The sequence below is a fragment of the Rhagoletis zephyria genome, unplaced genomic scaffold (assembly GCF_001687245.7).
Source record: "Rhagoletis zephyria isolate East Lansing unplaced genomic scaffold, Rhagoletis_zephyria_1.1 Rzeph_scaffold_01242, whole genome shotgun sequence".
Lineage (NCBI taxonomy): Eukaryota > Metazoa > Arthropoda > Insecta > Diptera > Tephritidae > Rhagoletis > Rhagoletis zephyria.
The window spans coordinates 5,860-77,948 of record NW_016158326.1 but is presented as its reverse complement, the minus strand read 5'-3'; the positions used below and the strand labels follow the sequence as shown (position 1 = coordinate 77,948).

The 72,089-nt window shown below is 37.8% G+C and overlaps 6 protein-coding genes and 1 long non-coding RNA gene across 8 annotated transcripts; 3 read left to right on the top strand and 4 right to left on the bottom strand.

Annotated features, from left to right (window-relative positions):
- The first annotated feature begins 2,582 nt into the window (after positions 1-2,582).
- Positions 2,583-3,501, top strand: RpS12 (ribosomal protein S12). The gene is made up of 3 exons (XM_017616655.1): positions 2,583-2,684; positions 2,895-3,029; positions 3,101-3,501. The coding sequence occupies exons 1-3, from the start codon at positions 2,668-2,670 to the stop codon at positions 3,366-3,368; spliced, it is 420 nt and encodes a 139-aa protein (XP_017472144.1). The 5' UTR covers positions 2,583-2,667; the 3' UTR covers positions 3,369-3,501.
- On the bottom strand, positions 3,393-5,553 carry Zmynd10 (zinc finger MYND-type containing 10). The gene is made up of 4 exons (XM_017616654.1): positions 4,858-5,553; positions 4,518-4,783; positions 4,285-4,436; positions 3,393-4,151 (listed from the first exon to the last, which is right to left on the bottom strand). The coding sequence occupies exons 1-4, from the start codon at positions 5,355-5,357 to the stop codon at positions 3,690-3,692; spliced, it is 1,380 nt and encodes a 459-aa protein (XP_017472143.1). The 5' UTR covers positions 5,358-5,553; the 3' UTR covers positions 3,393-3,689.
- Positions 4,062-4,810, top strand: LOC108363314 (uncharacterized). Its single transcript, XR_001847600.1, has 3 exons — positions 4,062-4,235; positions 4,290-4,483; positions 4,534-4,810. It is a non-coding gene; the product is annotated as an uncharacterized LOC108363314 (long non-coding RNA).
- A 1,695-nt stretch (positions 5,554-7,248) lies between the features above and the next one.
- Grasp65 (Golgi reassembly-stacking protein 2) lies at positions 7,249-9,171 on the bottom strand. Its single transcript, XM_017616653.1, has one exon. It carries the CDS (start codon positions 8,959-8,961, stop codon positions 7,483-7,485), a length of 1,479 nt encoding a protein of 492 aa, XP_017472142.1. The 5' UTR covers positions 8,962-9,171; the 3' UTR covers positions 7,249-7,482.
- A 631-nt stretch (positions 9,172-9,802) lies between these two features.
- Positions 9,803-10,573, bottom strand: Pfdn6 (prefoldin 6). The gene is made up of 2 exons (XM_017616656.1): positions 10,367-10,573; positions 9,803-10,242 (listed from the first exon to the last, which is right to left on the bottom strand). Exons 1-2 carry the CDS (start codon positions 10,437-10,439, stop codon positions 9,938-9,940), a joined length of 378 nt encoding a protein of 125 aa, XP_017472145.1. The 5' UTR covers positions 10,440-10,573; the 3' UTR covers positions 9,803-9,937.
- Positions 10,574-11,352: 779 nt separating this feature from the next.
- Su(z)12 (Polycomb protein Su(z)12) lies at positions 11,353-27,351 on the top strand. Of its 2 annotated transcripts, none has more exons than XM_017616651.1 (7): positions 11,353-11,722; positions 11,794-11,840; positions 11,895-12,179; positions 12,260-12,443; positions 12,578-13,493; positions 13,558-14,567; positions 26,148-27,351. In XM_017616651.1, exons 1-7 carry the CDS (start codon positions 11,494-11,496, stop codon positions 26,603-26,605), a joined length of 3,129 nt encoding a protein of 1,042 aa, XP_017472140.1. In that variant the 5' UTR covers positions 11,353-11,493; the 3' UTR covers positions 26,606-27,351. The 2 variants fall into 2 exon arrangements, with proteins under 2 accessions (XP_017472140.1, XP_017472141.1); XM_017616652.1 differs by lacking the exon at positions 26,148-27,351 and adding an exon at positions 19,661-21,306.
- Positions 27,352-31,277: 3,926 nt separating this feature from the next.
- LOC108363307 (fat-like cadherin-related tumor suppressor homolog) lies at positions 31,278-67,260 on the bottom strand. Its single transcript, XM_017616650.1, is given in 23 exon segments — positions 31,278-31,520; positions 31,677-31,811; positions 31,948-31,977; positions 32,231-32,419; positions 32,539-32,802; positions 33,898-39,205; positions 42,699-43,007; positions 43,112-43,953; positions 44,260-44,443; positions 49,257-49,974; positions 52,338-52,609; positions 52,863-53,037; positions 56,627-56,812; positions 56,887-57,895; positions 58,906-59,272; positions 59,337-59,492; positions 59,576-59,637; positions 59,695-59,902; positions 60,779-60,885; positions 62,207-62,952; positions 62,955-63,790; positions 66,173-66,860; positions 66,949-67,260. Coding segments are annotated over 23 exon segments (13,185 nt in total). The 5' UTR covers positions 67,197-67,260; the 3' UTR covers positions 31,278-31,374.
- Between the last annotated feature and the right edge of the window lie 4,829 nt (positions 67,261-72,089).

Genomic DNA, 72,089 nt, shown 5'->3' with positions numbered 1-72,089 from the left:
ATGTTTGTGCTAACCAATTTATTATTTTTGTACGTGTTTTTGCATCCAATCACCGCGCACTTCATTTTAATTGCATTTGCACAAAAAATCACTGAAATAAAGCACCGACAAAATACACGTAAAGAAAGCAAAACAGAAATAGCAAACCTCAAAATTACGAACGTTACACACTTTTCTCTCAATTGCTATTACAAATGGCTGCTTCTCAACCGGTCAGATCTGTTCTAATTGGTTCATGAACAAACACATAATTTTGACATTAATAAGTAATAGGCTGTTTTTGCTTACGCGTAAAAGCACATTTAGCGCATTTAGCTCTAAATGTACATTTATCCATACAAAATTCGTCACCTAAATGCAACTAAATGCAACTCCATTTTTGCATTAAGAATCTAAATGCTAAAAGCAACCCTGTGATCTTCCAAAATTCCCACGATTCGAACATGGTTTAAAGAGAAAAAGTGGCAACATTGCTTTTTCGAGTATACCGCAGAACTCCACAGGCGAACAGCGATGGCCTACCAACTGTCATTTTGACGAGCAATGTGATTGCAAGTTTTTGTGTGTGGGCACTTTGATGTCTTGAAATAAGCATTTGCCGCATGACGCCACCAGACAACATTCTCTCAATTTCGATGTTTAAAAACATTTAAATCTTTAAAAAACTTGCTGAATAATTTCCTAAAACGTAATCATAAATAATCCAATAAGGAGCAGACTTTTATTTTGATTTAATATAAAAATTTCATCGATGTTACCACCAGCACGCTTTCTTTCAAATGAAAATATGGCTGTCAAACTATCGAATTGCCTGCAATAGATGTCAAGCAATAAGCGCTGACATATATTGCAGCACATGAGAAATAGGCGGTCTCCATTGGAAATATATTTTGTGACATAGTTTTCACGACATCAGTGTTTTCCTGTGGAGACAGGGCCATACAGTTGCTAGCTACGTTTCAGTGATCGCCGATCGAGATTTCTTTTATTTTGCATTACATATTTGGATAAAGAAAAGTTAAGCAAATTCAACATCGATGTGATGCTGATAGAAATCTGGATCAATTTGTGATCAACTCGGTTCGTTTTGTTTCCTAATTAAGTGAGAAAATTTTAATTGACAGCACCGACAAATGAATATATACACAAACAAATTTTCGGTTATGGTTAAAACAATACAAGTTTTTGTATTGAATTTTTGGTTTAAAATTTATTGTTTCCTTTTCAGTAGGGTTTTTGCACATTATCTCCTGCGTGAGAATTGATCGTAATATATACGCATCTAAATATGAGACTGGAACACGGCTGTTTGTCAAAAGCATACGATTTCGAACTCGCGTAAATGTACATTTGCTAAATGCTATAGCATGAACGCTCTTCGAAAACATATGTTCGAAAGTGCTAAATGTTGCATTTTTAATGTAGCAAAAACGCTGCATTACGCGGGGAAAATCTAAATTCGCGATCAACACCACCTTGTATTAATTCGCCTTGAGGTGGTGTTACTGGCGAATTTAGATTTTCGCGCGGTACTTATTAGGTGCGTTCGTTTAAATCTCCAGTAAAACCAACCAACTGCCAAATTCCGGCGAAATGCCATCTGTTCTCTCACAAGAGAGAAATATCCCAAATAGTACGCGAACAGAAAATTTGCAGAAACTTGCAAGTTAGACGAACAGCTGATATAATTTTTGTTTACATTCAAAAGTGTAAAATTTAAAACGTACGAAAACTCATCACAAAGTGTTATACTGACACAGTTTACTGATTAAACAAATAACTACTTACTTCTTACAAGTTTAATTAGACGCATTTTGTCATTTTTAACTTCCAAACCATCAAAATAAATTTTGTGATTTACGTAAATGTCAACCAGCTGTTTTTGATCAGCTGTTTTTGATCAGCTGTTTTGCTGTTGGCAAAATTTTTTTTTCAGCAGAAGCCATCAGCTCCCCTCAAAATGAAATGTCACTTTGCTCTCTCAATTTCCCCTACTTTGCAAGTTTTTTTGCGTACGCGAACGCAAAAACTTGTAAGTTTTGGTTAAACATGAACAATTAACAGCTACGCGAACGCAACTAATGTCAAAATAAAGGCGAATTTATACAAGGTGGTAACAGAACAAAAACAAAAATTACAACAACAAATTATACACTCCTTGACAATCAGTACAAAGCCAAATTACAACAAACACATGATTTTGACAAAAGGTACAAATTCGCCGTGAAATCAGCGGATCCGATAACACCACCTTGTATAGATTCGCCTTGATACATGGTGCTGTTGCTGGCGAATTTAGATTAAAACAACGACAACCACATGTATTTTTTTTATTGCGGGTGTTATGTCAAATCTCAATTCGCTCCAAAGTTTACATGTATTTGTTAATTTTAGCTGAATCGTTTTAGCCGTCTTTTTGCCAATTTACACGTCGCCGCAAAAGTTCTGGCAGCACTGCATGTTTGTGTAATTTGACATTTTAACGTATTGAAGTTGGCTGCTGATGTGCCGCAACCTTTCTTTCCGGTTGTCAAAAAGGTACGGAATGAATGAAATTTTTTGTAGCAGCAAATAAAGATTTTGTATTCGATTTAATGGCTTACATCCGACTAACAATACGTTTTTTGTTTTCTTATTTCAGTGCAGACACGACACAAGTAGTTAAAAATGGCTGACGTTGATGTGTAAGTTGAGTTCTGCGTGTTTATTAATCAACTAAAAATCGGTGGTGCAGAAATACAGTAAAACAGTAGGCCACATAATGGACAATGTTTCTCCTATATAATAAACATTCATATTCACATAAACATTTCACATATTATTAGCTACTGTTATTCATGGATTTTTCCTTTCATATATCGACCTTTACGCTCATTTCAACTTAATCGTGACAGTGATGTGCCCTCCGCCGCGCCAGTAATTGGCGACAAAATGGACATCAATACCGCGCTGCAAGAGGTGCTGAAGAAGTCTCTCATTGCTGATGGCTTGGTTCATGGCATTCACCAAGCGTGCAAAGCTTTGGACAAGTAAGCTATCGTGAATGTTTTTGTTTTTTCTTACCTTGAATTTAACTTTAATTTCTCTGTTTATTTCTTAGGCGCCAAGCTGTTTTGTGCATCCTCGCCGATTCGATGGACGTTGATTTATACAAGAAACTCGTTACTGCACTCTGCCATGAACATCAAATCCCACTTATCCGTGTAGATTCACACAAGAAATTGGGTGAATGGTCTGGGCTATGCAAAATCGACAAAGAGGGCAAGCCACGTAAGGTCAGCGGATGCGCTGTTGTGGTTATCAAGGATTTCGGTGAGGAGACTCCTGCTTTGGATGTTGTGAAAGAACATCTGCGTCAAAATAGCTAAACGCGCTGTGTGTGTTTAGTTCTGAATAACTTTCAACAAATATAGTGATTTGTGATGTTAGAGGATCACAAAAAATTAAAAACCGTGTGTTTTTGAGCAAAAAATCTTTTATAAATAAAAAGTTTAAACCAGATACATAAATATTGAAGTGCAGTGAATATATGACGAAAATGATATGAATTTGCAGAAGTGATAACTCGGAGGTGTTGTGTGGTATGCTTTAAGCTTTAATGCAGTTGACTTTGTGCTGCGGCCAGTCGTCCAGTTGACATTTTCTGCAAAAAATGTGTTATAGTTATTCAATTGTATAAAAGCAAAAACTCAAATCACTGACCTTGAACAGTAATAAGTAGTTTTGCAGTTGGCGCACTTCTTCACTGCATTAGAAGCACATTTGCCGCATTTTTTTCTACCAGCCTCATCTTTACCCGTTTCCACAGTTTCAGAAGTTTTTTCTGCTCTTGCAGCCGTCTCCTCGAGCTCGGCCAGCAGATCTGTATTGTATGCCGTATTCAAACGCTTGGCTATTTCACATATTTTATCTTTATCAGTACACAGAAATATTTCCTCTTGCTTTTGAGCGACAACAGGAAAACCACCAATACGTTCACACTCAGCTATAAGCTTTTCGCGTATTTCTGGTAATTCTTCGAGAAGCAAGTTGGATTTTTGTTTCCGATTCTCATTACCGTTGCCGGCGACGCCCAAAAGGCAAAGGTATTGCTTTAACTCAACTAAAGGTGGAAGTTGATCGAGTATTGTCTCCAGCAACAGCCCTTGGCACTGAAAAAGTTCTCAAATTGATTTACGTAAAAACGGTGGCAGAAGAAAAAAATGCTACTTTTTTAATATGTGTTCATGTTAAATGTGCGTACACAACATACTCTAAATTAGCTATAAAATTAAGATATTTTACTTTAGACAGATGCTTTCGACGTTCTTCGTTTAACTCATACGATGTCATCAAAGAATTATTAAAGAGCAATTCTCGCATGCAAAACCAGCTTTGCGCTTCTTGTTTGGACACTTTGTTTAAGTCATCACCTTGCACCAATAACCACTTTTCATCTGTGAACACATAATACTATAATTCCTGGCAATGGAAGTGAGTAATGGTAAGCTTGTGTAGATATATGTATAAATGTATACCAATATAACGTTGCAGTCCTTTATTTGTACGTCGCTGCCAAGGACGAAATTGCAGTAAGTCTGCTATTAGCCAAGGTACATCGTGCGTTACCACCATGCGACGTGAGGCACTCAACGGTATTGAATCCGCATGCTCTGCCAGGTAGCTAAGTATAGAAATGCAACGCATGCCAATCTTATAAATTAAATCGCGTTTTTGACGCTCTAACTCGGATAAAACAGCTTCATCTACATCAACTTTTGATTGATTTTCATGATAACCCATGCTATTACATATAAGATAAAAATGTATATACTGATTAAGTATAATAATTGCTATGAAACAGTACGACTTTCGAACCTTACTAAACCAATCACTTGTGCAACAGCCAAAGCGCAGTAGTCTACCAAATCAATAGCTGCATCCTGCAGTGCCTCACATGCGCTCACATGGAAAAGTGTGGTGTCTAATAAGGAAATAACGGCAGCTTCGTGAAAAAGCACTGTATAGATGAGAAAAGTAGCCTGAGGATTGGGATCGATTTCCAGCAGGTGTGGTAGCACACGCGTCTTCCATAAAAAAATGCTATAAGCTTCGTGTATAAGCACCTGAAAATCAGAAATGTGAAGATAGTGTTGCGCTTTTATAGCATGTACCTTCAACTTGTCCCGGGATATGAGAAATTCTTTCACTTCTTCTTCACGATGTTCGGCTGCTTCGAGTATAGCTTGCTGGCTTAATTTTATAATCATTTCGTGAACGTCCACCCACTTCGTGCTCCCTATGTCGACCAATTGAAATGGGCGAATGCTTTCGATGAAATAAGATAATTCCTCAGGTAAAACAAAATTGGACATCATTTATGCTCGACTTATATTTCTTTACAAACGCCGTTTTCTCTTTATGAAATATAACTGAAATTTTGTGAAATTTCTTTTTCGGTGTTTGATCGATTTGATATGATGGTTCAAACAAGGTTGCTAGGATGAAACATATCGTCGATGTTTTTGCAAGACCGCCCATCAACCAGCTGCAAAACCGCGTAAATCGCCGTTGTGGCAACCCGTTGGTAACCCTGAATTCCATGCATCGAGATTTATGCATAAAAATCGTTAAATCGTTATTAAAACAACAGATTTGTAAAATAATAGCTAGAGAAAATACCGCCTATCAAGGCAATGCCTTCAAAGAATAAACCTTTTTTTCGCTCCTGTAAAATTTGAGTGCCGTAAGATAGGCGGTTTTGCAATTGGGCGATGGACGGTTTTGCAAAAGCATCGACGAAATGTATTTGTACATATATACAGTGAATCAATATGAAAACTGGGACGCGACATTTTAGCAAGTTTTGGCAATTTTTCTTAAGTTTTAATTTTTATTTTTATTTTTTTTTGAGTGTACCTGTTTTCTTAAGAAACACCACATATCGTCACCTGAAATGCAAAAAGAAATAACAAACTTCGTCGCTGAAATACAAAACGTCGTAACTAGTAAAAAATTCAAAATTCACCAAATTTGTTTTAATCAGCATCTTTAGAAAGAATTCTGGTATATATGTATGCAGATTTGTAGTAGATTAAATTTGAGTATAATATGGTGCAATTTGAAGTAGCTGGGGCTTACCGTTGGTTTTTCGCAATTTTTTTTTGAGTGTTACGTTTTTTTCCCATACAGATTATGTTAAACAATTTTTGTTATGTAAACAGCTATACTTTCATAAAGAAATATTAAACATTAAATAATATGGGCAATATAAACATTAAATAATATGGCAATAATAATATGCGTTCCCACGACAGTCGGGTCTACGTAACCGGAACGACCCAGATTTATATCTGGCCAAGGACTGTCACTCCAGCAACACTCCCCAAAAAGTCTTTGGGGAATTTGTATGCTGCTACAACAACAACAACATTAAATAATATGTACAGTGCCGGACAAAAGTATTGGCACAGAGAATTTTTCGCAATATATGCAAAGATCTTTATTCTAATTTATTTTCAATATTTTTTAATAAAAATATAGTTCGTACTTCACCAAAAAACATAAAAACAAAATCTCTAAACTATGTGCAATACTCAGGAAAATTCAATAAATTTGCATACTAATTTGCAACTTCTTATTCAGATTTTTTAGAGAAATTCCAAGTATGTAGTTTATATATATAATTTTAGTATAACAAAGTGCAAGTTTGAAGTATCTAAAAAATTGCGTTGATTTTTGGACATTTTTTAGTAGAAGGTGTTGCTCATTTTATCCATACAAAAAATAATTGTCGAACATACTTTGTACGGAAGAACCTGACTGAAAAAAATTGCCAAAAATCAATGCGATTTTTTAGGACCTCAAGCTTGCACTTTGTTATACTAAAATTAGTTGAGCTATAAAACTGCATACTTAGAATTTTTATAAAAAAACTGAATAGAAAGTTGCAAATAAGTATGCAAATTTATTGAATTTTCCTGAGTTTTGCACAAAATTTAGAGATTTAGTTTTTAAGTTTTTTTGGTGTAGGACGAACTATATATTTGTAAAAAATTATCGAAAATAAATTAGAATAAAAAACTGTTCAGATGTTGCGAAAAATTCTCTGTGCCAATACTTTTATCCGGCACTGTATGTATCTCAACGAGCGGAAGTTCGCTTTACTGAACGGACCAAATATAGAAGTGCTAACAGTGTAGATGATACGGATTTCCGCGGGAGAGGTCTATCACTTCGTCATGCATGTTTAATAAAACAACAAGAATGCTTTTACCATTACATACATATGTTTACTATATTGCAATCAAGGATTCGCTCTTATTTTGTATTCATTTTGCACATTGCCATATACATTCCATAATGCGTATTTAATACAATACTACTAATTGTTTGTAGTCAAATTGCGAAAAACATAAAACATATATGTACATACATATATACGAATAATCATAAAACAACGGATTTAAAATAAGGTAAATATAATTTTCATATTACGAATAATTAATTAGCAAATGTTTGTTGGATTGCTTGCATATGTGACACTGATGTTGGGGGGACACTTGCCGGGGGTGCCGCAGCCGATGCTTGCTGTGCGTACATTTGTGGCGGCATAGGTGTTGGCTGTGTCGGATAAAGTCCACTTGTTGGTTGCACTTGCGGATAAGTGGGTACCGTTTGCGCAGCTGGATACGACAGTGCTACTGGTGCGGTCATGTATTGCTGTTGTTGCGATGCCATTGAATACATTGGTACCGTAGCCGCAGTGGAAACAAATTGTGGTGGTAATGTGACCTGTGGATATGGCAACTGAGTAGCTCCTGTGGCTGTGGTATTACCAGAGACGCTAGCAGACGATGTCGGTTGTTGATCATTAGAGCCGGGAATAAACAAATTACTGGGTGGTGGTATATTTGGAACATAGAACTGAGATGGTTGCGATATACTTGGGCCAGCAGCTGGAAACAAGGCACCTGTTGTGGCGGTGTTGACCGATGTGTTAACTTCGGTACCCTTTTGATCCGTGGTTGCTCCAATTTGGTTGATTATAGGATTTACTGTCGCAGCTGTTATATCAAAACTGCTACTACCCGCTATACTTGCTGCTTCAGGATTGAAGTATGTTTGAAAAACGCTCGGTTGCTGTGAAGTAGTTGCCGGCGGAACTCCAGCTGCGGATTCCGTTGATCCTTCATTTGACAAAGAATTTCGCGATTGTTTAAAAGTGTTCGTCAAAGGAGGGACGTAAGGCAGTGTTGGTGTGATCAGTGGTGTTGAGGCTGCCGACGTTGGTATGGTGCTTGTTGCAATTGGTGCTGTGTTTACTGGTTCGATTGTGGTTGGTGCCTTTGCGACCGATGTCACTGCCTGTACTGGTATACGATGTAAGTAACCATAACCAATGCCGCAACCCAATGCACCCTCGCCGCCCCAATTAGAATTAGGTTTAATAGTGACTTCACGGCAGGCATCGTCATCAATATTGTATACGTACATTTTCAGTGGTTGATTTTCGTGTGTTTCAATTAAAGTAAATAGGTCATCGTTTTCATGACGTATAGCATCTGCACCAATAACATAATCCGAATATGCACGTAATCCTGCGATTTCAGCCGGTGAATTGGGATGTACTTCAAGAATGTGCCAGACGTTTTCATTCGCACCCTCGAACGAACAAAAGCGTATACTGACACCCAGCAGACCTTGACCACCCCATGTTTTACTTGGAGTTAACATCAACTCACGCACAGTTTGGGTCTTGCTAGAGTATACCGTTAGTCTTACAGGCTTATCAACATTCTGACGTAGTAACTCTTTCAACATGTCGTTATCCTGATCAAGACGAGTGCCAGCAATGGCAACAATAAAATCAAAAAAAGCTTCCAAACCTGCCTTTTGGCCAGGAGAATTATCTTGCACTTTTAGTACGTGGTATCCTTCGGTGCCACCTCCCGGTACCTCTATACTATGGCTTGAACCCATTTCTGTCTATAGAGCAGAACGAATAGATTTGTTTTTCTAATTAGTTCACAGAGTTATCCAGCAGAACGCGTATGAAATGTTTATGGGGTTTAAAAATTATTAGTTCGCCTTTAAAATTAGTTTTTCCAACTTTTCCCTACTTTGTTGGGAAGTCTTTGCGTGGCACAATCAAAAAATAATCCAAGATTCTATTTTTTCCCCTACTTGTCAAAATGTAAGAAACCTGCCATATTGTTTAGAAATCCTTAAATTATATTTTTCAGTGGATGTGGATTTTGAATTACAAAAGTAATAAAACTTTATCTTTCTAAAATGGCATAAATTTATACGTATTTTCTGTTTGTTAATAATAGATTGCAAAATGTTAGACATCAAAAGGAGCAACTTTAATTTTATTTTGTTAGCTAGATTTATTTTTATATTTCAATGGCAGCTTCAATTTCAGATTGTCACCTTCGAAATGACGTGTTCGCCTTCAAAAAAGATGAGCAAAGATCATTACCCATACATACATATTTACATCATACCTACTAAAATTGGTCTCATTGGTTCCTGATGAATATTTTTAGGCTTTAAAACATCCTCCGTATGCGTCGGAAGACATATTTATTTTGATATCGACCCCATATCAAATCAAGCAATGGATTCGACAACTGCTACGACATTCGGGTCTACATATGTAACTGGAACGACCCCGATTTATATCTGGCCAAGGACTGTCACTCTAGCTACACTCCCTAAAAACTCTTTGGGGAATTTGTATGCTGTTACAACAACAACTGCCTTGGAAATCACCAAATACTGTTCAGCTAGTTTTACCAGCATATAAAACATAAGTCGATTTAATGAAGTTTTTTTTATTAAATTAAATGCTTAAATTAATTACGAGCAAAAACACCGACACTACTTGATGAACGGTAAACCCTATCGTTGGAGTCATTAGCTTTGGAAGTCGAGAGAAGCGCTCCATACATGTCTACTTCATTGCGGCGGCTACCTGATATTGTTGTTGTAGTTTTTGCACAGTTTCACGGTGTTTTGTCATATCTTTTTCCATATTTTCCAGTGTATCATTTGAGCTTTTCAATTCTTTTGAAATATACTCTATACGTTTGCCTACATTCTGACGCGAATCCTCCAGATCTTGCTTAACAAGCACAGGACCGTATAGCTTGTAAACTTTATTATCTGGACCAAGAAGGTTTAGTTCGTCAAGCACGCATTTGTTTTCATTCAGCTGGGATTCCAGCAGCGTACGCTGTTTTACTAGTTTTACGCAGGCTGAATAAGAATTTCACATTTTAATAGTATAATTTAAAAAAAATTGCTAGATTTTAGCATGCACATATTTAGATACCACAAACCGCCAGGAATGTGTCATATCAAGTAACCGGCGTAAACTTACTTTTTTGCAAATTTTGGTACGCCTCCAGCTCAGACTGCAATTTCTTTACCAATGCCGCGCTGTTTTTATCCATTTTTTCAACAAACTGTAATTTATTGTTTTTAATTTATATTTTTTAAAACAGTTGGTGAATGCAAAAATGCAGAACTCGCAGAACCACACACGAGTCTTAAGCGCAGCGAATTCACGCAATGACAACCAAGGCGAATTCAGATGACAACCAAATCAAGGCGAATTAATTGACAACTATTTCAAGTGCAAAGCTGCCAGTTTCATTCAATAAAAATTATTTAGTTAATAACAAACAACATAAATCTAGATTATTTTTTACTCTGCACACAATTTTTTAAAATAATTTGCACCAAAATATTAATCTAGCTAGAACTGAAAGTTTATATAAAAGTACATCCATTTAATTAATTTTCAGTTTCATAAACTAATTGTGAACGTCCTCTTAAGCGAAGAAGCAGCGTCGTTGAAGAGGAAGAATTTGTACGCCTTGTGTGAAAATTTCGCGCCGATACAGAGGATGTACAATAAGAGACTGTGAAAAACTATAGCTTATGAAGAAAATTATATTTTCGCAGGGAATTAGCAGTTTAATATAGTTTTTTATGGAAATAAGTGAAATAACCGCAGTAAAGAAGTAAAACAAGGCTGTACTTTGTTGCGTGAATTGGCGTCCTCTGCTCCGATAAGCGGAGCGTCAAAACCAGCGAGACAGTGAAGCAGCAGAAAATTGAACAAATTGTGATCCAACGTACTAGCCGTACTCATATTACTTAAGTCCACAGTGCAAATTCAGCGAAAATTAACACACGGAGAATGGCTCCGGCGAAAAAACGCGAAAAAGATACTGCATTAGCAGCGCCGGCAGCTGCTGTAAGCAATGGGGCTAACGGAAGTGTTAACGCTGGTAATGGGGGTGGAGCGGTTGCGGCAACAGCTGCTGTTGCAACTGCAGTCGCTACAAATACTGNGGCGTCCTCTGCTCCGATAAGCGGAGCGTCAAAACCAGCGAGACAGTGAAGCAGCAGAAAATTGAACAAATTGTGATCCAACGTACTAGCCGTACTCATATTACTTAAGTCCACAGTGCAAATTCAGCGAAAATTAACACACGGAGAATGGCTCCGGCGAAAAAACGCGAAAAAGATACTGCATTAGCAGCGCCGGCAGCTGCTGTAAGCAATGGTGCTAACGGAAGTGTTAACGCTGGTAATGGGGGTGGAGCGGTTGCGGCAACAGCTGCTGTTGCAACTGCAGTCGCTACAAATACTGCAACAACGGGCATTGATAATGCAAAACTCAATGGCCATCAACAAGAGCAGGAACTCTTTCTGCAGGCTTTTGAAAGTATGTTAAAAAGTGTGAAATATTTAGTACATATGTAGATAATTTTAAATTTAATAATTTTATTATTTTAGAACCTACACAGATCTATCGGTTTTTACGCAATCGTCATGGAACAAGTGTAAGTATAACTTAATGGTGGATTTTCTTTTTTAATGAATTTATATTTTTTTAGCCAATTTTCTTGAATCGAACACTGAGTTATATGAAGGACCGCATGTCGCGAAACAATAAAAAGCGTGCGACGTTCAAAGTCAACTCCATATTGCAGCAAATAACACAAAAAACTGAATCGATATCAAATAAATACTTGAATATCATCTACAATGGTTTGTTTGATAAGAGTGCTTGCAGCGATCAATGGTGGAATACGGGCGATGCGGTTTGTGTCGAAGCAACGCTTTATAAGATAACAAAAAACAAGCGAAAGGATAGCACGTCAGATTTTCAGGAAATGATGGTAATTTCCTCACTGTATTTGATCGCTACTTTACTATGTTCTGACCTTTTTACGATTTTTTATGTATTTTTCGATCATAGAGTTACAGTTCAGATGTTGTTTATAATCCGAATGATGATATTGGGCGTTTCTCTGTCATAAGCATTCCGGTGCAATCAATGTGCCCTTTGGGTGATCAACACACCATCTACAAACTATTGTTTCGGATTAAAGTTCTGCCCAAAATTGATTCAAATACAAATGATGAGAATTGTGAAAATGGTGGTAAGTGGAAAGTCAGTATTTTTCATAAGTATATATTTTTTTTAAATTAGTAGTTTATATTATTACTTCAACCACTGTATATACATATGTATATACAATATTGTGCCTACTAAAATAAATTACATCAAATTCAGAGACTCCCAGCAAACGCGGTAAAATGAACACAAAAATATACGGCTGCGAATTAATAGTGTTTGAGAAAAATATTTGCTTCATTCCGGAGGGTGATTATGAGGCGGCGATGCAGGAGCTCAATTCGATGAGCATAAAGTCCTTCTCCCCAAAGAAGCGCACATGGGAAACGCTACCGGACAATTACATTCCACTCTCAATGAAATTCGATGTATTCAATCAATTTCCCACGCTCAAGTTTCGCTTAACCTGGTCAGCCAACGAAATGATTAGCAGTATTGATGCAAAGGATTTACATTTATATGGTAACTTTGCTGGCAACACAGATGAGCCGAAAGATAAGTCACAGAATTTAACTAATGGTGTTGCAATTCAAATGAACGGCACCGTTAATTCAAATGACACTACGGGCGCACTTGTAAATCATAACAATAATTTCGTCAAAAGCAATGGTAGTATTGACAAAAGCGGCGTCGTACTACCTACTTTAAAAACGGAGAAAATCCAAATAGTTTATAATTTTCTGTATAGTAACAATACGCGCCAACAAACAGAGTACACACAAGAGGTAATATGTCCATGGTGTGGGTTGGACTGCTTGCGTTTGTACGCATTGCTTAAGCATTTAAAGTTGTGCCATGCCCGTTTCAACTTCACTTATCAACCGGCAGGAAATGGTGCGCGTATCGACGTGACAATCAATGACTCGTATGATGGGTCGTATGCGGGTTCGCCCTACGACCTGGCCGGCCCATCAGGCTGCTCTTTTGCGCGCACTTGTGGTCCAGTGCGCAGAACGACGGTGACAAATTTGTTAGTATGCCGTCCACGTAGACAGAAAACGTGTCTAGATGAATTTCTGGTGCTGGACGAGGACGATTTAAGCAATCAGCGACCCTATATAACGGGCCACAATAGGTTGGTAGTTACTTCATATTGCATTGTTATTAACTTCAATATAATCCTTGCATTTTCTTTACAGACTTTACCATCATACGGAAACTTGTTTGCCGGTGCATCCGAAAGAACTAGATATCGATTCAGAGGGCGAGAGTGATCCACTTTGGCTACGACAAAAAACCATACAAATGATCGATGAGTTCTCCGATGTGAACGAGGGCGAGAAAGAGTTGATGAAATTGTGGAATTTGCATGTTATGAAACATGGTTATGTCGGCGATTGTCAGTTGCCATTAGCTTGTGAAATGTTTTTGGATTCGAACGGTCATGAGGTTATACGCAAAAATCTCTATCGCAATTTTATCTTACATATGTGTTCACTGTTCGATTATGGGCTCGTCTCACCTGAAACTGTCTATAAAACTGTACAAAAACTGCAAGGTATGCTAAGTAAATATCCCGAGGGACAAGAGATGATGTCCAAACAACGTGAAGCGCAATTAAAGTATTGGCTGGAAGTTGGCATACATAAGCAAGACGAACAAAAGCTCAAATCGCCACAAAAACAACCGACGTCAAGTGCAAACGTTGTTGCTGAGGCGTTAGGCACCATCGCAGTCGAAGCTACTGGCACCCCGGTAAGTGGTAACAAAAATTTGGATAACAAACCAATGCAACCACCTTCAAAGCGCTCCGCCACAGCTGTCAAACGTGCCAGTATGCATCCACAAAATTGTGTAAATGGCAGCGCTGCTGACAAAATGGCTAATGGTGGTAAAGGTGTTGCCAAAAAGACTGTTTCCCAAGCAGATGACGATCAAGACCCGCCCGCAAATAGTGTAGTTAGTAGCGCTAACACCGATAAACGCGAGCGGCGCAGTGAAAGCAGAAGAAATAGCACGGCTTCTAATGCGGCAGCTACAGGGGGGACAGTAACGTCGACGATGGAGCGCGATATAAAGAATGAGCGAAAAGAGGCTCAAGGCAGCGAGCGTCCTCAACGTGGTAGTGCTGTTGGTGGTGGCGTCGCGGCATCAAATACCGCATCAGAATCACGCGCGCAGGCAGCTAAAAGGAGATTGTCTATAAAAGGTAAGTTGGCCGCTACTAAAAGGTACAAGAAAATGCGCACTCAATACCATTTCCATATGTACATAAGTACGTTTCGATTCTATTAATGATTGAAGCAAAAAAAAAAAACAATTTTTAAGAAAGGCCTAATTGAGGAAAATTTTATAAAATAGCCGTTACATATTTACTATCGGCAAAAGTTTCACTCCAGTTAAACTATAAAGACATTTTATAAAAAATAGGTCTGCGCATTTTTTATGCTTTTCGTTTCGCTAAAAAACATTTGAGAAATATGCCGTCATTACGTAAATAATATCTATTGTCATAATGCTTCATTAAATGCAAAATCATTTTGACTAAATCGCAACATACAACACTACGCTTCACCAATATCTATAAATCATGAATTAACCATCTAACATAATAAGGACATGGTTTTAGTTGAAACAAATCCTACATCTGTTGTCATATATTTCATTTATTTAACATAAACATGTTTTATGCTCCTAAAGTAAGTTTTGTTGGCTAAGAAGTCTTTTATTTACCTAGATAGGTATATTTAGATATACATACACACCTAAACGCGTAAACCTCGTAAATAAATCGCGCTTCCTTACAAAATTAAGCAAGTTTACGCGATTTACATGGTTATGAGGCATTTGCGCGTTTGGATGAATTGCCCTATTGTTTTAATGATTTAAATTTTGAATTAACGAAATTTTTTGAGCTCAAGGAGAAATTAAATAAACAAATTAAAGCTCACCAAATATCACCAAAAAGTCAATATAATCGTATCCCAATTCACTTGAATAGCCAATTTTATTTCTTCAAGATCCTAGCTTATATCTGCAGTTGTGGCATCGGAGAAGCTTTATTTTAAGATAATTTTGAAAAATAATCGATTCCTAAAAAAAACATTAAATATATCCAAAACACACAAGGCCTACACGGAAATGACTGAAGGCCCTTAAAGGAAGAAGGTAATGTCCAAGACACCACAAGTAATATTATGAACTACTCAAATTTTTGTGCTCAGAAAATTTCATAAGCGAAACGCAGCTCGAATTTTGAACGCTTTACATGCCTTGGATGGGCGGACGACTAGAAAGTGGTGGGGTTCTCCTCTGAAAAACTTGATATTTAATGGCTCCAATGTATTTAATAATTTTTGTTAATGTTTATAGTTTGATTGCACTTCATGATCGAGAAGATAGTGTGGCGGTCTCAAGCGCAATATCGTATTGATTCGTATCAGAGGAGTTATAAATACGACGATAAACGAAGCAAAGTCTAAATTTTTTGCAGCGATAGCTCTCTATCGGACCCAAGCTTAGTGAATTTTTTTTGGAAAAGGTTTTTTCGCAAAGTATGCCAATGAATATATCCGATTGAAAGACCGTTTTCATTGCACCCAAAGCGCTTAAGCATCTGAAGTTTCCGTCCAGATGCCATCCAGCTCCAGTACCGTTTTCAGTCTTTGAGCCGTCAGTATAGACAGTTTTCACTGAGCTTCCCAAGAGAGTGTCTGGATCTCTCCATTGTTCCCTTGTAGGAAATCTAACGATGTACTTTCTACCAAAGGAGACTCTAGGTATCAGTTTGTCTTTTGGTGCCAAAAACAAAGGATATTGCTCTGACAACCTTCTGAACAACTCTCTGTGCCCAGAGCTCCGATCGTCGTGCCACAGACCAAATGAGTGCAGTCGACACATCGTTTTCATTGCCTCCTCTTGGATCGCTAAATCCAGAGGCGACAAATTCAACAAAGCATTAAGAGCCTGTCCTGACGCTGTAGCCTTGGCGCTCGTAATGCCTATACACACACTCCTTTGTAGCCGGTTTACCACAGAAGCCGTGGTTTTGACCATGGTTCTGCGCCATACTACAGCAGAATACGTGACGATTGGCCTGATTAAAGCTATGTATATCCAAAATACCACTGTCAGTCTCAGACCCCGGGTCTTGCGCTCGATTAACCTTGAGGTCGACGTGAGTTTTCCATGTCAGCTTCGCATCTAGAGTTACCCCTAGATATTTCACATCCACGGAAAGACTTAAGTTTACGCCTCTAAGCACTGGAAGGATGAGACCTTCCAATTTTCTTTTCCGCGTAAACAGGACTAGGGTTACGTTGATGGGATTGACAGCAATACCCTGCAAAGTGTACCATTCATCAATCTTATTCAGGTTTCTCTGTGTCTTAACACAAACCTCCATGAGATTTACCTGATGACAGTGCACTGACATCATCCGCGTAAGCTTCGATGTGAACGAAGTCTTGCATTTCCGTTAGTAGGGAGTCCACTACCAAACACCACAAGAGAGGTGAGAGCACTCCGCCCTGAGGGCATGCTCTCCCAATTTCTGCTATGGTACAAAGGCTAGCTTCATCCCCCACGGTTAGCAGTCTCCTAGATAGCATGAAGTGAATCCATCTTATGATGGTGAATGGTGGACTCCCATTGCGTACTCACTTGCTTCCAGCCCCACCTCGATCTTTGTTACAAGGTCATGTAGGGCTGATTCACAGGATTTTCCACATTGGTATGCATGTTGATGGAACACTAAGGGGACTATTCACCAAAACCCTTGATCTAATGTACTTTTCAGCATGAAGGATGTCAGGCTAATTGGCCTGAAGTTTTTTGCCAGCGCATAGTCATCCTTTCCTGGTTTGGGAATGAAGACCACCCTGACTTTTCTCCAAAGAGTGGGAATGTGGCCAAATGGCAGACAGGCCCTAAATACCCTTATTAGGGCCCCTACAAGCCTGTATCCACCACACTTTAGCATTTACCGACACACACCATCTTGTCCTGGTGACTTAAAGCCGTCAAAAGAGGCTAAGGAAAACCTCACTGACAGGTCAGTCACCACCCGTGATGCTATGTACCAGTTTAGTCTGGTGGCTCTTCCGGGCGCGCGATCCTCCACCATATCTCTGCCAGAATCAGGAATTATCTTGCTACCCGGAAAGTGAGTTTCCAGGAGAGTTTTGTATGTCTAGCAGCGCCGTGGTGTAAGTTCCATCAGATTTTCTTAGAGAAGCCTAACCGTCAGGCCCTTTTGAAGTACCTTACACAGCTTGGCAGACTCTTTCATGTTGGCTTGCGAATTCGCCTCTTATATTCCTTCTGCACGATATGATATTCGGACCAGTCCTCCCCTATTCGGGTTTTTAAAGCCCTATTCAGAAGTCTCCTAGACCTTTTTCGAAGTATGGTGAGTTCAGCGCTCCATCATGGGACCGCTTTTCCCTACCTTCTTCTTAGCGGACATACTTCCGCAAAACAACCAATCAAAGTACTCGTTACCTCGCGGGTCGCCTCTTCAATTGATTTAATGTTTTTGAGTTTATGGAGATTTGGTATTCTCGTTTCAAGGAGCAACCCAAACTTTTCCCAGTCCGCCTTTCGAGGATTCCGACCTTTCGGCACTTGACAAGTGTCAGTTCCTAGCCGAAACTCGATGAATCGATGATCTGATAGATAGTCGTTATGTAAGACCAACCATCCTTTGATATGATCCGCCATAACTACATTGGTTAAGGTTAGATCTATCACTTCCTTACTTCTGCTAGTGACAAAAGTAGGTTTGTTACCCAAATTCTGTATTACCAATTCAGAGGACAGAATGTAGTCTAATAGCTGTTGTTCCCACGGAAGTTGCATTTCGTGCTACCCCATATAGTGTTTTGTGAGTTCGCGTCACAACCCACTATTAGGCCCATATCATTTGACTCGGCGTACTGCACGATGTCTATAATCTTCCTCGAAGGAGGGGGGACTATAGAATCGTATGGCAGGTAAGCGGAGACTACGATGGCCTCGGCGCGTTTCCCGTCCGAACAGTACAGTATTGTACATCTTTCTTTTAACGCCAAAATACGGATTAATCTTACAGCTAATAAAAGGTGCAATCCCGTATTCCTCGGACTCGGACTAATAAAACTGTCAAAAAATAAAAATTCGCTCAGAGCGAGAGAGTAACATTGAAAAATACGGGATCGCTTTCTAGTAAAAAATGGTAACTTCTGTCAACTTCAACATAACCTCCAAATTTTGGTTTGTAAATTTTTGCTTATTTTGTATGTAAACACACTCAGCTCACACACGCAAATAACCAAAAATACTTTCAAATTCATTAGAATCCACTTAAACAAGTATTTCAATACTTTTCAACATGAATTAGTAGAGTGCACTTTTACTACAGCTGATCGTTTGACACATTTACCAGAATTTACCAGCAAAAAATGCTCGGACTAAAACTTCTGACAGAGAGAGAACCGTATCTACTATCTTTTTTGTCCTCTCAATAGTCAGAGAACCGAGTACGGGATCGATTTCCAGTAAAATCTGACTGATTCTGACTATTTCTGACTAGTCCGGACTCGTACGGGATCGCAACTAAAATGTTTTGTCCGTGAAATGGTGTACATATGTGTTTTGCTGAATATGTAACGGAAGTCTGCATTAAAAAGCCAATTGTTTTTTATTTCTAACCTCAAAGCTCCAAATATAAATATGCCGAAGTTGGTAAGGATTCACTAGCAGCCAAAAAAATTACCGCCAAACAAGTAGAGTAAATCTTTATCCAAAATCGGAAATCGAAAATGTTGACTGTTTTCACTTTCTAACCTAAAAAAAAGCGCTTATAATTTAAAGTAGGTTTTTGCGTTTAGGAACTAAAAATCTATAAGTATTAACTAGTTTGGTTTTTTTTTGTGAAGCTGTGAAATTCTAAATTTTCTCATATTCTTCTTTTACTGGGTGTTACACGTTCTTCAACTTCATACCATATAATACTGTTTAATGTGACTTTTATTACTTTTACTATCATTCTCAACCAAATCCAATTATATTGCGCTCATTTTCTATCGGTCGATCACCACTTCATACATGCCACGCCATGCCATGCCACATACGCCACGTCCATACAACCAACATTCGCCACTCACCACATAACGCCGCTGCCTTAAAAAATACACTTGAAAAAATTTCAATATCAAAATTTTTTAAATTCGAAACCATATGCGTTTCTTTCTTTTGCTTTCTTTTGGTCTACTTTTTCCCTTACAAATAAAACTTAACACAAAAAAAAAAATATGTTAGCAGCTTTTAAAGATGTGGAAGGAGAGGGCGTTGGCGTTGAAAGTGGAAGTGGAAGTGTTGGCGCAGATAGTAATAGTGAAGCGTTGGAAGCAAGTAATGATGAAAGTATCATAGCTGCCGTTAGCAATGCACTGTGGCAAATCGCAAGTAATGAAGTCAGACAAATCTCTGCAGGGTGTGAAGCTACAGCAAATGTCTTAAATATTGGTGTTGTTGTTGATGTTGATGCTGGTAATGATGCTGCTATTGGTGGTGATGATGTTGGTGATGATGACCTTGAGTCCGAGCTACGTAATGATATGACGAATACATCAACTATAACCTCAGTCGCTACAGTAGCCACAACAATTGCTGAAGCGGAGAATACTCCTTTGGATGATGTATTAGCAGCTATGTAGTAGTTAAATTGTATTGACGGCTTTTTAAGCTAACCTCTCGCAAAATGCTTACAAACCTCATTAAAGTACTATAGAATAACTGTTTGTAATGTAGTAAATATTTAACTAACAATTTTTTTTTTTTTGCATTTTGGTATTCTTTTGCTTTTAAAGATGCCATTTTGAAATACATACACATAGTAAAAATATACACTATGTACCTACTTTTAATTTGTCTAGCGGAAATATTGAATTCTAAACTCATAAAATAAATGGAAATTTGTGCATATTTTCAGGCTAATTTCATTGTAAGCAATTTTTGTACGTGCCAAATTCATTTGTCATAGTTTAACTATCGTTCAATTTATATGTAACCCTTATGTGGTAAACAGAATTGCAACGGAGAGCGGGTAACGGGCTGACGCACAGTGGTCCAAGTTGCTCTAGTAGGGTAATTTAATTATTATATTAAGAACTAAGCTAGATATCGGGATGAAATTTTGTACAAATTACGTTCGGATGACTAACAACTTCAGGTCAAAAATAGGCAAGATCGAATAGCGACCACGCCTACCAACCATATAATTATCATTCCCACGATAGCTGGTTCTATGTACCGGAATGACTCGGGTTTTACCCGACCAAGGGCTGCTGTTTCGGCGATCTAACCCCGTTTAGGTCACAGTTGCCCACAAGCGTATATGAAACAGAAAAAAATGTCGAAAATCGACAATTGTCGCACCAGTCACTTTTATGAAATAGGCCCCAGGATATTCCGTAATATGACAAGTGCAACACTTGCCTTGGCTGGTGTCACTTTAGGGCATGCTGAAGACTGCGCACCACGCGAGATTGGACGAGGGACTATGAGTGCCCATGCTGTGCTGCTCGGACGCAATCCCCAACTGCCACGCCGCCCACTAACACCGCAGGGCAACAGCCGCAGCAGCAGCAAGCACAGCATGTGGCGGCTCGGCAACTCGTGTCACTTACACCCCACATACCAATAAGTCTCCCTAAGCACACGAAGATTTTACAATTCAACTGTAACGGACTTCAGAGCAAGATCGAGGAGATAACAGTCTTCATGGGTCGGCACGGAATATTAATAGATGCGGTCCAAGAGACGAAGCTGCACGGCAATTCAACATTGTTGTTGCGTTCATCACGCACCACACCTTGCAGTATCGTCTTATCGAAGCAGACATCGACGGCAGGGATACCATTCTGGAATGTCAGGGTATTGCAATCCGGTCAGGCGATGTCGAGCTCGAAATATTTAATATATTTACACCCTGCCCCCAGCTGCCCGGCAGGATATCACGCTGAAATAGGTGCACTCTCCAGAAGTGAAAACCGTATGGTAGTTGGTGACTTCAATGCGCACCACGATCTTTGGCATGCAAGCCTGTCAAACGATCGTAGGGGAGCATCTGAAGACCTGCAACTTCGCCTCTGGTGTGAGTAAGCTTTGGTCAACCGTGAGGTCATTGTCCAACCCGACGAAGCGTGACGACAGAGTTGAAGTAGACTTTGGTGACCACGCTTCGTTGGACCCGGAGCGACGCGCGAGCTATTTTAGCCGGCAGTTCATCTTGCATGCTCCGGTGGATAAAGCCAAACTTCGAGTGACCAGAAGGCTGCACAAAGTGCCAAAACTTAGTGCGCCTCTTGTTTTCACCAGCGGTGAGGTAAGGGTAGCCATCGGGAAGGCGAAAGCCTCCAAAGCCATTGGACCCGACGGAATATGCTTGCTGATGCTGAAAAATTTGAGTCCTACGGGAGTAGCGCACCTAACGGAGGTCTTCAATTTGTCAATGACCCCTCTCATCATTCCAGACATCTGGAAGATGGGGAGAGTGGTCCCAGTGCTCAAACCGGGGAAACCAGCCAACAAAGGAGAGTCTTATCGTCCGATAACCCTCCTTTCCCCGGTAGCGAAAACACTCGAGGCCTTGCTACTCCCGTATCTTACAAACCACCTGACCCCAGCGAAGCATCAGCATGGATACCGTAAAGTGCGCAGCACAACAGCAGCACATAACGCCATAAATACCCAGATAACTCGTGGCCTTAACCGAACCGCCCCTGTGAGAGAACTATTCTAGTATTGTTGGACCTGTCAAAGGCGTTTGACACCGTCAGCCACTCGACGCTACTAGAAGATATAGAGGCTTCCTCTCTCCCACAGAGGCTCAAACGGAGGTCGGCGAATTATCTGAGTGGTCGACACTCGTCGGTAATATTTAGAGACAAATCGAGCAAACTTAGAAAAATAAAACAGGGGGTTTCACAGGGTGGTGTCCTTTCGCCGCTACTGTTTAACTTTTACATTTCAAAGCTCTCTCAACCACCAGAGGGAGTATCGATGCTCTCTTATGCTGACGATTGTTCAATCATGGCGTCTGGGAATGGAATAGATGACTTGCTCGAAATTAAACGGTTATCTCGCCAAGTTTTCTCGTTTTTTTACTGCACGGAGCCTAACCCTCTCCCTTACAAAATCCTCAGCCACACTTTCTACCACCTGTACGAAGGAGGTCAGACTACAACTGGGAATTCACGTCGATGATACACCAATTCCGACGGTGAACAACCCGAAGATACTCGGAGTAATATTCGATTGTCTGCTCTCCTTCTCGGCGCATACAACCGCTATTGTCAACAGAGTACAAAGCCGCAACAAGGTCCTCAAGTAGCTAGCCGGAAGCACCTGGGGCAAAGACAGAGACGTTGCTGGCAACGTACATGGCAATTGGCCGACCGGTTCTGAACTAGGCAACGCCCGTGTGGTCACCGGGGACTAGTAAGCCGCAGTGGATGAAGTTGCAGACTTGCCAGAATACGGCACTCAGGACAGCGACAGGATCCCTTTTGATGTCGCCGCAACACCACCTGCACGAGGAGGCCCACATGCTCGCTGTTAACGAGCATAACACAATGCTCTGCAAGCAGTTTCTGGTTGCGAGCAGCAGACGTGGTCACCCAAACAGACAACTCCTTGCAGAAGAGCCTTCGCCCAGGCACATCAGGAGGCATCTCTACGAACTGACGGACGAAGTGCAGAGGTTCATCAAAAGAACTTCGTCTGCCTCGGGAGACTCGGACCACAATAGCCCAACTGCGCTCCGGTTACTGCAGCAGGTTGAACTCATACCTGAGCAGATTAAACGAAGATGTTCTCAACGAATGTCCGGCATGCGGAGAGTCGCCCCATGACATCATCTCTTCGTATGCCCTCTAAATCTCACTCCTGTCCCAATGGACAGACCCCGTCGAGGCTGCTTCCTGGGGCTACCGCTAGAAGAGCTTCACGACGATTGAGGGACTAACCGATCTGGGCGGGGTTGTTGTAGCCGCTGCAACAACAACAACAACCATAAAATTATAAAACCTTTAAATTTTTCATAAATTTCTGGTATCTTTTTAAAGCACTTGCGCACGGAATAAACAAAGATTCTAATGCAAATTCATATATGTTACAACTTAAATAATTAAATTATAATAAATTCGATAGGGGTCTTCATCTAAAATGATAAAGGGATGAATTGCTTAAATTTGGTAAATAATTGCACAAAATTGTTTATTATTTAATCGCTTGATAAAGTGATAATGTTAAATGGATCTCCATACAAAGTTTTACAGTTCATTTATCAAAACGATAAATTTATCATTTTATCAAGTTTATCAACAGTTTATCAACAGTTTATCAACAGTTTATCACATTTGTTGAATATTTGCAATGTTTTTCAAGTTAAAAGTTCGTGTTATGTCAAATCCCAGTGAACTCGATGAAGAAGTCTGATGAGGAGATGTGGTGATCTCCGAATTATCAGCTATAACTTCTACCATTTGTAAATTACTGTTGCTTCCACCACACTTTTTCATTAGCAAAAATTATTGAATATAATTGTGAGCTTTTTAATCTGAACTGTTAGAAAAATTATGAGTATGCTGGTACATCGGTTAAGGAATTCTAAAACAGCTTCAATAAGTTCAAAAAGTGCAACTTATAAAAACCAGCGTTGATTTTTCAGTGATAGTTCAGTGGCATGATTCAATAACACAAGGTTATGTAATTTGTGACAGCTAAAAATTGACTCTCCTTTATCTAGATTTGTATTTTAGAAGTAGGAGAAAGCGCAAAGTAAACAATTAGAAGTAAAATGTGTATTAAATATTAATTCTATGTGAATATGCAATATATTTGGTGTTTTAATGGAAATACTAAACAATACGTAAAAATATGGATTTTTAATTTAAGTTATTCATCATTTCCTGGAACCAATCTAGAATACCCACCGTTCAGCTATGCAAAAACGAAAAATACAGATCAATAGAACTTTTTACGCTCATTTCAATCATGCGAAAATTATTTAGCGCAAGTAAAATATAGAAGGTTAAAGTGATTTTTTATTTTTTTTAAATATTAATATCTATGAACGACATAATCGATTAAAAAACTAATAACGTCACCATAAAGATAATAATAAAGGTTGCGCAGGAATGCCTCGCAGCTCTAAGCGATATTAGCACCGTGTTCAATGTCAGCTTCATATGGGTTCCGGGACACAGAGATATTGAAGAAAACTGCAGGGCCGATGAGTTAGCCAGGAAAGGTACGAATCTACCCCTATGTGAAAAGAGGGGCACTATTGGGATACCCATGGCAACCTGCAAATTGGAACTTCGAAATAGCATGATCCATGAGGCCAACAGGTCATGGCTAGAGGAGGGCACATGTAGAACAACCAGGCTGCTTTGGCCGCAAATAGGAAAGAAAAAGACGAAAGAGTTGCCGTGCCTCTCAAGAGAGGACATTGCGAAGGTCACGGCTTGTGTAACCGGTCATTGGCTATTTGGCAGGCACTCTTCAAGACTTGCAATTTTCTCCCATTGAATATTGCAGAAGTTGCAGAGATGAGGAAGAGCAAGAAACCGTAGAGCACTTCTTCTGTAGTTGCCCAGCTTTGGCCAAGAGGAGAGCAAGCTTTTTAGGCAGGCCCTTCTTTAGCTCTGTTACGGAATTATCACGCGTCGGAATAAAACCGATTCTACACTTTATAAGAGCCTCAAATTGGTTCTCTGAAGAATAGTCACCGAGGTTCCCGTGTTCTGCAGTGGTACCTTAATGGACCTTCAAAAGGTCTAAGTGAGTTGGTAAATTGAACCGACTGCCACATCAACCTAACCTAATCTAACCTAAGACAAATATGTGCGCCCACTTCAGTGATCTATTTTTACATTTTCTGAATTTTCTTACTTAAAACAATGACTGAGAAAGAAATGGAGTTTTTTTCAACAATATATTGAGCCTTAAAAATACTCAGTTTTCGCTGTACGCACAATTTCATTTTTCACTTTTTGCTTACTATATTTTTTGGATACCGTTATGTTTATATGTAGCCAAATTTTTTTAAACAAAGTTATATTTACTCTTTAGTAGGCAATTGGGGTATTCACAACGGTGTTGTAAGTGTCGTATTGTTATATGTTGTAAACTTTAAATACATACCTAAAAAAGTGCAATCACCGTTGTGGCAAAAATGAGATTTGGTAACCCTGAATTCCATGCATCGAGATTTATGCATAAAAATCGTTAAATCGTTAATAAAACAACAGATTTGTTTGTTTATGTTCTTTCCGTTGTACATTAGGTCAAATGATTACTTACTTTTTCGTCGTGTAAGAAAATATATGCTAGTACTAAGTCGAATAGACTCAAAAGGCGTCTCTTCAATTTCCTGGGCCGCAGTTAAAAACTGTATTAAATTGCATTTGGGTGCAACATTTGAGAGCAGTGCTTCCAGTAGGTCTCTGTAATATTTTGAATTCAAAGTTTTTCTATTTTCATGCGTACTACATATTTCAGTGTTGCATGTGTAAAACTCGAGTCAGCGAATATCGATTAAAAGTGTTCCTAATAAGCTTTTACGGGTGCAAAAATGCATATGTAATATACAAATTAGAAAAATATATACAGTCAGTCAATAAAGTTTAGTATATATTTTTATTATAAAAACCAAACTTAATCTCAAACAACTTTTCAATATATTCTCTAATTTACACCTAACCTCATTTTCGCTTTCATACAAAAAAAAAAATATAATCAGATGTACCACAACCGCCCGCCAGTAAACGTACTCGCACCACAGAAGGCAACATCAACAGCACCAGTGCCGGTGGCGGCACAACAACGCGTACAGCCGCGCTGCGACAATCAGCCGATGCCATCAATAATACTACAAACAGTAGTGGCAAACATACAACAGCTACAACTGCAGCTAGCAATTTAAACAGCACCACAACAACGACAACACTGCCAAAGCGATTGGTTACCAGGCGTCAGTCCATAGCAGGCACTGCCAGTACCAGCCAAAATCACAATGACAACAACAACAGCAGCAATCAAGCCGCAGAAAAAACACTGCCAAAGTACACATCCTCCAAAAATTTGTCGAACAATACTTCTTCAACGACAACAGCGACAACAATTGCACCCGCCAACACCACACATCATTCGTTGCGTACACGGCTCTCGGTGCCATTAATGAAAGTTGATAAACGTTAGATAGAGGCCAAAGGGAAGTTGCGGTAAGATAATGTGCGTGCGTGCGTGCTTCGTATGGAAAGTGTTATAAGTAATACGAGGTGATATACCGTCGTTTTCAACGTCAGCGACGTTATACATACATACATACATACATACTACATATAAAATGTTTAAAAACTATATTGTTCGTTACGTTAATGTTAAGTTTTTTATCATTTTCAATGACATCCATTAGATTCTTATTGCCGGTACCAATATACTACTTACTTACATGTGTACTAGGTATGTGTGTGGTTATATTTTATATTCGAAAAATTTTAATAAAATAAATAGCATTAAAGCATATTACATACATGCGTACGTACATATGTACATACATTGGTACTTGTTTTATTGTTTCTAACTATTGTCTTTTTTTATTTGTTTACTTATTACACTAACTCATTTTTACCAACGCCAATATTTAAGTTACCACCTCAATGGACCGATGGAAAGAATTGAAATTCATTTTGCTTTTTTGTTCAAAATTTTTTATACATACTTATATCCTGTATTTTTAATATTATACGACTATATTAGTTACTATTAGTTACTATTTTTCTTTGTTTTCAAAACTCAGCGCTAATATGTAATTACAAATCTGATAATTCACAATTTTGATGCTTTTAAAGAACAGAACTGAACTCAGCTGTAAAGCCATAATATTTACATAAAACACATACATGCATATAACAGTAAAATATAAACAATTTGTATTGCAGTGTGTACATTAGGGTGGTCCAAAAATGTATGGGAGATAAGTAAAATCGGAATTTAATGCTCTCATCCCTTAGGATTGTTCTATACCGAAAAAATATACCCCTGTTTTTTTATTTTAAAATCAAAATATATTTAGAGGTCGCTCAAAGCGCTCAAAGTTTCCCATGTACTTTGTATGGGGAAAAAAATACTTTTCGTAGAAATGGCATAGAATCCATGGAAATCAAAATTTTTCAATCTGAAAACCCTGCTTCCTTTCAGAAGACTTCAGAGAATAATGCCCAATTGTTTATTTAAACGTTATTTAATTTAAACAATTTTTTTTTTTTCTTTTGTATATTTCTGTTTGTATATTTGATTTTTTTTGGGATATTTCGGAGTCCCTTAAAAAATTAAATTTCCGACTTTACTTTTTTTTTGGACCACCCTAGTGTACATACATACATACGTGGCGTGAGTGATGTGAGTTGAATGACTTTCATATTTATACTCGATAAAAGTTTCCAAAAAAGTTTATATGACTACTAACATTTTTTGGGCATAGTGTAAAACCTAATATTAACTTTAAAATGAAATACGTATTTTAAATGAATCTTTTAGACCATTTCAGGTTGTCGGTGATTAATCAGTCAGAAAAGAAGCTTGTGAATTATATTATATTAGAAATGTGTATATTACAGTACATGCATACATGCATACATACCTATACACACATTCTTACCATACAAACATACTTAGGTACATGTGAATTAGTTAATAAGTGAGTTTAAAATTAAATAAAAAAATTGAAAACTAAATGTATTAAAATGTATATCTTTTTAGTAATAAATGCTGCTATTATTAATATTTCAACTAAATAATTAAAGACAAACTACAATAGCGTTTTAATTCCTTCGCTAGACAGCTTTTATTGCTTATCAATGACCATTGAGCTTTTTTTTGTGGCCATAACCGATGGAGATTCTTAGCTCTTCTTTTTATTTTTCGAAATACCATTATGTATTTGTACTTATTTTGTAATTCAAATGTGGTAACCACATAAAAAACAGAAGAATGAACTTCGCTGCTCCTGCGTCAAAGAATCCATTTTCATGGTTACAAGAACCGAAAAACGCATTTTACTTTTTTTTTTTAAGTTCATCGCATATTGATTTTAGGTCATAGAAAGAAAGAAATCAAACATTTTACTTTTGAAGGTCGGTTTTAAGGTCAAGGTAATTTTCATCATTCTAGTGACCTGATTTCTTTTTAATTTTTTGAACTTTTTCAACCTAAACCCAGCATGTAATGAACTTAAAAAGGTGCGATTTTCATTTCGCTGAGCTTCAAAATCTTTGATATTTGAAAGACCGTTACATTTCTTTTGCTAGCTGTTCTCGTTATTTGAGTTTGTCACAAAACAAGTAAAATTTCCACACTGCATCGCCGAAACAACAGCCCTTGTTCGGGTAAAACTCGAGTCATTCTGGTACATAGCACCGGCTGTCGTGAGAATGTCGTGGGCGCCTTCACTCGCTCTCGCCCCGTAAATGCCGTCGTCGGAATTCAATTATAAATCAGCAGGTTATATTCCTATCTATCTAGAATCGACCTCGACTTACCTAACGTACATATGTCCCGAATGTGAGGATTCCCCGCATGATGCTTCTAATCTCCTTTTCACATGTCCCACTCCCGACGCCGTCGAAACGGAAAATTTTCTGCACCTACCGTTAGTTGACGACAACGTTTGAAATATTCGCCGACTCTAGACAGGGCTAAGTAGCCGTTACAACAATGAAAACCCAGCGTATTGTCTGGAAGACTAAAGCCCCCCATCAACGAACTGATAAGGGCTATCAGTTGGCTTCAGATCGGGGCTCGAATCACCGCATCCGTGATAAAATTGAACTCGATTCGACATTTAATTTTGTGATTACGTCACTCGATAAAATGCCCGCTTGTTCAGTATAAGTAAATTGCATTGGAGAGAAAACAACTGTCGTTTTATTTCATTTCATTAGATTCGAAACTAGTAATCATTCGACCACATATGCCGTGATTCGGGCCCTGCTAAATCCACCATAGACCAGGTATTCACCATCCGTTAGAACTTGGAAAAATGGAGGACTGGCACACCCCATCTGTTGGCCAATTTCAAAGTATTGAGTAATGGAGTTGCCTATACCCCGAACCCCGAAGCGAACAATCAGCGCGTATCTCTCGCTAGTGCATCAAATTTATATAAATCAGAAGAGGGCAGGCGCAACGCCCGACGCACTTATTTACGTGTGGCTCTTAAAAAATCGTTTTCTAACATTTTTTTACGTTGTGCTGAGCAGTCATCGGATGTGGATCGAACAGAGTAATCATATACACACCGATATCCTGAATATTTATTTAAGACTTATCGTTGGCGAAACTAAAATCGTGGGCATCTATTTTTCATCCATCATTACATTTATCTATTCTTTCTTAGGTGCTGTAGCCGCCTCAGTGAGTTCAATAAATCACGCCAGTCATCATTTCTACTCGGTGTCAACTGACGACAATTGTAAATGCCAGGTGAAGCCAAGACCTTTACCTATGGGCCTTGCCAATGCTACCACTAGCCGGTACCGCGTACCGCCTGCGCACGTCTTGGCTCGACCTGCGGAGGAACTTACTCCTGAATTGCCTACTCAGTCCAAAGTTGCACTTGTTGGCAAAAGTGATTCTGCGTTGGATTTCCATGCTGACAGTATTGTCGGTGTTACCAGCATTAACAAGTAATCGAAATTCTCTACCTTCTCGAAATTATAACTGATAACAGTGACGTTGGTACCAGGCGCGAAGGCGCTGACTGTTTGTTTGATGACAGGAGATATTTCGTCTTGTCCTCGTTGACCACCAAACCCATTCGCTTTGCCTCCTTATCCAACTTGGAAAAGGCTGAAGAAACTTCGCGATTCTTGTTACCGATGATGTCGATGCCATCAGCGAACGCCAGCAATTGCACGCTCTTAAAATAAAAAATTCTTCCTGAGCGGTTCAGTTCTGCAGCTCCTATTCAGGCAGGTTCTGCAATTCATTTCCGGGTGAATTTCAACCAAAGCCACTTTGAATCCAAATTGAATGGGGTTGAAATTCACTCGGAAGTGAATTGCATAACCCGCCTGATTATCTGCTCCAACGTCAAATTAAAGAAATCACATGAAAGGATGTCGCTCTGTGTGAAACCCCGTTTGATAATAAACGGCTGGGAGAGCTCTTTTCCAATTCTGATGGAGGTGGTGGTATTGCTCTACGTAAATTTACACCGCCGTATAAGTTTTGAGGGGATGCTAAATTAAGACATAGCGGCGTATAGGCAACACCTTTTAGTGCTGTCAAAAGCGGCTTTAAAGTCGATAAATAGGTGGTGAATGTCGATCCTTTTCTCGCGGGTCTTTTCCAAGATGATAAGGCCCAATCAGTTCGATGACGTTCGGTGGGCTTCAGTCTTTCACACAATACGCTCAATAAGACCTTGTAACCTATTTATAACTGTAGGCTGATCCCGCGGTAGTTGACGCGAATGGCGATGTCGCCTTTCTTGTGGCTTGGGCAGAGCACACTTAAATTCCAGTCGTCGGGCATGCGCCCATATCGTTCCGAGGGAAATCCGCTAAGAACATGATGAGCCACGGTACACCGACAAAGAACAACTGGCTGGGGTAGAAAATGGCAGTATGAAAACAAAAACTTAGTTGTTTTTATAAAAAAAGACTGCAATATGGGTAATATCGGACAAGGACATCCGAATATTGCTTTGGTGGTTTTGCGTCTCGAAGATTTTCTGAGAAACACAACGTGCAAAAACTCTAAAAATTATTTCCAACTTTCTTTCAATAACATTGCCAAAAAGCTTCATAAAAAAAATTAAAAGCATATAAAAACTATCAAAAACATTTAACCGTTATTTATTTATATTTTTGGGTCATTTCATTTTTTTTTAAGTATGAAGATCTTATAAAAATATTTCTTTTATACAATTAAATGCAATTTACGATCGAGGGTTCCCACTTTTTCTATCTATTATTAACGTCTTTTGATGAGCTTGGTAAAAATTCCTCTAATTCGGAATCTTCAATTTCACACAAGTGAACCGATAGGTCGCTATTTGATCCATTTTTCGAGTGGAGATTTCTGAACACATAAATTTCTTCCGATTTGTCTATATGAAGAGAACGAAGAAATTAAGAAAATTTATACAAACATGGTTAAGCAAGAGCTTATAGCATTTCGTGAAATAAAATTACAATTGAAGGAATTAGGATAACACATGGGGTGATGCATTATTATTTTGGAGTTCGTTTTCGCACATACATACCACTTAATTTTCTTCTGGGTAGCATTTCACTGGTGGCTTTTGAAAATACCTCAGTGCTTGAACTTTCACCTTCAGTTTCACTGGGTACATTAAATGGAGGTAAATATGAATCTGGATGCCGTAAGTATGCGTTACCTGATGTTTTCAAAATAGAAACATTTGAAGAGCGTAAATTCCATGCAATTAAATAACAATATTTTTTGTTTTTACTTTTCAGTAACTTTTTAATTTATGTTAAATTATAGTGTTTTACTAAAATTTAAGTACTTACATGAGTTCATAGGATCATATGTTGAAGGCACTGTAAAAGAAGAAAGCAAAATGATTAGGAATATCAAAATTCGATAAATTTAAATTAAAAAATTTAATTTTTTGGAAATCAAAATATTGTATGTAAGAATTAAAGTGTTTGAAGGTCCAACTGAAATTGAACTCGAAATATCGAAATGAAAATATCGATATATACAAATTTATCGATACATATATGAAAAGTAATGGATGTTCGGAGTCGGCATAAAACTATTAGTATTATTATTATTAAATACGGTTATTACCTGGATTTGTAATGAAGTCTTCATTCTCAAAGTTAATTTGGGGGCTCAGTCTTGAAACATCATCATTATTAATAAGCGGCAGTTCGAAAGGTCGCATACAACTCTCGAGTTCAGAGTCGATGCATTCGGATGTTAAGTCTTCATTTAAAGTTACAATATCTCGAGTAGGATCAACACCAACGCACATACCTAACGGGAATAAATAATAGGTATATTTGTATACAAAAATAAACATACATATGTAGATAAAATAATAGAAAAGAATTGTGTGAACAGTTTTAATTATAAATTTTATTATCCCAACTTACTTTGCATTGCATAGGTACGCCTTGGCTTAGATTCATTGCTATCATTACTATGGAAGCTCGATGAGTCGGCAATCTCAGCACCAGGTACCTCTGTTATATCCGGCAATGGATTATGGCTTTTACGTACCCAATCCGAACAGTCCCAATGATATTGACCATGATTGACCGTTGGATAATCGGTATAAGGTGAATGACATACATTTGGCACTGTTACTTGTATCATTTTGCTACAACCGGTTTTTAAAGCGGCATAATCGAGTTTTTCTAAATAGGAAATATACAGATATTTATAAATTGTAAAATCTTGTAATAGATTGGCAAAAAAAAAATATCTTAAGTATTAAGTAAAAAATAAATCCTACTAATATTCTTATATAATAGTTGCAATTTTTATCAAATGTTATAATCAATTAATAGGTTAAATAAAGTATTACAACGGAAGAATTTCTAAAATGATTTATTTTGAAATTATTTCCAAGATGGTTGTCTCCTGTTCAAAAGGCCCAAATCAAATTTATTAACAAGTTAAAAGAAAAAATTTTATATGGGTATCAACCGAGAGAGGTTTGGAAAAAATCTCTGAAGAGGGTGCCAGCTGCTCCAAAATACATCATACACGCACTCTCTTCGGAAACAATAACCAAAAAGAAAAAAATTGTAATACCAATTTTGATGATATATTTTAATATGGGATTTCGAAGATAGTTTTAAAAGGTCAAAAGAGGTCTTACATCCTGTTTAAGAAGTCAAAATCAACTGAATTAATAAATTGAATTAAATATTTTATATAGATATCAAGCGAGAGAGGTTATTTCGGAAATATTTTTGACGAGGGTTGCCACCTGGTTAGAAATTAAAAATCAATTTAATTAATAAGTTATATACAATGTTCTAATATATGCATCAAAAGATAGAAATTTACCGAAAAATTTCGCGGGGTTTCCATCCGAATTATAAAATATATATTATTACTTCGGAAAATATTAAGATTAACGTGGGCTACACTGATTTGAAAGTACCTCCCAAAATCTCATTATTTTGACTCCGTTGATAACATTTTTAAAAAATTTTGTGTAGACCTTTCAGGTTTGAACTCTTCTATCATCTGGCGGCGATTTTTAGGAAAGCATTTTTAAACACTAGTTTTATTATCTATGAAAAACTAAAATTTTTGATGTGTTTTCAAATATGTCCAGCTTACTTAAGCATAATCTTAATATTTTTTCAAAATATTTTGGCGGAAGTCTTAAAATATAATAAATCTTATATTTCCGATGGAAAACCAGTACCGATTTTATTTTTTTTTTTGTATGAACAGTGATGCACCCTAATGTATATAATAAAGCAATATTTACTCACCATTGTTAAGCTTATTCTCGCTGAACGTCTTCAAATGCATTTGCTCAGTCCAGTCGCGCTTCTGTACGGGATCAGAATCGTTTAGATTTACATGCTCATTATTTCGATTGATTTTTTGATATTCGAATGGAATGTTTTCCAGCTCATCACCCGCCGAACCGTAGCTGCGCAATATGTCCAAGTTATTCACGAAGGTAGTGTGACCAGTGTACAAGTTATCATTTGTCGATGCTGTATAACTCATTGGTCGCTGGTTTATCTCCAAATTGCTCATCTTAGCGATATTCTTGGCGTATTTTTCCTTACAGACAAGCGAATTCAAATTCTCACCCTTATATGGATCCTTACTCGTTGAATTTTGGCCGGTTGTATTACTGCTCTTCCGAATGACTATACAACAGAAGGCCACAAGTATAACTATGATAATGAACACTATGCCCACCACAATGCCAGCAAGCTGCTCCATTGAGAGATTCTTTAACTTTGTAGAAATCGAATTGGAATATAATGGATCGCCACAACTGGCGCCTGTAAGATAAGATGGGCAAATACAGCGAAAGCTACCAGCCTCATTGATGCAGGTGGCACCATTGCCACACGGATGATTATCACATTCATTCACGTCGATCTCACACGTTGGCCCGGTATAGCCACGGCACATGCAGTGCGGTGTGCCATCGCCCTCCTCGCAAACGCCACCATTTTTGCATGGATTGGGCGAACAATATTTGCCATATTCGCAGCGGTGCCCCGATAAGTGCAGCGGACATGCGCACGTGTAATTGCCCAACTCGTGCACCTCACAGCGGCCGCCGTACAGACAGGGCGCCGAGGCGCACGGATCCATATCCATCTCACACATCTGACCGGTGAAACGTGAATGACAGGTACACTTGAATTTATTCTCGCCCAAGTCGATGCAGATGCCGCCGTTGAGGCAAGGCTGTGCGCCACAAATGCCCAGCTGTACGAGCACGCTCGTCGGATCACAAGTGAACTCGACGTTTGTGAAACGCTTTAGCGCCGCCACAGAGCTGCCACCCGATATGTATAGTGGTAGTGGATCGAGCGCAATTTTGATGTCTGACATGCAGCCAATGAAACCCTTCTGTATGTCCTCGAAGCCGATGATGGAGGGATGCGGTTTCACTTCAGCGCCAACGAAAATATCACTCGATTGTATGTTTAGTATGCCATTGACGCCTGGCGCACTGCCCTGCGAGACGTGCTTGTTGTCCACCGTCAGCTTGGCGCTATTCAATATGCGTTCCAGCGTAATGGTATGCCACTCGCCATCGGCAATGTAAATGCTTGAGACACATATTTTTCCCTCGCCCGAGCCCAGCTCGAAGCGATATTGCACAGCGCCATTGAAGATCTCCAGTATGTGATAGTCGATGCGGCCGCTGGAAAAGAGTAACGTGCCCGTTTGCTGCACAGTGCGTATCTTCAGCGAATAGACAAACTCCTGCTCGAGTATAGACTTCGCCACAGCCTTGTTGATCTTGTAGTGCGCATAGCTCTTGCCGCTGAAGGAGACCGAGGTGAAACGCGCACTGCAGTTGCCGTGTGGACATTTCGATAGCGACGATTTGCTGTCGCAGGCATGACCGGTGTAACCTTGCGGACAGATGCACTGGTAGCCGACAGTAGTGTTGGCGGGCCAGCATGACTTCTCCGGCGGACAAGGGTCCGATGAGCAGGCGTTTATCGGCTCGTTGCAGATGCGTCCACCATAGCCTTGCTTGCATTGACATTCGTTGGCGTGCTTGTACGTGGGCGAGGCGAAGCTGGCGACATCTGTGGAGTACGTATTTAACTTGCGCTTATTGAGGCGTATGCGATTGAAGCAGTCACCTTGCATGCAAATATTGCGCGCACAGGTAGGCGCCATTATCTCTTCCACCACCAGATTGGTGGCGTCCTCGATGTCGTCAATGAAATTCACCAGCACTGCGCGCACCTCGGCTGTGGTGAAATACTCCTCTGAGCTGGGCGTAATTTGTTGCTTGCGTACTGCGAATAAAATATTCAAATTATCGGCAGCCATAGGCGTCTGACGCTTACTCCGCTCCAGCATGACATTTTCCGAATCGTTGGGTTCCTTGTAAGTGGCATGGCTCGAGGCCGTTTGTATGGCAATGATGGTGATGTCTTTCTGGCGGCAGCGTAGTATGGCGCGCAAAGCGCGTATGAAACCTTTACGATGACTCAGTATGAACGCTTCGGGCGTAACTTTGCGAAAACTTATCACAACTGCATTGCGTGTCATATCGCCCGTTATAAGCTCCACATTCAGCTTGATAACTGCATGCGCTGTAAACTTGCCATCGGTGACTGTTACGTTAATGCGATACATGCCCACATCGAGGTTGCTGATGGCGTACAGGGAACCGTTATTTTGTGATATATTGAAAAGTTGCTTGGTCACGAACGACTCACCGCTGGTGGGCGTCAGCGCGTATATCAAATTGTCATACTTATCCTGATCGCTCGCATGTATGCGACCCAAGAAACCACCGATATAATCGTCGTCATAAGACTTCACAGTAACCTCCAACGGTGTTATCACAGGCGGATATTGGCTCTCTTCGATGATGCGCACATGCACCCAGGCGTCCGAATAGAGCGGCGGCGTGCCATTGTCAAAGACGCGCACCTGCAGCGTGTAAATGTCGCAGATTTTGTGATTAAAACGCGCCGCAGTACGCAGCCAGCCATCTTGCTCGATGCGAAAGAAACCGCCATCATTGCCGCTGCGAAGATCGAAGGTGTAGGGCGACGTGTTCGGCGGTTCATCGGCATCGGTGATTTCGAATGGCAGCACATTATAGCCCAACTGCTTGTTCTCCTGCAATACTACGCTGTAATTTTGCTGGCGGAAGAGCGGCGGATTGTCGTTCACGTCCATAATATCCACATAGATGCGCACATAGTTGCATAGCTCAGGCACGCCATTGTCGCAGGCCTTCACCTCTAGCAAGTAATTGGCATTTAACTCACGATCCAGCGCATTGATGACGATTATCTGACCAGAGAAGTCTTCTATGGCGAACTGATTGAGCTGATCGCCACGCTCTATATTATAGCGTATGATGCCATTTTGGCCCGAGTCCGCATCGGTAGCCAATACCTGTAGGATCCTTTTCATTTTAGATGCATCCTCCCGCACTTTCGCACGATACGTATTCTGCGTGAATTTCGGGCGATTATCGTTGACATCCAGGACCGAAATATTCACCGAAGCTATGTTGCTGAGCGGTGGCGTACCGCCATCAATCGCTTGCACGGTGAGAAAGTAAGCCTTTGTGCGTTCATAATCCAAATCATCATTTACATATACGCTGCCCGTCTTGGAATCAATGCTGAACTTATTATGCTCATTGCCGCCCACAATGAAGTACAGCACCTCCGCATTGACGCCTATGTCCTTTGAGGTCGCAAAGATGCGCACCACCTCCGAGTTGAGTGTGGCATTCTCGTACACATACGTGCGATACTCGCGCGTACTGAATTCTGGTGGATTATCGTTAATATCGAGCACGTTGATGATGAGCCTTGTGATTGTTAACTGCTTGGGATTGCCACAGTCCACCGCTTTAATAGAGATGTTGAATATGGAAATGCTTTCACGATCTAAACTTTTCGAGAGTTTTATAATGCCACTCGTGCGTGAGATGCTAAAGTTCGGCTGCTCTTCAAGGAATGAGTAAATGATCTTGCGATTGAGGCCGAAATCCTTATCGGTCGCATGCACTTTGGTCACAATGGTGCCGACAGGCGCATCCTCGGGTATGCTTACTATATACTGTGCCATTGAGAACTCTGGTCGATTATCGTTGAGATCATTGACGATGATAATCAACTCAGAGGTGCATACCTGCAGCAGCTCTTGGCCGTCTTGCGCATGCGCAGTTAAAATATAACGCGCATGCGTCTCTCTATCTATCGGCTTAGCCACACGCAAGGTGCCAGTGTCTTTTTCGATGAAGAAATCATCTGAGCGATTGCCTGTCAAATAGTAACGTAACTGGTTACCGCCATTCTCATCCAGATCCAATGCGTCGATTTGTATTAGGGGCGTACCCGCTATCACAGATTCGTTAATTCTCAAAGTGTAGCGCGGCGTCATACAAATCGGCACATTATCATTCACATCCTGCACCGTTATCACCACCTCAGTGGTGGCCACAAACTTGCCATCCGTTACAAGTACATGCAAGTTATAAGCTGCGATAGCCTCTCTATCCAGTGGCTTAGCCACAAAGAGTTCACCGGTTTTACCAATTTGGAATTGCGAAAATTTATCACCACTCATTATGTAAAAGCTCGTTATGCTCTTCTCGGCATCCAGATCGGTAATCAGGAAATATTTCAAAATGGTGCCAGGCAGCGCGTTCTCTTGCACTGCGATCTCGAATTTGTCCTGATTGAAAAGCGAGGGATTGTCGTTGTAGTCGATGATCTTGATGGTCACAGGCACCTTCGACACATGCTTCGGTTGGCCATTGTCAGTTGCGAGCACATTGAAGTGGTACTCCGATTGGGTTTCCCTATCCAGTGCGCTCAGCAAGGTTATCCAACCAGTGTAGATATCGATGTCGAAAACATTCGATGCAGTATTTGTTTCGTCTTCCAGATAATAGCGAATATCCCCATTCGATCCTGTATCCATATCGGTCGCTGTGATTTTTATGATCGAGGCGACTTTGTCGATATTCTCGCCTACATGCACATTGTACTCGCGACTATCAAACTTTGGTGAATTATCGTTTTCATCCAGCACTTGTATGTGGATTTCGCAAAAGGTAAAAAGAGGCGGTATAGTTTCTGTCTCCGCCATGGCAATCATATAGTGTACATCGTTCACTTCGCGATCGAGCGTTTGCATGAGTATTACTTCACCATTTTCGGAAATCGAAAACTTTCGACTTTCAATTGGTATTGAAAATTTCACAGAATAATTTCCGGAAAGCCGTAGTTTTGTCAAGACGGAACCCGGTGGCGTGGATTCTAAAACGTGCAGTTCAACGGAACGCTTTTCAAATTCCGGTACGGTAACATTGGCGCTGATGAATTGCACTGTAACAGGCACATCATTGTGGAACTGGGGGCTGCCACGATCCAGAGCGCGCACAAAGAACTGCGCGACATTGTTGGCGAGCTCTGTTATAGGTCTCAGCAGGCTCAAAGCACCATCGTGCTCATTGATAGCGAATATATCTTTGTAAGTTTCCGCCACTGTCGACTCGTCGATTGTGTACGTTAAACGCGCGTTATCATGCTCATCTATATCGAATGCTTTTACCTATGTAAATGAATAATGAAGGAGCAAAGTGAGGTTATGTGCAAAGTGAGGTTATGTTAAATAATAAATAAAAAAAATGGGAAGAAACTATAGGTTAGCTGGGGTCGCCGTACCCTAGTGGTTAAAGGTATGCACGTACTATCACTCGGCAGGATCCATGTTGGATTCCTACTCCGACCAATGTCCAAAAATAATATCGGCTACCTGTCGGCAGGCAGTGGCAAACCGCCAAGTGTATTTCTGACATGAAGCAGCGACGAAAAAGAAAAATTGGAGAGGAACTCCGAGGAGGAGTCCATCAGCGCGTAGAATTGCCAAATTTTTGCACGTTCCCACGACAGTCGGGTCTANGTCCATCAGCGCGTAGAATTGCCAAATTTTTGCACGTTCCCACGACAGTCTACGGGTCTACGTAACCGGAACAACCCAGATTTACATATATCTGGCCAAGGACTGTTACTCCAGCAACACTCCCCAAAAACTCTTTGGGGAACTTGTATGCTGTTACAACAACAACAGCCAAATGTTTGCACGAAACGTGTGTAATAATGTTTATAATTCTACTTCGGACCACTCCCACTCAACTTGTGCCAGGGTAAGACACAAGACCACTCGATTCTTCCAGCTGCTCAATGGGTGGATTGCATTTAATCAAGGGATGATAAAGGAAATTTTACAAGCACGAGTTGCAGTTTCGCAGAATACCTGAATTAGAACTTCGATGAGTACCAGGCCACAGTAATATTGCTGGGAACTTAATAGCGAACGAGCTCGTTAGGAAGCGTACCTCGAGGTGGTTTCATCGAGCTGACTACCTTACCACTAATCTTGAACAGATGAGTTTTACGCCAGTTTAGTGACGTAAGCAACTGCAATGTTCTTCTGGCCCTGGGTGCATCGGAGGCGGCGACCCCCTATAAAATTTTACATCTACACATAAAAGTCGCAATTCGAGGGTGTTGAGGTAGAATTCTCTTTGCACTCTAAGCTAATCAGCTTTTACATCCTAAATAGTTTCGAGGATCGCTCTGGGATAGATAACAGATAACTTCGAAACGTCGTTTTTGGCACGCAGAGCTTTTCCGAATAATCAGACAGATACCGTTTTAATCATAGTAGTCAGTGGTTCGCTCTACGCATTAACATTACCTTAATTAAATTTGTCGCACAGGAAAATGTTAGGACCAGACCCCTTTTTATGAATTTAATTGGCCATCTGCCAAATATTTAAACTATTAATAATAAAAATAATAATATATTGGCGCTTACACATATGTTAGTGTTTGGCCGAGCCTCTCCTCCGATTTGTGGCGTGCCTACAGTTTTGCGCCGACTCCGAACGGCGACTGTATTTTATTGAGAAGCTGTTTTTCATGGCAGAAATACACTCGGAGGTTTGCCATTGCCTGCCGAGGGGCGACCGCTGTTAAGAAAAAACCTTTTTTCTAAATTTTTTTTGCTATGTTGCTTTGACCAGGCCAGAAAATAGGGAGAAAGAAAATTTCGAAAGAAAACTACCCCTGGAGGAGAAACGAGACTCTTGATGAAGGAGTATAAAAGCATAGACAGACGGCAGCGTTGATCTGGATCATCTCGTTAATACGGAATTATGCCGTGAATTGACTGTAGTTGATCCAGATTTAGTCCTATAGTTAATTGTCGAACTTAATGCGGATCAGGGGCGTTTTCGATGACAAAACCGACAAAAACTCAGAGAACGTAGAATACAGAGAGGATGCAAAACTAGCCTGGACATCTACCTCGTCGTCACCATACTAAATCAGTCAGCATACTAATTCAGATAGGAATCCAATTGAACAAGAACTTATTTGAATTAGTATGATGAATGCATAATAGGGAGGTCCAAAATTATTGCGAGGGAAAAAAGTTTGAAATGTTAGGCTTTCACCCGCTAGGATTTTTCTAAATGGAAAAAGAATGTCCGTGTTTTTTTTTTTAATAAAATGATATGTAGAACTGCCTCAAAGCCCATGAAGACTTCCATGTACATATGTATTTTGTTTAGTATATAATTTTCTTAAAGATACTTCCAATAACAATACCCATTCGTTTATTTAAGCATTCTTGAAATATTGATTTTCAAGAATTCTATAGGTATCATTTCTATGAAAGGGTGTTTTCCCAAAATAAAATACTTGGTTCTCAATAANAAAGATACTTCCAATAACAATACCCATTCGTTTATTTAAGCATTCTTGAATATTAACTATTTTTTTAGGTCCTCCAGAAACCCCCAAAAAGGCAATGGGGGACCCATAAAAAATCGTTAGTATTAAAAAATTTTAAAATAAACAATTGGGTATTATTATTGGAAGTATCCTGAAAAGCAAAACGAAAAATATTGATTTTCAAGAATTCTATAGGTATCATTTCTATGAAAGGGTGTTTTCCCAAAATAAAATACTTGGTTCTCAATAATTTTTTTTTTAACAAAAAATATAAGTATTTAGTTTTTTTCATTCAGAAAGAGCTTAGGGGTGAGATCTTAACATTTTATACTATTTTTGTTGGGCCACCCTAATGCACAATCGCCGACAAGGTCCAGGCTAGTTTTTCTTGTTTTCTGTATTCTACGCTCTCTGAGGAAACAAGTAAGCCAACAAAGCAAATGCTCCCCACTTCGGGCAATCCTTAAAAATTATTTTTATTTTTCCTTTTTTTACACTTTTGTTTTGTCTTGCTTGAAGCCTCATGGTTAGGCTCACTAAATTTGTAAAACGATCCTATTTCTTTATCTTCTTCTTTATAAAAGTGTATAACTTTTTGAATGTAGCTTNAGCAAATGCTCCCCACTTCGGGCAATCCTTAAAAATTATTTTTATTTTTCTTTTTTTTACACTTTTGCTTTGTCTTGCTTGAAGCCTCATGGTTAGGCTCACTAAATTTGTAAAAAGATCCTATTTCTTTATCTTCTTCTTTATAAAAGTGTATAACTTTTTGAATGTAGCTTTACAGAGTATCGTCTTATCAACACACAACACTTTCACATTTAGGGAGTGTCGTATTGTTGTATGTCATAAACTTTAAACGGCTAAAACTATATTTAAGGAGTTCGCAAGCTAACATAAAAGTTTTATTATGAAATTTCACGCCGTTAAAAAATAGTTGATGGTAGTTGANTTACAGAGTATCGTCTTATCAACACACAACACTTTCACATTTAGGGAGTGTCGTATTGTTGTATGTCATAAACTTTAAACGGCTAAAACTATATTTAAGGAGTTCGCAAGCTAACATAAAAGTTTTATTATGAAATTTCACGCCGTTAAAAAATAGTTGATGGTGATTTCAAGTCCTCTAAAAATTTATTTAGCCGTTAAGAACTTTACAACATACGATAATACGACACGTACGACACCTTGTGAACCACCCAATTATGTCTGAGTATTTCTCTAAGGTCAAGATATCCGAACAGATGAATGATTTTTGTATTTTTAAAAAAACATATGAACTAAATAAATCGCTTACTTACCTTCAAAAGTGTGAAATTAATTGGTGTATCGACATTAACTACAAGTTTATATTCCTTAACCATGAAGCGCGGACTATTGTCATTTACATCTTCAACTTTGATTTTCAAGAGAGCATAATCTGCCTTGCCACCTTCGTCAGAGACCCGCACTAGTACGTCGTAGAAAGCGCGTTGCTCCCGATCAAATGCCACTTTGGTTGTAATGGAACCATTGCTGCCATCAATTTCGAAATACTCTTTGAATTCTTCTGAGACCAGATCATAAGTGAGTTTAGCAAAGCGTCCAAAGTCAGCGTCGTATGCATGAAGCTATAGAAATGAAATCGGAAGATAATTTCAATATTATAAGCTTTAGCATTAGTAGGTGCCAAGTACTCTTACATAAAATAAGAATCGAATTTGCGCAAACTTACCAAAACGATATTCTTTCCAGCTGCCTCATTTTCCCTCACACTCGCCTCATAGCTCGATTTCAAAAACTTTGGTGCATGATTATTTTCCGGCATAAGTATGATTTTTACCCTCGCATAAGTTGTGTGTACACCATCGCTAACGGAAACATTTAGCAGAGTCTGATGATGATCCGTGAAATTTTGCATATTTTGTAGCGTGATAATGCCATTATTTTCATTAATCGTATACGTTTGCAATTCATTGCCGTCGATTATACGATATTTAAGCCGATCGTTATCTTCATGATCGGGATCATAGGCTCTTGCATTGATAACGAATTGGCCACGTTGTGCATTCACTGATAGACGACTCGAGAAGGAAGCCTCCGTAAATTTTGGAAAATTATCATTGAGATCCCTTACTGTAATCCATACATTTGCTCGCGAACTTAACGATGGCGTACCATGATCTTTCACCACCAGTATGATGTGATGGTAAGTACTTTCTTCGGCATCTAAATTACTTTTCAAATATAGATATCCCTCTGACATGTCGATGTAAAAGAGTGCAGAGTTATTTTTACCATCGACGCTATCAATAAAATATGATAATTCGCTATTTGCATTCGCATCACAATCGGTTGCATTCACTTTCATTATTTGTGAACCGATTATGAGATTTTCAGATATGGTAATGTTGTAATTGGCTTGTTCGATTTCTGGATAACAATCATTGGCATCTTCGACAATTATTGACACCGTTACCTCGGCATAGATACCAGAGAGCGAATCGGTGGCACGCACCATAAATTCGTGGCTTTGCTTTGTCTCATAATCCAACTCGTTAACGATGTAAATGACGCCTAAAAAATAAACAACACAAGAGCGGAAATTATAGTGGAACTACAACTTTAAACTGCAAAAGGTCTTCAGCTTTTCGAAAGTCTTGAATCGTTTGGTTGAATTGTCTAAATTTTTATGGAAAAGTTACATTATTTTACACAAACACATACATGGGGAAAAATTACCGCACACCGAGTTGGCGACTATCAAGCTCGGTGTGAAGACCCTTATTATATACACATTTTGACAGTTCGATAAAATTTTCAACAACTTTGAGGTTTTCTAGTTCGCATAAGTAATCTTAATGTCTCCACCACTTAACTTACCAGTTCGGTAATCAATTTCGAATACTTCGTCCTCATTTCCGCTGGATATTGTATAAATTAATTTCCGTTTAAGCGGACTTTCGGCCAGTATTGCTATGGAGAGTGCTGAAAATAGTTCGGCATTTTCCTTTACGACATCGGAATAAAATTGTTTATCGAACGTGGGCATAGAGCGGTCAACAACCTGGGAAGGAGTTCAAATGAAAGCAGGTTAAAATGACTTTATAAAATTTATGAAGGCTAATATGAGGTTTCCGTCCAACCAACAACTACCGTATAGTCGAGTATTAGCGTATACCTACCCAGAAAACTTTATCCTACGATGATTATTTGTTAGGTTCAAAATGTGCTGATATATGTTTTAATCTCAGAAAAAGGTGAATTAGTTCGTGCGATGATTTATTACGAGTTCGACGTGATTAACTTAACGCAACGACTGTTGTTGTTGGCTTATGCCGATGACATCGACATCATCGGTAACAAAAACCGCGAAGTCTGTTCTGCCTTTTCCAAGTTGGATAGGGAAGCAAAGCGCATGGTGGTAAACGAGGACAAGACGAAGTATCTCCTGTCATCAAACAAACAGTCAGCACATTCGCGCCTTGGCACCCACGTCACTGTTGACAGTTACAATTTCGAGAAAGTAGAGAATTTCGTTTACTTGGGAACCAGCATTAACACCGATAATAATGTCAGCATTGAAATCCAACGTAGAATCACTCTTGCCAACAAGTGCTACTTTGGACTGAGTAGGCAATTCAGGAGTAAAGTCCTCTCTCGACGTACGAAAACCGCGCTCTATAAGTCACTCATCATGCCCGTGCTGGTATATGGCGCAGAAGCATGGACAATGACAACATCCGATGAGGCGGCTCTTGGAGTGTTTGAGAGAAAGATTTTGCGGAAGATTTACGGGCCTTTACGCGTTGGCGACGGCGAGTACCGCAGACGATGGAACGATGAGCTGTATGAGCTTTACAACGATATGGACATAGTGCAGCGAATTAAAATACAGCGGCTCCGCTGGCTTGGTCATGTCGTTCGAATGGACACCGACGCTCCAGCTCTGAAAGTATTCAACTCGGAACCCGCTGGTGGTAGCAGAGGAAGAGGGAGGCCCCCACTGCGATGGAAAGATCAGGTGGAGAAGGACTTGGCTTCTCTTGGCGTTTCCAATTGGCGTCAGTTGGCACAGAGGAGAAAGGACTGGCGTGCTTTGCTGCACTCGGCCAAAATCGCTTAGGCGGTTACAGCGCCAAAAAAGAAGAAGAAGAAGAACGACTGTTGACGGCAGCGTTACTTGAGCTAATCTGCTCTTCTACCAGAGTGCCAGGCCTCTTGCTCAATTCGGTGAATACCTATACTCTATGGATTTCCATATAAGCTACGATTCTAAATACATCTACCCTTGACACACTTATTAGCTCTGCTGTTATTTTCCTGCTATAGTCAAGCCAAAGCTCACGTGCTTTATTACGAGTCTGCACCTCCTCCTTGCTGTTTTCAGAAAGTGCAAGGGGATTTCTATTTGTATTTGTACATTTAAAAAAGCTCCCACCTTGACCAAGTCGTCTGCTCTATGTTCCTACGATCGGGAACACAGTCAAGAGAGATGGACATTGGTGGTGATTTCGTTTCTTCCAAAAATTTTTGCCCTTCCACGGTGCAAAATGTGGACATGTTTTTGCCTTCTTGTCCATGTCTAGCTCACGCATTTCAAAATATTGTCGTTTTAAGCAACCATTTGATTTTCAGGGAAACCTTCTCCCGAGACAAATCTAGGGCCGACTTTGAACGGCGATTTTTTTTTATGAGAAGCTGTTTTTCGAGGCAGAAATTGACTTGGAGGTTTGCGCACTTCTAATCACTACACTACAGCAGCCTACATACGACACCAATATTCAGAAAATTTTGTTTTTGAATTTTGGTATTTATATTTGGGATATTGAGTCTTTTTATTCCGATATTAATAGGTACCCGTTATTTTTAGCGCGATACTTTGATTGAGTACCATATCGATACCTTCGGTTCGATATTGTCCCTAGGCAAATCTTCAAAGGGCAGAGAATGTGCCTTTTTGGCCTTAAAGATTGTGACATTTTAAGAAACGAACACACAATTTTTTCACCGTTTGCCTTTATTTTAGAATCGAGCACGAAAAGAGTTAGGCGCAGTGAAAGGCCGACATTTTTTCATCTACAGGCCTCACATATGCCTATGACTTCAGCCTAAAACATGCTGGCATGGTTTGCCAGCCGCAGGTAGCGATTTACACCCCAGCAAACATTGAGGTTAGTTATCCATTAGAGAATGATTGGAGAACAAGCCACATTCTCAAATCTCAAACGTTGGAGAACGACTCGAGAATTATAGCGATCTCAACAAAAAATTGGACATAGTTCTCGACTCGAGAAAATATTAATTCTCTAATCGTATTCTAATGTTGATCTCTAATGGGATTCGAATGTGAAATTTTAAACTTCTGTTTAGCTTTCTTAAACAAAACGCTTTGTTTGTAAAATTTATATTAAATGTATTTGCAATAAAATAATAATGAGTTATTTGAACTAAAAATTATTTATGATTAATGCATTCGGAATATTGCTTATTTACATTTATTTGAATTTGCGTTGTTTCTCTAATTGTTCTCGAATCGAATTCTAATGTACTTCTTTAACTTTGTCATCGACTCGAGAACGATTAGAGAACTACCCTTGTTATCTAATATAGATATCCAAATTTATCTAACGTTAGAGACTGTATTTGCTGGGACCCTACCCCTACACGGCAGTCCATCTTGGACCCGTTAGAGGTCTTCTTAATTATCAGCTTGGGCCTTTCTCAATTCCCTTCTGGATACAAGCACAAGTGGTTTTATGCTTAGTACATTGTGGTATGCTTTGGGTATAGATAAACTTTTCTCCTTCAGTCCAGTTTATCATTTAAAATTTTCGGGTTGATAGAGCATCCGAAGAACTGCCACAGTGATGCCGACTGACTCATTTTTATTCCCACACATAAAAAAATCGTGAAAACTGAAGAAGAGCTTAAAGCCCGTGTTTAGCGGACTAGAAAATGTGCTGCGACAGAGGGTTCGAGCGCATGCAAAACTGTTTAAAACTTAATGGAGAATATTTTGAAAACAGTGAGGACAATTTGGTTAATATTGTTTGTATTTTTTTCATTGTTGGGAGAAAATTGTTGAGATCAGCTCACGTACGAACTAATTGTTTTTAAGTTTATATATTATGTACTAAGTGTCGTTTTCTCAAGTAATCTGTAACTTTAAAGCGCACTTTATATTTAAAGGTAGTGATGGCAAAAAAATTTAATAATCGATTAATCGGTTAATTGATTAATCGAAAGCATTCGATTAATAATTGCAATTAATCGTAAGAAATTAATCGATTAATCGGTCATTTCGATTAAAATCGAAAATTAATGAAAACCATTTATAAGTTATAAAAACTGACTTACACTCCGTGTCAAAATTATAGCGGACGACAAGATTTTTTGTTTGTTAATTAATTTTAGTTATTTTTGTTTAAGTGACTTGCGCCTACTTAAAGAAAGCATCCCTGCTCAGCTTTATTCTTCAACGCATCCCTGTGTAAATACTCAAGAAAAGCATCCCTACTTGGAATTTTACTTTCGAACTTCCAATGCTGGGTATAAATGCGCTAAGCGCATTTCCAACGTCCCTTCTTTCAACATCTACCAGACATCAGGAGACATCGGTGCGATCAACCATACCATCAAATATCAACGTGGGAGCATCGAGTTACCAATCCAACCGTTCGTATATCGAACACCCAGTTTCCAACATCATAACTTCCGAGTACCCGAGATCGTGGGGACGCTGACGACATATAATCATTTGCCCATCCTATCATCTAATTGCTAAGTATCAACTAATCTACTCCTAAATTCATTTTGTAAACTTTCATATCAAATCACTCATTCATTCTTTACATTCATTCCTATTCAACTTATGTATGTTAAATCTCTTTTAATCTTACATTAAACTATTATTAAATCTCTAAACTGTAATACTTTTCATTAACCCAAATTAAATTAAACTAAAATTGAAATCCAATTCACCATACATTTGTTCAATTTCTTTAAATATAGCTTATTCTGTAGCAAAAAAACGTATAAATATAAATATATCAAACTTTGTGCAATATTAAAAAAATCAACAAAAAATTCCAGCTTTTTAGTTAGATTTCTTAGAAAGATTTTCAGTACGCAGTTTTGTAGCCCATTAAAGTTTTGTATGAAAAATTCCAAGACTGAAGTATCTGGCACTTACCGCTGCTTTTTGGTATTTTTCTGTTTGGTAATGGTGTTGCTTATTTTCTTCCATATAAAAAAGGGATTTTTTAGTAGCTACTTAGGTTAAGCTTGTGTTGCGGTTTTTGGCAGAAATATCGTATAAAATATTTGAAGAATACGAGAATGTAAAAAACATCTCAACGTATTTTGATTCATACGTTATTGTGTAAGTAAATTAGTAAATTTTTGATGGTTTCTTTTCGATTATTTTGAAAAATTAATCGGTTAATCGCTCGATTTATCGAAAGGAAAATTTCGATACAATTAAATCGTTAACCGAATGAAAATAACCAATTATAGTCGGTTATTCGATTAATCGTGCCATCACTATTTAAAGGTTACATCAAAATTTGTGATTGTGTCTAAAGTAAATCACTTTATTATCGGTTTTAAATTGTTTTACAAAAACGAAACATACATGCGTCAAAAACCAATAATAGAAATACTTAACTTTAGACATAGTTTTATTTTTAATCCAATCTTTAAATATAAAGTGAGCTTTAGAGTTAAAGGTTACTTCAGAAAACGGCCCTAAGTAAAGCAAGTTTTAACAACTCTAGGTGAACGCAAAGCAAACTCTGCACATTTATGTATGTACATATGTACGTATTTAGACAGTTTATATATTTTTTCACACTATAAGTAATAAACTCAACACTCACCTTTATGTTAACCGCTGCATCTGTAGAACACGGAGAAATTGCACCATCGTATGCAGCGATAATCAAATCGTACACTCTGGTACTACCATCGATATTTTGCTTCAACACCAATTCACCCGACTTGCGATCCACTTTGAAAAGCTCACCGTTTCCTTTCTTCATTTCGTAACGCACTTCACCATTTTCATAACTATCCAAATCCACAGCCTTCACCTTTGTTATCACTGTACCTTTGGCATCATCAACAGATAGTGTGGCATAATAAGGTAAATTCACGAAGATTGGACAATTGTCATTCACATCGAGTATGGATATTTCAACACGCACAATAGCACGCCGCATCTGTTTGTATTTTTCGTATAACAGTAAAGAGCGTGCTTCGACCACTATTGTGTAACTGTCTTGACTTTCGCGATCAAAAGGTAAACCGGTCGTTTTTATAGCACCCGATGTCTTGCCGATGACAAACATTTTTGTGGGACTCAGAATGGTGAATTCGATATTTTCATGCAGTAGATTACCCACAACATTAACCAGCCCTACTGTGACAATTTTGGAAGAATTTTCGATTGTTGAAAATGTGTAGAATGGTTTTTGGAAAACAAAGCCTGGTGTGGTTAGGGTTTCAATGTTTATATCAATTTGTGCAATAGCCGAATATAGGCCATCGGAAGCGCGAATGTGTAGGGTATAAAATGTGTCCAAACGCGTTATGTCCCTAAAAAATTAAGGAAAAAAACTATAGTTACCCTGTGAACATTAAATGTAATATATTATAACATATGTATGTACATTCGGTGGGCTTAACAAAAAAGTTGCTGTTTTCCAGCGCAATTATAAAACTTATTATATTTAAAGAATTACGTCAAATATTTCGGAAAAATATTAAAACTAACGTGAGCTGGAATGAGATTTTTGAACCTTTTATCTAATCGGTTCAGTTCACGTAAATCCTAAAATTCGTTCGACATTTTTTGGCGAAAGTCTTAAAATATAATAAATTCTTCAATTCCGATGGAAAACATTAGTGATGAACCCTAATTTATATAAGTCTGCTTCAAAATAGTGTGCAAGTTAGTTCGGAGGCGCTCAGTTCGAGTCCGAACTTAGTTCATTCGTTCCAATACCAAAAATACTGAAAAACTGCTTAAAATTTTCAAACTACGCAGTTTCACACTTTAAACTAATCTTTATTAAAATCGAATCGAGATCGAAAGAATTCCAAAAAATACCAAAAATATAAAATAAACTTATTAAAAATTAGTACTAAAAATGTATTTAAAACTATGATAACATGTAAACATTGAAAAATAAAATATGAATGAGAAAAGCTGGCGTGAAATAAAGTTTCTAGATTTTATTTCAATACAAAAAATACACGGCATAAAATTTTAAAAAAGCATTTTAGAAAGTGCGCGTAAGATTTTCTTCAGGAGAGACTTTTTTAGTTTCTATCAAAAATTGGGCTAATAAAAGTAAATTATAGATTTTAATTAAAAATTAAAATTTTCAGTGGAAAGGTACGAAAAGGTGAAATTACGAGAATAAAATTATAATGGTTTCAATCAGCTGTGTTAAAATAACGCATTTACATTTTTTTAGATAAAAATCACACTTAAAAAAGTTGGTGAACAAAAAAAGTACATACACTGAAATTTTTTAAATTTGAGTTTCAGTAAAAATTAAATTTTTTGCCTAAATTCGAGAAATTGAAAAAACTATATTACACAATTTTTTATTTTGCTAAAAAAATTACCCTGAAAAGGTGTTGTTTAAAATTAAGTTTCAACAAAAAAAATTATAATTAAAAAATCGAAATTTATTTATTTTTTTCAACTAAAAGTGGACTACTAAAACGTTAAACATTTTTTAATTACACTAAAAAATTTTAAATGTAAAAAGTACACTAGATGCCTTTTTAATTAAAACTGGATTGTTTCTAATTTAAAATAAATTTTTTTTATCTTAATTCGAAAAAATTCTAATTTTTTATTTTATTACAAAAAAACTCGCAAAGTATTTAAGAACAAAGTTTAAAAAGTTTAAAATAGAAAACTACTCCTAGGATTTTCTTCAAAAAATGAAAAATTTTTAGTTTAAATCAGAAAATTATGGGAAAAGTATAAATTTTAGACTTTAAATTAAAATTGCAATGTAACAAAATTACAAATTTTTAAACCGAAAAATATTATTTTTTACTTTCAATCAACTGTAGTAAAATAATACATTTTTTTAGTGACTTATATAAAAAAAAACACTGGAATTTTTTTAGACTAAAGTTTTAATAAAAATAAGTTTTGTGCCTAAAATCGAAAACTAGAAAACCTCTTTTACATAATTTGTTTTCAATTACAATAAATACACTTAAAACGTGTTTAAAAAGGAAAAAGAAAAAACACACAACTGCTTTTAAATAGTTGAACTCCACTGGCTTTTGAAGATTTTGAGCCAGTTTTAAAGTAGGGGTCTTCACAGCGAGCTTGGTACTCGGTGTTCAGTAATGTATTTTGTTTGTATAAATTATTTTATTATCGATGTACTTGTTACCGCATTATCGCGAAGGAAGCTTGATAATTTTTCTTGTAGTTGGTAAACTGCAATCAGCTGTTCGATATTTATTCAATTTTAAATCCGCCCGCTGCCGAAAGGCATAACGCATGTGAGTAAGTAAATTTCCTTAAATTTTCTGTTACAATTTATGTTTTTTTTTTTAGAAAAAAACTACGAATCCGCTGTTAGTAAACATAGTTTAGCAGACTAACAAAAGAAAATTGAAAAAGACGTTCACAGTTGAATCAATTACCGAGTGCCAACCAGCAATTAACCAAAACTACCAAAATGGACGTGCATACATACATACATATTTAATTAATGGAAAAACTAAAATAAAAAATTGTCATTACGGGGGAAAAATCTTTAAATCGTCATTGAGCTAAAAAAAAACGTCAAAATGATGACGAAATCGCCAATTCGGCAACGCTGCTCACCGAATCTAAATTACAATATATGTATGTAGGAAACACTATCATAATTTCTATATAAAATGAAATGTGTACCATTAGTGCCAATGAATTTATGTACCTTGTCGTTACGATTCCCGTTGTAGCATCGATTTCGAAACAACCATCTGGATTTCCATCAATAATGTCATAACGTATTTTCGTATTTTCATCCAAATCGGCATCGGTAGCATTCACTTCACCTATCATGATATTTTCATATGTGGGTTGATACAGGGTGACATTCATGTAGTTTTTATTGAAAACCGGCGGGCAATCGTTGATATTTTCAACATCGATATGTATACTTGAGTGATATTTGGCATATAATTTTGGTGTGCCCAAATCGTTAATCTAGCAGGGAGAAAGCGAGAGAGAAAGAGTAAGTAATGATAAAAAGAGTGATCGGTTTTTATGAAAGGGGAAATAACAGGTTGGGCTACATAACCACTCTGATGGAAGAGATAAGTGAATAGCTACGGGAAACCGTGAATATGCAAACTTACGCAAATGTTTAGAGAAGCGGGTATATATATTTATGTGTACAGTGTATTTATATTTATGCGTATAAGTATTAATTATACATAAATAATAGTTATAAACTTACCATAACGTCAAATCGAAAATATTTATTTTTTTCATAGTCCACTTGTTTTAACAGTTTAATAGCTCCCGTAGAGGAATCGATTTCGAAATATTCCTTAGCTTGATTATTTAAAATTGTAAATTCAATCATACTGTTAACGCCTTCATCTAAATCCTTTGCTGTTAATAGAAGTGGTCTGTAGAATACAACAAAAAGAATACGCATTAGATTCTGGGTATATAAATATTTTACGAGTGAAGATTATCTGGCGATGATAGAATTCCCACCAAAATTAAAAAAACAAGTAAGAAAGTCTAAGTTCGGGCGGAGCCGAACATTAAATACCCGGTGCAAGTATTAAATATATGTTTTTTCACCCTTCCGAAACCTTCCGCTAGATGGTAAGCNCATTTATGTATACATTTGTCTATATCTATCTCGATTCGTTTTGGCTGTTACAAACAACCGTTATGTGAACAAAATTAATATACCCTTGTGCACAAGTGCGCTCGGGTATAAAAATATCCAAGTCTAAAAATTATAAACCTTTTGGAGACGATTAGAGCAGAGTGGGTGGCTTCCTACACACGGGGCGAGAGCATTTTTAAGTTTTTCATACGTTTTAGGGGAGCATGCGCAGCAAAAAATCTTACTCTGGCTAACAGCTCACATTTCCTCTGCTCAATAGCGAACTTCCCTCCGAAAAAAATAGTAAACTCATCTTTAATTATACAAAATCGCAACGTATGTATGTACATACATATCTACATATATACATATGTATTTTCTACTAAATGAAATACACTACAGAAAATATATGCATCTAATTTTTATGTATGGTAGATGGCCCAAAATGATATAAAATCGGTTTGCAAAGCGTGCTGCAGGAAGTTTTCGGCACATGTCCGGATATGAAGAGATTTTTGTATTTCTCCTTCTTGCGCAGCAAAGCAAAATGGTTATACGTATCGAAAGCGGTATCGGGATCCTCGCACATTTTTTCATAGGTCATGTCTATGTCTCGACCGTCCACTTGCACAGCCATTTCACGTACCACATTACGTTTACGAAATATGCGTCGTGGTCGAAACCGCTCTCTTCTGCTTGGTATGGGTGGCATTTTTTGATTTTTATTACTTTTGATTAATAATTTTTTTATTTATTGCTGACTCTGTTGAAGGCTTTGCAAATGAATTTGAAAGAAAACGAGTTGCCGTGGTGGTATTCATGATAAAAACATTACAAGGTAAATTCATTCTCTCAATTCGTCGGCCATGATTTTGTTCTGACGTTTGCCAACATTTTAAAATCATATAAAATTGAAAATAAAAAAATTAAATTGTTCACAATTGTTGTTGTTTGAGATTGAAAATGAGAATGTGTGTGTGAGTTTGAGTTTTGATTTTAAAATTATATTGTTGGCAAACGTCAGACTGCCTCTCAATGGTTTTACCTTGTTATGTTTTTATCATGGTAGTATTTATTTTGTATTTATTAAATTGCAGCTAAAAAAAAATATTTATTCCTTCCGCAGGGACAGAAAAGAACCATTAAATACCAAGATTTTTAATTTTTTTAGATATTTGCCAAAATCGTTAATTTTTTATTTATATTTTTATTTTTGACTCAAGAATAATCGTTAAAATATTACTTAAAAAAAAAATAATAGTCTAGTTAGTGTAGACTTAAAGTAACATACGTAAGAAATCGCCAATGATTGCTCAACACGTCAACTTAGCCAGAAGCAAAAATATTTTGTTCTTGTATTTTCCTCTTCCCCATAGCCCATAAGCCTCATAAAAAAAACCTTTAACAAAAATATATTGCTTTGTCCAATATATTAGGTTACGTTACGTCAAGTGTAGACTAACTGAACCTTAACTTTATTGTTGGAATTTAATTTATGCGATAATTTTTAGGACTGCGCTTTAGATCCCTACGTTTGTGCGAAACTTCGAGACGTACGCCACAAATTGATTGATACATATTTTCCATACATACATTCCGGTTGATTATCGATAAAGCTACATACATACGTACATATCATCCTTAAAAGTACAAAACCGCGTATCAACAAAATGCAAAACCGCGTTTCAAGATAATGAAAAACCGCGTATGTGAGGTTGCATAAATTATTTTTTTAGAGAGTAAAAATAGTCATATTTCAAAATGGTTCTCTCTTTTGTAAAGCAATCGTTNAAAATCGTTAATTTTTTATTTATGTTTTTATTTTTGACTCAAGAATAATCGTTAAAATATTACTTAAAAAAAAAAATAATAGTCTAGTTAGTGTAGACTTAAAGTAACATACGTAAGAAATCGCCAATGATTGCTCAACACGTCAACTTAGCCAGAAGCAAAAATATTTTGTTCTTGTATTTTCCTCTTCCCCATAGCCCATAAGCCTCATAAAAAAAAACCTTTAACAAAAATATATTGCTTTGTTCAATATATTAGGTTACGTTACGTTAAGTGTAGACTAACTGAACCTTAACTTTAATTTNAAGCAAAAATATTTTGTTCTTGTATTTTCCTCTTCCCCATAGCCCATAAGCCTCATAAAAAAAACCTTTAACAAAAATATATTGCTTTGTCCAATATATTAGGTTACGTTACGTCAAGTGTAGACTAACTGAACCTTAACTTTATTGTTGGAATTTAATTTATGCGATAATTTTTAGGACTGCGCTTTAGATCCCTACGTTTGTGCGAAACTTCGAGACGTACGCCACAAATTGATTGATACATATTTTCCATACATACATTCCGGTTGATTATCGATAAAGCTACATACATACGTACATATCATCCTTAAAAGTACAAAACCGCGTATCAACAAAATGCAAAACCGCGTTTCAAGATAATGAAAAACCGCGTATGTGAGGTTGCATAAATTATTTTTTTAGAGAGTAAAAATAGTCATATTTCAAAATGGTTCTCTCTTTTGTAAAGCAATCGTTTTTCTGGCTAGTATATTTCGGGACGAATGGATAAGGATTGAGCCAAGAGCTTGTGCGAACAAATCCAATTTTTGGCAGCAAATGTCAGTTACGCGGTTTTGCAGAATGACGATACGCGGTTTTGTACTTTAAACGACGATATGTATGTACATAATATGGCATAAGAATTTACCTCTTTTGTGGATCATTTTTTCGAANCAATGATTGCTCAACACGTCAACTTAGCCAGAAGCAAAAATATTTTGTTCTTGTATTTTCCTCTTCCCCATAGCCCATAAGCCTCATAAAAAAAACCTTTAACAAAAATATATTGCTTTGTCCAATATATTAGGTTACGTTACGTCAAGTGTAGACTAACTGAACCTTAACTTTATTGTTGGAATTTAATTTATGCGATAATTTTTAGGACTGCGCTTTAGATCCCTACGTTTGTGCGAAACTTCGAGACGTACGCCACAAATTGATTGATACATATTTTCCATACATACATTCCGGTTGATTATCGATAAAGCTACATACATACGTACATATCGTCCTTAAAAGTACAAAACCGCGTATCAACAAAATGCAAAACCGCGTTTCAAGATAATGAAACACCGCGTATGTGAGGTTGCATAAATTATTTTCTAGAGAATAAAAATACTCATATTTCAAAATGGTTCTCTCTTTTGTAAAGCAATCGTTTTTCTGGTTAGTATATTTTAGGACGAATGGATAAGGATTGGGCCAAGAGCTTGTGCGAGCAAATCCAATTTTTGGCAGCAAAAGTCAGTTTTGTACTTTAAACGACGATATGTATGTACATAATATGGCATACGAATTTACCTCTTTTGTGGATCATTTTTTCGATATACGAAGGAACCAACTTTAGCAACCTCCGAAATGGTGCCATTGTATGTAGTTTTTTCGAAATATGGTTCATTGTCGTTAATATCTAAAATGTGAATGATTATATTGTGCGTGGAAGTAGCTGATGCCATATTCGTTGCGATAATGGTTAGATTAAATGATCTGTGAAGATAAAAAAGATTTATAAATAGGATTTAGTATTTTTTCTTTAAGCTAAACAACGTTTTCTTGCTTACTTATTCTTCTCATAATCAATGATGTCATTCGCCGTTATCACACCGGTCGAGGGATTGATACGAAAGCTATCGCCTTCGTCGCCATTCGCTATCTCATAGAAAACAGATGATGAAGAACGTGCCTCTACTTGGCAAACAAATGTGCCAACGGGTATGCTTTCATAGATTTCAATCACATTCAATGGCGCCATGAAGATGGGCGGATCATTTTCGGACATAGTCACAATAATGTGTAGCGGCATTTGTGAGGAGAGCGGTGGTTCGCCGAGATCTGTGGCCTTGATTTGCAACATATATTCTTGCATTTTATTAATATTCAATCTCTTGGCCAACGTAACAATACCCATCGTTGAATCAATTTCAAAAGTATTGCCAATATTACCAGTTATAATGGAATATTTCACTTCAGCATTTTTACCACTATCCAAGTCCAAAGCGGTTAGCTCGGCCACCTTTGAACCGATCGCTGCGCTCTCCGGCACCTTACTTTGCACAATTTTGCTCATAAATTCTGGATGATGATCATTATGATCATGCACGGTTATCACGATTTTCGCATAATTTCGCTTGGCGGGAGTACCTTGATCCTTAGCGATTACTATCAAAGTGTGATGCCTATTCTTTTCATAATCCAAACGTTGTGTGACCAGCACATTGCCACTGATGGAGTCTACACGAAATAATGCGAGCGACGATGGATCTTGTGCGGCATGGAGTGTGTAGAAAATTTTATTATCTTCATCTTTATCTGTTGCATGCAGTTGCATAATAATGGCTTCCTCTTCGATATTCTCGGATATATTTACATAGTATATATCTTGTGTGAATTGCGGACGATTATCGTTGATGTCGACAACGTGTATATACAAATTGGTGTTAGTGATATGTGTGCCATCGGTAACGCTAACGGTTAAGTTGTACGAATCCTGTGTCTCACGATCCAAACTTTTCGATAGTAAAATGTGACCGTTATCCTTACCAATGTAGAATTCATTGCGTTCGTTGCCACCTGTTGTAAAAGAGAAAAGGAGTGTTTATAGAATTTGGTATCGATATTTTTTTCGTTATCGACTTAAATGTCGTTATATTAGGTGCGTTCGTTTAAAATCTCCAACAGAAACCAACCAACTGCCAAATTCCGGCGAAATGTCATCTGTTCGCTCACAAGAGAGAAATATCCAAAATAGTACGCGAACAGAAAATTTGCAGAAACTTGCAAGTTAGACGAACAGCTGATATAATTTTTGTTTACATACAAAAGTGTAAAATTTAAAACGTACGAAAAGTCATCGCAAAGTGTTATACTGACACAGTTTATTGATTAAACAAATAACTACTTATTTCTTACAAGTTTAATTTGTCGCATTTTGTAATTTTTATCTTCCAAACCATCAAATTAAATTTTGTGATTTGCGTAAATGCCAACCAGCTGTTTTTGATCAGCTGTTTCCCTGTTGGCAAATTGCTGTTGGCAAAAATTTTTCCAACAGAAACTAACAGCTTCCCCTCAAAATGAAATGTCACTTTGCTCTCTCAATTTCCCCTACTTTGCAAGTTTTTTGCGTACGCGAACGCAAAAACCTGTAAGTTTTGGTTAAACATGAACAATTAACAGCTACGCGAACGAACCTATTTTCAGATGTCGGAAAATTCGATGCAAATTTTTTTTGATTTTTCTATTATTTCAGGATAAATATATATAACTCAATCCTTATGTGTAAAATAAAATTGATATAAAAAATCGATAATAACTGTAAAAACTATGTGGATAAAAATATCTACAAATAATTTACGATATCGATATATAATATTGGCAAATACTTAAAATTAACCGATAATTATTTAAAGATCGCGATTTATTCTTATATACATAAATATGTATGTATTAAACCAATTTAGGGGGAGTTCTCACTTCAAAGTTATGCACCCAACATTGTGTTTCACATAAAAATCTCATGAGCTCTGAACATACTAGAGTTATTCTCTTCTTCTACTTGTTTTACTGCCCTGCACACTTACCAGTCAAGTTATACCACAAATGATCGTTGTCCTCATCACTCGCCTGCACAAGCGCCACCAAAAAACCTGGCCTATCACTTTCCGTTACATCTATACGACTATCATCTGCCTTTATAGTGGGTGCGTGTGGTGAATTCGTAGATATAGATATGACGACTATATTTAATTTGGCATTTTGACTACGTTTCGGATTTCCATTATCTTCAGCGCGTATATTCAAATCATATTCTGCATCGTTTTCGAGTGGTTTCATCAAATAAATGAAACCTGTATCGGGATCCATGCGAAAACGATTCTTGCCCTTACCCGATTTGATATAGTAAGTAATGCGTCCATTTTCGCCGATATCATTATCTATTGCGCGAGCCTAGAAATGGTAATAGCTTATAAAGTCTACACAACCTTTTTAATCTCCTTTATAATTTAAATACCTGGAAAATCGTTTCATTTATATCTACAGTTGAGGGAACTTGAATTTTATAAAAACGCTGCTCGAATTCTGGGCTATGATCGTTGATATCTTCCACTGTAACCACAACTCTTGTGGTAGAAGTCAGAGTGGGTGTGCCGTTGTCAGAAATGGAAATCTACAATGGAAAGATAAGAGATGCCGTGTTTTTTTATTGCTGGTATTTTATATATAGATTGGACAATAAGCTTGACTGAGTACCTCTAATATATGCTCTGCTTGGTTTTCTCTATCCAATTTTCTTTCCGTGGTTGTTAGATCACCTGTAAAATAATGTTTTTAACTGCAGTTCAGCACTATCAATTGCATAATAAGTTTACCTGTAGTTGAATTTAATTCAAAGAAACCTTCCGGATTTCCCGACGTTATGCGATAAGTGAAGAACTGAGCTGGGTTTTTGTCATTGTCGAAAGCATTTAGTTGAATAACCGGTGTATTCTCTGGACTACCTTCCAAAACCGACACGTAATAGACTGGTTTATCAGTCAGCGGCACATTGTCGTTCTCATCCTCCATCTGAATGTTGACCTGGATGATGTGAAATTTAAGTAGAGAAATATTGCGTTAGGGGGGTGAAGTTTTAGTATCAGAAATATAACACTTTAACACAGTGAAATATAAATTTGGGCAGCACTATATTAATTTATTCCGTCAATTGGCAGGCCCAAAGCTGGATGGAGCATTAGAAGAGCCATCAGATAACTATGTTGACCAAGCGATTAAGTGGAGTACTTGGTTAGCATAACTACGATCGATAATACTAAAAACACGGTTAATGGGATCAGCTTCAGTAACTATAAAAGTCAAGCAAGAGCTGCGAAGATATAATCTGGTCAGTGATTATTATTTTAGAGCACCCAAAACAAGACAACAAACCACTCAAAATGCTTCCAAAAACCGATGGCTGAGGAAATATGTATCAGAAAACATGACGACACGTGGACCTAATCTAGCAATGTATATCTTGAAATCTTGATTGCGATACACTTTCCAGTAACCCTTGCCTATGTACTGGTAAAATATGTACGTTTCAGACGTTGTGGACAAAAATTCAGATGAACAGGCCTATTCTGCTTGTTAGCGAACATTTTGACACCAGAATATTTTGTTACCAAAAAATAACACCACCATTCCGCAATTCAGCGTAATTCAGCGTTTGCATAAATTCTGGTGTTGCATACTTCAAGGGGCTATTGCCTGCTTATGAGATGGTAACGAAATTGGTCAATGCGCAGAATGCGAAAAGGTTTTAAAAATTACCAGGAACTTTATTTACCAGTAACGAAATTTTTGTTACCAACGCAATAGGCCTGGAAGGCGCAAGAACAGGCCATGCGCGCACCGCAAATCCTCATTAATATATATGTATATACATATATATATGTTCATATGTATTACATATACCTGCACACAACTGCTTAACGGTATAATAGCGTGATCTTGAGCGCAAAGCGTAAGCCAGTAGCTAGATTTTGTTTCGGCATCCAAATGAGACAAGGTGCGTATTATACCTGAAAATAAATAAACATTCAATTAAAAAATGTAAATAAGTAAATAAATAAAATCAATAATAAATAATAACAAACGCGAATTACACATGTAGCAGTGTTCAAGCATGATTCAATATCTAATAATCATCGTTGTGTTCAAGAAAATAATTTAAAACTTCCAACAAAAATTCAACTATTTTTCACCAAAATTTCAAAATTATTATTCAGAATTTTTAGAACTATTAGGTAAGNTGTGTTCAAGAAAATAATTTAAAACAGTTTTATAGTCCATTAAATTTGAGTTCAATAAAGCGCAAGTTTCAAGAGGGTAAGAATCCGCGTTGATTTTTAATAACTTTTTGCAAGCTTCAGCAAAAAAAAAATCTCAAAAACCAAAGAAACGAATTTTTATCCACTTCATACCTACACTTATTGTACTATGAATGAAAACTGCATATTCAAAACCTTTCTAAAAATTATGATAACAAAGTTTTAAAGTTTTTTGAAAATTGTTTAAGGCTTGTTGTATTTATGGAAACTTTGGAACTTTGATTCGCATTGCTTTTGCTGTAAAATTAACTACACTGCTGGAACAAAGTATTGGCACAGCAAATTTTTCACAATATGTGCAACAATTTTCATTCTAATATTTTTCTGCTAATTTCATATGGTTCGTTCTACAACAAAAAACATAAACATAATTCCTAAACTTTGTGCAATGCTCGCGAAAATTCAGCAAATTTTCATAAAACTGTTCAACTTTTTAATCAAATTTTTTAGAATCTTTTGAAGTATGTAGATTTGTAGCCCAATCAATTTTATTACAACAAAGTGCAAGTTTTAAGTAGCTAGGAATTACCGTTGATTTTTGGCATTTTTTTTCACGCAGTCTCTTCCACACAAAAAATTTTTTCGAAAATACATTATATGGAAAAAATGCAAAACACCTTCAACAGAAAATGTTTACCAGAATTTAATGGGCTGCAAAACTGCTTACTCAAAAAAATACTAAAAAATCTGATTAAAAAGTTGAAAATTTGCTTAATTTTCGCGAGTTTTGCACAAAGTTTAGGAATTATATTTTTAAGTTTTTTGTTGTTGAATGAACCATATTTTTATACAAAATTGCCGGAAAAATATTAGAATAAAAATTTTTGCATATATTGTGAAAAATTTGCTGTGCCAATACTTTGCTACGGCAGTGTATGTATTTTTTTACGAAAAGCAAATTAAAATTAAATAAAAGGAAATTAAGTTGCCAAAACCTAGCAATACGTCACGCTGCTATATGTATTTGTAAGCACTGCTGGAGATTTCGACTTTATTTAAGCACTCAACTTACCTTCATCGTTCACCGCAAACACTCCCAGCCCATCACCGCCACGTATGCTATAGGAAATCTTCGAATCCGGTCCATTTGTGTCTGCATCTTTGGCAGTTATATTCATTACGAAACTACGCTCCGGCAGATTCTCTTTCACCTTCCCCGTATACACGAAATCATCGAATTCCGGCGCAAACCTATTCTCATTCACATCGATGATCTCAATCACAACTGGCATATCCGTGGTTAGTGAAGGTGTACCGCGATCTATGGCGCTCACAATTAAATTGTGCACCTGCCGTTTTTCATAGTCCAGATAGCCTAAGGTTCTTATAACTCCCGTGTGCTTGTCGATTTTGAATAGTTCCTCAACGACGAGATCCTCTTTTATAGAGAAAAATATTTCACCATTCGGTCCGATATCCACATCAGTCGCTTCGATTGCTGCTACCACAGTGCCGCGCGGTATGTCTTCACGTACTTTGAATATGAATTCCTGTACACCAAATATTGGCGCATTATCGTTGATGTCCTCTACGAGTATATTTATCACTGCTTCGGCGCTGAGCGATGGCTCGCCATTATCCTTGGCTATTATGTGCAATTCATATGTATCCAATTTCTCACGATCCAGCGCGTTTGTCAAATAAATGCAACCTGTAGTGATATTCACGTAAAAATCTCGCGTTTCAGTCTGCATTATGTAGGTTATTTTAGCGTTATTCTCTATATCAGCATCCGAGGCATTTAAGCAAAATATCAATGNAGTTCCCCCGTAAAATGATCTATTTCAAAGGGTACCTCATTCAGATTAGCTATACTATATGATATGTATGCATTCTCGCCACTGTCTCTATCACGCGCTGTCAACTTGACCACAAAAGCGCCAGCCATTTCATTCTCATCCAATTCGATGGTCGTATTCATCGGTTCGAATATGGGATCATTATCATTCATATCCTGTATATTCACTTTCACCTTCGCCGATGATTGTTTACGGAAGCCGAGATTAGCCTGGTCAATGGCAGAGACAGTGAGTGTGTAGAAAGATTTGCTTTCGGCGTCGAGTGTCTTTTGTGTGTATAACATGCCCGAATCGGGATTTATTCTAAACTCACCACCCTCATTGCCGCCCACTATCTCTAAATAGACCATGGCATTCTTACCCAAATCGGGATCAGTCACTTTCAGTCGTATGACAGGCATATTTGGTGGCGATGTTTCGGGTATTGAGATTTCATATAAATGCTTAGTAAATACTGGTGCGTTATTTCGTTCCTTAATGAAGTGTACTGGAATGGTTTTATAGCAATGCCGCATGGGTACGCCCTTATCTTCGGCTCTTAGTGTGAGATTATATTTCATGGAATCATTTAGTCTAGCAAACTTGTTTATTTCTATATAATATTCGCCGATATTAGGCGTGGGTGTGATAATGAAATTCCCATCGGGATCACCATCAACAATTTGTAACTTATTTATTTCGCCATGTTTGCCAGTGTCATTGTCACTGACCTTAACTATACCATAAATATTAGAACTAAAATTCGACGTTATACTGGAAAAAGTCTTAAAATATATTTCTGGAGTGTGTAAATTAACCTGGAATTTGGAAAAAGAGATATAGTGTATAGTAAATTAGCGATACTAGAAGGCAGAGATGTTTTTAAGAAAATATATTAGGTAATTTTTGGCTTTTAGTTTTCAGAAATTAAAAAAAAAAAAACTGAAACATTTCTAAGATATACGAATAGTCCCGAAAAAAAACTCCGCAAAGTCACGATAAGTATGGGAAATGCTGAAAAATTTTGTGGGAACCTAAGAAAATATTTTTCCAAGCCGATTTTGGATNAAAAAAAAACTGAAACATTTCTAAGATATACGAATAGTCCCGAAAAAAAAACTCCGCAAAGTCACGATAAGTATGGGAAATGCTGAAAAATTTTGTGGGAACCTAAGAAAATATTTTTCCAAGCCGATTTTGGAGGGCTGCACACGAAAACAATACCCATTTTTCTTTTCAAAAAAGCGTTTTCGATAATTTTTCGAAAAACGTGTTTTTGGTACTTTTCGCAGCTATTCGTCAATATCTCATGAAAAAATCAACGTAGGCGAACTAAAAATCAAAAGTTATTGATGTACCCATTACAAAAATGTATAATGTACTTTTAAAATTCGATGTAAAATATAAACCACTTCAGTAAATTTTGAGCCTAAGATTATGAAAATCGAATGAGAAATGTAGATGTTAAGAGCGCTGAGTAAAAATTTTATCTTTTGTAAAGGGCACATCAATATCTCTCGAGCCGTAGGTCGTTGGTCGATGATTTTTTCACGAGATATTGACGAATAACTGCGAGAAGTACTAAAAACCACGTAAAAAAAAAATTCTCGAAAAGGATATTGTTTTCGTGTTCAACGACCCAAAGTTTACATGGGAAATTCTCCTTTACAAAGGNCGTAGGTCGTTGGTCGATGATTTTTTCACGAGATATTGACGAATAACTGCGAGAAGTACTAAAAACCACGTAAAAAAAATTCTCGAAAAGGATATTGTTTTCGTGTTCAACGACCCAAAGTTTACATGGGAAATTCTCCTTTACAAAGATTAATTTTTCGTGTAAACTTGTGTAATTAAGCTGTCGAGTTTCTTTAAAAACAAGCCTCACTCTTCACAGATTCATTTCATGTAATATGTTTACATATGTATATGTATGTATTTGGGTCAGTCCATTTCGATTCGACTAATAGTTGGAACCGACCATTTTGATTTTAATGAAAATTGGTTAGAACTTTTCCTTTATCATACAACGAAGTTCTACCAAAGAAAAAAACTTTTCTTTCGAAAGATGCAAAATTCTGTATTTCACAATTTCCGGGACTTTGCAAGTTTAGTGTTTTAATATCTCAAAAATTATTATAGGCCCGAAAATTGCTCTGGTTTCGTTTTTAAGGTGATATTGAAGGCTNGTATTTCACAATTTCCGGGACTTTGCAAGTTTAGTGTTTTAATATCTCAAAAATTATTATAGGCCCGAAAATTGCTCTGGTTTCGTTTTTCAGGTGATATTGAAGGCTATAAAGAAAAAAATATGTAATAAAAAATGCGAAAACCAAAAAAAAAAAATACAGAATTTGAAAGTAAAAAAATTCCAAAAGTTTTAAACTTACTTATAAAAAATTTTGACAAAATAAAATACACTACCACCAACTAATCTTACAAGATTCTGAAATTTTCAAGGTGTTTTTTAAGATACAATTTTTGTACTTTGAATTTTTTTTTGCAAACTCTTGAAGAAGGGTATGTTAAACAAGTTTAATTTGAGTAAATTAAAGTTTGAATATGTACAGCTTTAAAACAACCCCTTGAAAACTTCAGGATATTTTGATACCATTAGAGATATAGTAAAAAAATTGCCAAAAATTTATACACATATGTAAGATTTTGCTTTAACGATTTTTTTTAAATTCCAGAATTAAGTAACATTTTTACTTTTCGAATTTTCCTTAAGTATTTTTTTAAACAACAACCATTTTTGTACCTATAATAGTTTATGAGATATTAAAAAAAAAATTGCCAAATCAGGTAGATTGCGAAATTTTGAACATTCACAAAACATTTATTTTCCTTTGACAGAGCTTCGTTAAATAATAAAAGAAAACTTTCAACCAAAATTTATCCAAATCGAAAATGGTCGACTCCAAACCTTGGTCGATTTGACAGGGATTAACCCATTTTGTAATATCTAACTTCGCCACTTACTTGTTCTACTGTTATGGATACTTTCGCCTTACTCGATTGATGANACAACAACCATTTTTGTACCTATAATAGTTTATGAGATATTAAAAAAAAATTGCCAAATCAGGTAGATTGCGAAATTTTGAACATTCACAAAATCCAAATCGAAAATGGTCGATTCCAAACCTTGGTCGATTTGACAGGGATTGACCCATTCTGTAATATCTAACTTCGCTACTTACTTGTTCTACTGTTATGGATACTTTCGCCTTACTCGATTGATGATTATAATGATTAATGGCAGCACCGCGATCATTCGCAAGCACTGTTAAATTATAATGGGAACTTTCTGTATATCTTAGCTGCCTATTTAACGTAATTACTCCAGTCGTCGGGTGTATCGAAAAGTATTCATTATCGATTAAAAAGCTATAGTAGATTTCGCCATTTATACCCAAATCTGCATCCTCCGCAGAAACACGCAAGATACTCCTGTGTATTGGCATATCTTCCGGCACGATTTGTGAATACTCAATCGGATAGAAGAGCGGACTTAAATCGTTACGATCCAATACACGTATATGTATTGTAGTTTCCGTCTCATCACCCATATAATCATCACCCAGATTATATTTGATCATCGCTCTTACTTTCAACAAATACTCTTCATTCTTTTCACGATTTAGCACAACGTTGCTAGTTCTTGTGCGTATAGCTAGAAATGCAATGTCATCAACTATACGTTCTTCAGCTTTAAATAGCTTATCACGATCTCCTGCTACGATGCGATACTTAACCTCAGCGCCCGGTATAATGGCAATGCCCATTATATCTTCATGTGCCAATGGTATCGCATATGTTTTGCCCACACTATTCTCGGGTATGGTGGCATTGTACAATTTATGTCGGAATTTGTACTTATTATTCAATGTGATATAGTTTGCAGTGCTATGCAGTGATGTTGTCGCTGATGACGCTGCTGCCTCATTACTACTAATGCGCNTACTTATTATTCAATGTGATATAGTTTGCAGTGCTATGCAGTGATGTTGTTGTCGCTGATGACGCTGCTGCCTCATTACTACTAATGCGTTGATGATGATGATGTGCTCGTTGATGTTGTTGCTGTTGCTGTTGCTCGGTTGGTTCGCGGACATCCGTTTTTAGGTAAGTTGGTTGCAAAAGGCAAAACCAAACTAAGATAATTGTCCATGTGGACATGGGCTGCTTTGGAGTCACGAACACTGCATAGCGTTTGATCTTCATATTACAAATACTATAAGCACAAGTTACATGGCATAATCCTGAAATAAAAAGGACATACATACATACATATGTAAATCAGTAAGTCAATTTAAACATAGAGGATTAAGAGCCAGGAATAGCAAAACACTAAAATAGAGCTAAGAGAATCTTAAAAAAATAAACCGTACTTTAACTACAGCTTGGAGAGATATCTTCCAACTTGTTTAATTGTCGGTATACTAACGGATTTTTTGGGGTAAATTACCGTTCAATTTCTACAAGCGTGAGATTTTAAATCACTATATCACTGAATTGCTGTTTAATTAAAATATATATGATATGGTTCGCCACTTATGTTTAATTATTTATTTTAAAAAACTTCCAACTAAAATACAGTTCATTCTCTCACAAAACCCGTATAAACTCAATAGTAGGAGAGCCAGTTACATTTTTTCGTCATTATTTAGTTAAGGCCTATTTTAAGTGACTAAAAATTACAGCTGATTTATTAGATTTTTTTTGTCGTATATGAAAGAAAAACGCAAAAGCTTCGGCAAAAAAAATCTAAAAAATTACGGTAATTTTTTCCCCAAAAAACATGACTAAAATTGAATGGGCTATAAAAATGTGTACTCAAAAAAATTCTAACACTTCTGAGAAAAAAGTTTGAAATTTGGGTGAAAATTTGTTCCATTTTTTTTTTTAACTTAAGTTTTGTTAGAGAATGAACTGAATTTTAATGGAAATTTTAATGAAATTTTTTTGCATTTTTTTTTGTAGTGTTCTACAAAGTTTTAAACTTAGGTTTTGCTAGAGAATGAACTGAATTTTAATGGAAATTTTTTAAAATAAGTAAATAAACATAAGTGGCAAACAATACTTTAATAAAAACTTTGAAATGGCGTGCTATAGATATGACCGATACTGTACATATGTGGTAACATTTCAATTTTAAACTCAGCATTTTGCTTATAAATCACTTCCGAATATAAATTTTCTGATGTATACGAATACATATGTATATATACCACACCAATTCATTTGGTATATTTCTTCAAAAATATTCCCCTGAAAGCTAGTCTAAGTCTAAGAAACTCATATTTTTGGTCGGGGAAACTGTCCCGTCTCTGAGGGATATGTTATTGGTAGAACAGATGAGCGACGACACTCTCATCAGAATGACAGCTCTTTTTTCAGCTCGCTAGATATACAAATAGCTATCGCTGGTATGATAAATAGCATTACGTCACGACCGATGCAATCGCTGGCAACGAAGCATCAGCACCTTTTCGCACGATGCATAAACCTACCGACTTTTGTTCTGCAGAACACTACGTAGATTTTCCTATACATACGTGTACATATGCTCTTGGATTGCAATGGGGTATAGTCGTTGCGCTGGGTATGCAGTTACAGTTGCATGGCTATACTCAATCCCGACTCTTGCATCCTCGTTCGCGCACTCTAGGCAACGTGAGCAACCCATGTGCGAGATGCAGTAACTAATCCGAGTGATGCCTTGGGTCACGGCAGAAAGAGAGGGAGCTTCGGTGGGGCCACTCCGACTTATTCTGTTTAAGGGCTCACTGAAGTCTGCAGCATCTGTTCACCAGTAGGTGCGGCTGCAAGCGGGTGTCTGCTTGGGGCAAGCGGCTCGCTATACAAACGTGTATTTGATTGCGAAACCACCCCCGTCCAAGCAATGGGTTGTGGGCTGGGTTTGGGACCAGCCACGTAAAAACCACTTCCAGTGAAGAAGCAAGGCAAAGCCTCGGATGAGACCGCCCCTTATGATGACGACCACGGCAAATGTTTAAAGGACTACGATTTGAGGGCATGCACCTGGAATGTCCGGACCCTTAATGGGGAAGGTGCCTCTGCNTCAATCCCGACTCTTGCGTCCTCGTTCGCGCACTCTGGGCAACGCGAGCAACACATGTGCGAGATGCAGTAACTAATCCGAGTGATGCCTTGGGTCACGGCAGAAAGAGAGGGAGCTTCGGTGGGGCCACTCTGACTTATTCGGTTTAAGGGCTCACTGAAGTCTGCAGCGTCTGTTCACCAGTAGGTGCGGCTGCAAGCGGGTGTCTGCTTGGGGCAAGCGGCTCGCTATACAAACGTGTATTTGATTGCGAAACCACCCCCGTCCAAGCAATGGGTTGTGGGCTGGGTTTGGGACCAGCCACGTAAAAACCACTTCCAGTGAAGAAGCAAGGCAAAGCCTCGGATGAGACCGCCCCTTATGATGACGACCACGGCAAATGTTTAAAGGACTACGATTTGAGAGCATGCACCTGGAATGTCCGGACCCTTAATGGGGAAGGTGCCTCTGCCCGGCTGGTTGATGTCCTCGTAAGCAAGGTAAGCAATGTCTGGGGCCTTGCGACGTCTACTACAGTTGCCACGTAAAGGAGCGCAAATTCGGAGCTGGATTTGTGGTGGGAGAGAGACTCCGTCGTCGAGTACTGTCGTTCACCCCGGTGGACGAGCGTCTAGCCACAATCCACATCAAAGCGAGATTCTTCAACATCTCGCTCATCTGCGCACATGCCCCGACGGAAGAGAAGGATGAGGCATCCAAGTATCTCTTCTATGAGCGCTTGGAGCGCACGTACGAGCGCTGCCCATGTCATGATATCAAAATCGTGCTTGGCGACTTCAATGCGAGGGTGGGCAAGGAAGGGATCTTTGGAACCACCGTCGGAAAATTGAGCAGTGGAACCACATTTCACGCTCATTAAGTACCGCCGCCGAAGAAGTAGTCGGATTTCAGCGAGCCCGAAAGAACAACTGGTACGAAAAGGAGTATCAGGAAGCTGCAGAGAAAAAAGGTGTCGCCTACAGGGCCACGCTGCGATCGGGCGCAACGTGCGCGATGTGACACCGCTATAGGGATCTGAAGAGTGAAGCGGGACGTATTTGCCGAAATAAGAAGAGAGGGGCCGAAATACGTGAGTGCGAAGAGCTTGAAATGCTGGCCGTCAGGAAGAATCCCCGAAAATTTTACTAGAGAGTTAGGCGACCGACGGAAGATTTCAAGACCAGGGCGTACTACCGTAAGAACAACAATGGCGACATAGTAACCGATGTTCAGAGCGTACTTAAATTATGGAGGCAACACTTCTCCGCCCTACTGAATAGTAGCAGCACGGAAAGTTGTGGAGAAGAAGAACCCGAGCCGGCAGTCGATGATGACGGAGTCGACGTTCCACCGCCTGATTATGACGAGGTACGAATAGCAATAACGCGGCTGAAAAACAACAAAGCTGCTGGAACTGCCAGCCTGCCAGCTGAGCTATTCAAGTACGGCGGCGAGGAGTTGATAAGGTGCATGCATCAACTCTTGGTCAGAAGAATGCATGCCCGACGACTGGAATTTAAGTGTGCTCTGCCCAATCCACAAGAAAGGTGATCCCGCCATTCGCGCCAACTACCGCGTGATCAGCCTTCTAAGCATAGGTTACAAGGTCTTATCGAGCATATTGTGTGAAAGACTGAAGCCCACCGTCAATGAACTGATTGGGCCTTATCAGTGTGGCTTTAGGCCTGGCAAATCCATCATAGACCAGGTATTTAAAGTACAATACCACGTATCAAAAAAATTTAAAACCGCGTATGCGAGGTTGCATAAATTATTTTCTATAGAGTAAAAATACTCATATTTCTCTGTTTTATAAAGCAATCGCATTTATGGCTAGTATATTTCAGGACGAATGGATATGGGGATTGAGCCGCGAGCTTGTATGAGGAAGTCCAATTTTTGGCAGCAAATGTCAGTTACGCGGCTTTGCAGAATGACGATACGCGGTTTTGTACTTTAAACGACGATATATTTGGTAGAGCTTGAAGCGTTACTATAGCGCAATTAAGTTCTGGATTCTTTAGAAGACGAAATTCCTACTTATACAGAATAACTAGAATCACAATCAGACATACTTTCTTAAAATATGGGTACCTTGTTAAGGAACCACAAAGTATTTAGTGTAGCGATTTTCTGGTAAAAGCAAGCGCAGTTAAAAAAAAACTTGTAGTAACAAAACATTTGTACTCACTTACATATATATGTACATAAAAATACATATGTATATATTTGAGCTGACATATGTACGTAGATATGTACACTTATGAACCTACTTGAGTTAAACAAAAAATATTATTTTTGTAAATGCAAAGTAACTCAACCCTCTTTTTATTGTTTTCGACCCAGAATTCAGCTAGCCTAAGCAAATCAATAGTGAGCATAAAGGGTATTGTACATAAATATGTATAAGTATGTATGTACATAAAAACAGATGTACATAGATAAATGAATACATACATATATTAGGGGCATGACTTCATCCATTCGTTTATTTGCACATAAATGGTAAAGTATATAAATATTTAAGATAAATTGTGCATTAGTATTTTTTCGTCTTACAAATTGCATTAACTGGCCTATTCGAAAAATTCCAAAATTGTATTAACAAAAAACCTGAAACAGGCACTTCGTTACCGATTACAAATATTTTGTTACCAGCGCAAAATAGACATGTAAAAGAAATAAGTTTTAAAAAATAAATTTTGTTTATTCGATGTGATACTTAATTTCGTCTTGTAGATTTTTAGTGAGAACACATTTTATTATTTTTTGCCATTGAAACCGAATCACGCCCGAGTTAACTTCAAACTGACTGAATTCAATTCATTTCATCACTTGGCGGGACTTTCCCAAACTTCAATCAGCCTAAACCAGCCCTGGGCGGCGCCTGACCGCGGGGCATATTCTGCTTTAGAAGGCAGCGAAAGCTGCATTCAACCGCACGACTAGTTCGCACGCACACAGTGACATCAATTGCACGCACACTACAAAAATGCTCTGCCCAAGCTGCCCACCTCTGGTCTAAATCCTGGCTACACAGAAGGCAAGTTTGA

What these genes read in the sequence shown, in the direction of transcription:
- RpS12 (XM_017616655.1), top strand. An exon ending in GCGTGCAAAGCTTTGGACAA is followed by an intron (nt 3,030 to 3,100) that starts GTAAGCTATCGT and finishes TTTATTTCTTAG; the next exon opens with GCGCCAAGCTGTTTTGTGCA.
- Zmynd10 (XM_017616654.1), bottom strand. Translation starts at nt 5,357, where the DNA reads ATGATGTCCAATTTTGTTTTACCTGAGGAATTATCTTATTTCATCGAA. An exon ending in AGGACTGCAACGTTATATTG is followed by an intron (nt 4,437 to 4,517) that starts GTATACATTTAT and finishes ATGTGTTCACAG; the next exon opens with ATGAAAAGTGGTTATTGGTG. An exon ending in GTCGAAAGCATCTGTCTAAA is followed by an intron (nt 4,152 to 4,284) that starts GTAAAATATCTT and finishes GAACTTTTTCAG; the next exon opens with TGCCAAGGGCTGTTGCTGGA.
- Pfdn6 (XM_017616656.1), bottom strand. Translation starts at nt 10,439, where the DNA reads ATGGATAAAAACAGCGCGGCATTGGTAAAGAAATTGCAGTCTGAGCTG. An exon ending in GTACCAAAATTTGCAAAAAA is followed by an intron (nt 10,243 to 10,366) that starts GTAAGTTTACGC and finishes ATTCTTATTCAG; the next exon opens with CCTGCGTAAAACTAGTAAAA.
- Grasp65 (XM_017616653.1), bottom strand. Translation starts at nt 8,961, where the DNA reads ATGGGTTCAAGCCATAGTATAGAGGTACCGGGAGGTGGCACCGAAGGA.